Source organism: Gossypium arboreum, chromosome 13 (genome assembly GCF_025698485.1).
Source record: "Gossypium arboreum isolate Shixiya-1 chromosome 13, ASM2569848v2, whole genome shotgun sequence".
Lineage (NCBI taxonomy): Eukaryota > Viridiplantae > Streptophyta > Magnoliopsida > Malvales > Malvaceae > Gossypium > Gossypium arboreum.
Window position 1 is genome coordinate 86150949 of NC_069082.1, and position 72089 is coordinate 86223037.

Below are 72089 nucleotides of genomic sequence, written 5' to 3' on the forward strand. Positions count from 1 at the left end.
CAGCCGTTAAACACCCACTTATGTGTTCCAACCAATTGTCAAAATTACTACTATTTTAATTGTCAAAATTATTACTATTTTACAAATCCAAATTAGATATATTTCTTACACTATTTTGTTGTGAATTGTATGCGCGAATGTCTTTCGGCTTTACGGTTGATTTGGGGTGTTTCAGTCAGCAGCAAACACAATTACCGTAACACCCCAAACCTTGCCCGAACTTTATGGCCGAACTCGGCGTGTCACATTGAAGTGTTTTAGCGAAAACCGTGTTTTCATTTAAAACCCTTCTTAAAATAAAATAACATCTTAAAAATAAACACCTTTCAATCACTTGCTTAAAACATAAGATTTGATGAAAACATCTCACTTAAAAATTTAGTAGCGGAAACGTAGAAAACATACTATAATGTAAGAAATCCATGTTCAACTTCTCATAATTACAATGAAAATAATAATAACGTAATGAAAACCTTATTACAATCTGATTTGAACACACTTAAAAAGAAATAAAAACTTAAATGCTTAAAAAAAACCAAGTTCGAATCATCTTGCTAGCCAGGTCACCCAGAGTCCCTCCAAACATCGAATCTTCTACTGAGCATCACCTGAAAATAAAATAAAAGAGGGGGTGAGTTTTCGCAAACTCAGTATGTTCAACCTTCGATGAAAAACAAGCATTCAAAGAGAAATCATCAAACATGCAATGCAATCCCATCCAAATTATCCATCCGCTACACACTAGCTCCGTCCCCCGTCACAACATGTGGGGATATAAATATCGACCCACCCAGCCTACACACCAATGGTAGCCCGGTTGCGAAACTACCTTCATTTACATATTGGGCTTTAAAAGTAGTCGATGGATCCACAATTGTCAGGCAACCATGTGATCCTCATATACTTCCTCTGCTCTAAAGTTCCCACCCTATATGCAACCTAAGCAGAACATCATCTGTATACATGTCACATCCATAAAACTTACATTCAACAACTAGGGGTATTTTGGTCATTTTTTCCCTTAGGGGTATTATGGTAATTTTCCCTTAATTATGGTTTTCACTTACCTTGACCTGTTAACAAGTCCTGCGAGCTAAGATGAACGAATACTATGCACCAAGTAGGATTCCAAAGAAGAGGATGTGGGTCATTAAGACCGCTTAAGTACCAAGATCTCGCTAGACCCAGTCTTAAACATACATATACCCGTTGCCACACCTTAACCCTTTGACTTGTCCATGGTCGCAATATATTAATTAAGTCTTATGTAGTTATCATATACTAGGCCCAAAACCCCTTACAACGCCCAAAAAAATTCACATACCTATATCTGGCCCATTAAGCCCAATCATATTCATATGTCCCATTAGGCCAAAATCACCTGTATATGGCCCATTAGGCCCAAATCACATTTATATGGCCCGTTAGGCCCAGTCACATTCATATTCATGCTCACATACAAATTCCTATCACATAGCATCAATATTCAATTTTTGCCTATGATGGGCCCAACAACCCATCTGGCCCATTTAGCCCATTCTGGCACGTATGGCCAAATCACAACCCAAGTCCACGGAATTGCCTGTGGGTCTCAGGCAACCTATTAGTCACCCCCTTATGAGTGTTCGCGCACTCGCAAGACTACCGAAGCCAAATTTCAGCTTTTGTCAATTCATAGTGTGTGTACAGTGTATGTACACACCTGGTAAGCAAGCATGTCGCGATTCCCTTAGTCACTAACCTACAATGATATCACCTTTCCATTAATCGTATGTTTAATTCATATTATACCCAAAAAAACTGAAACCTCACCTTAACCTTACCTTGAACACCAATCCTTAATTTCTTTCATTGATCACGTACTACCTAGATTTGCAATCATCATACTCATTAAAACTAGAATAATAGATGACTTGTATCCCACACAAGTCCCCTTACCTTAACTATGAACATTCGGCCACCTTAGCCAATGGGAGAGGAATAATTACCAATACCGCAACACCTAATGAGCAATTCAGCAATGAGCTAAGATTCGAGATCCAATACTAATTCCCTACCACATTTGATTAGAAAGAGTGAGGGAAAATATTTGATACTTAGCAAAGAAAATCGAATTGAAGAGTAACACTTACACTAGATTCGGTCAAAGAGTATTCGACTCTAGATATTTGAATGGCAACAATTGCTTATTCGGCTCCAAGGGAGAGAGAAAGAAGAATCGGTTAAACCCAAAAGTGAAACAAAGTAATCGACACAAGGAAAATAAAAAGGAGAACAAGGGCTTTCAGCTTTTAGAGAAATCGGCAGAAAGAAAAGGAAGAAAAAAATGGTTTTCGGCTTTTAGGGAAGAGAATTTCTGGCAACAAGGTAAGAAAAGGATTTCGGCATTAGCCTCATACCCTTGCATTCGGCACCTATTTATAACCCTTATGGCTGAACTCCTCAAGCCCAAGTTCCCATTTCGGCTCCACTTGCTCCTCACTTCTTATCTCCTCGTTTTTCTTCCTGATAACCCCTTGATCTTTTCCTCAGATTTCTCTCCTGAACACTTCCCTTGGAGTCCATTTCCATGCCACTTCTAACCTTTTAGAAGGCCAAAATTAAACTTCTAAAAACTTTAAGCTAGAATTTGAACCTTGGACGTCCTTGCTAGGTATTAACGACACCTCCTTACACTCTAAGTGGCATCACTTAGCCACTCCTCTACAAGGCTTTTTGATGTTATTTTCCCGTATCTTTATTTAAAAGCCCAACTACTTGCCAACCCTGATTCTTTTAATAATTAAATTATAATTTATTCTACCCCTTAATTCAAACTCAAACCTTCACCAACACCTACCCTTGCGTAATTAACACTTAACCGGAATTTCTAAGTAAAAAAACAAAAATTCAAGATGTTGGGATTTTTTTTCATTTCGGGATTTTTGGGGCGTTACAGCTCTACCCCCTAAGAGAAATTTCATCTTCAAAATTTTACCTGATTAAAATAGTTTGGGATATTGACGTTGAATCACTTCCTCAGGTTCTCAAGTAGCCTCCTCAGCCTTGTGATTCCGCCAAAGCACTTTGACTAATGGAACGGACTTCCTTCTTAGCTCTTTGACATCTCGACCAATTATTTGTATGGGCTCTTCCTCGAAAGTTAGGTCTGGCCTAACCTTAATTTCTTCAACCCCCACGACATGTGAAGGACCCGAGCGATACCGCCTTAGCATGGAAACATGAAAAACGTCATGGATCTGGTTTAGTTCAGGAGGTAACTCCAGCTGGTAAGCGATTGGACCAATCTGTCTTACCAATCTGTCTTACAACCCGATATGGCCCAATAAACCTTTGGCTTAGCTTTCCCTTCCGTCGAAACCTTAATACCTTCTTCCAAGGAGAGACCTTAAGGAAAACTAAGTCCCCCACTGCAAACTCTATTTCTCGACGCTTAAGGTCAGCATACGACTTCTGCCTATCCAAGGCCTCCTTCAACCGATCTTGGATCAATTTCACCTTATCCTCGTATCAGCTACTAACTCAGGGCCCAAAACCCTTCGTTTGCCCAAATCCGTCCAACATGTTGGAGTTCGACACCTTCACCCAGACAGTGCTTCCTATGGAGCCGTCTCAATACTTGCTTGATAGCTATTATTATATGCGAATTCGGCTAACTGTAGATTGTCCTCCCAGCTACCTCGAAACTCAATCAGGCATTCCTTCAACATATCTTCCAATATTTGGATCACCCTTTCCGACTGTCCATCAGTCTGAGGGTGGAAAGCCGTACTGAAGTTCAACCTAGTACCCAACGCCTCATGCAGCTTCTTCCAAAATCATGAAGTGAAACGTGGGTCCCTATCAGATGTTATGGATTCCAGCGCTCCATGCAATCTTACAATCTCTGCCACATACAGCCTAGCCAACTTTTGCAACGAGTAGTCAGTACAAATTGGTACGAAATAGGCAGACTTGGTTAACCAATCCACTATGACCCATATCGAGTCTTTCTTAGTATGCGTTAAGGGTAGCCCACTAACAAAGTCCATAGTGATCCTCTCCCACTTCCAGAGTGGAATCTTCACTGGCTGAAGCAATCCCGAAGGCAGCTGATGCTCCGCCTTCATCTTTTGACAAACCAAGCACTTACTTACGAATTCCATAACTTCGCGCTTAAGTCCAGGCCTCCAATAAAGCTCCTGCAAGTTCCGATACATCTTGTTCCCACCAAGATGCATAGCATAGAGGCCGCTATGTGCTTCCCGCAGAATAGATTGTCTTAGATCATTGTCCTTTGGTATACACATTCTCCCACGGAAACACAACACTCTTTCACTGTTCATCCTAAAGTCTGATGTCTCCCCACTCTCCACTTGTTTAAGACGAGCACCCAAGGTCTCATCCATCAATTGCTTACTCCTTATTTGCTCAACCCACATTGGCTTTACTTGAAGCTCAGCTAACAAGCTACCATCATCCAACAAGCTTAATCGGGCGAGCATAGCCCTCAAGTCTGACTTAACCCTACGACTCAATACGTCAGCTACCACATTCGCTTTGCCAGGGTGGTATTCAATCATACAATCATAATCCTTCAATAATTCCACCCACCTACGCTGCCTAAGGTTTAGCTCCTTTTGGGTAATGAGGTACTTCAAACTCTTGTGGTCTGAATAAATTATACACTTCTCCTCGTATAAGTAATGCATTTATATCTTAGTGCGAAAACCACCGCAGCTAGCTCCAAATCATGGGTTGGGTAATTCACCTCGTGAGTCTTAAGTTGCCGTGACGCATATGCAACCACCTTTCCTTCTTGCATCAAGACACATCCTAAGCCCACATGCAACGCGTCACTATAAACCATAAATTCCTTCCCAGGCACTGGTTGAACCAACACAGGGGCCTCAGTTAAAACTTTCTTAAGTTTTCCAAAACTTTCTTGCTGCTTGTCCGTCCAAACAAACGGTACCCTCTTCCTCAACAACTTAGTTAAGGGTGCAAAAATTACTAAAAAGCCCTCAACAAATCACCTATAGTATCCTGCCAAGCCCAGAAACTTTGAATTTTCGACACTGACTTGGGTGTTTTCCAGTCTAACACCGCTTCAATTTTCTAGGGATCCACCTTAATCCCCTCGGCTGACACCACATGTCCTAAAAAAGTAACCTCCCTTAGCCAAAATTCACACTTACTGAATTTGGCATACAGCTGCTTCTCCTTCAAAGTCTGCAACACAATCCTTAAGTGTGTATCATGCTCTTCCTCATCTTTTGAGTACACCAGAATGTCATCTATAAAGACTACCACGAACTGATCTAAGTAGGGCTAGAAAACCAGATTCATGAGATCCATGAAAGCGGCAGGTGCATTCGTCAGTCCGAATGGCATCACCAAGAACTCGTAGTGCCCATAGGGAGTTTTGAAAGCTGTCTTATGAACATCTGCCTCCTTAACCCTCAATTGGTGATATCCTGAATGCAAATCAATCTTTGAGAAAGCAGAAGCTCCCCTAAACTGATCAAAAAGATCATTGATTCTCTATAGAGGGTACTTGTTTTTAACAATTAACTTGTTTAACTGTCGATAATTGATGCACATTCGTAAGGTTCCATCCTTCTTCTTCACAAATAACACCGATGCTCCCCATGGAGACACACTTGGTTGGATGAATCCTTGATCCAACAATTCCTGAATCTGTGCCTTAAGTTCTAACAACTCCTTTGGTGCCATCCGGTAAGGAGCGATAGACACCGGAGCCGTTCCAGGTAACAACTCAATTCCAAATTCCACTTCTCTGCTGGGTGGCAACCCAGGCAGCCCCTCGGGAAAGACATCCAGAAATTCCCTAACTGTTCTCAACTCCTTAACAGTAAGGCTCTTACCCTCCGTATCACTAATATAAGCCAAAAAGGATTCGCATCTCTTTCGTACTAACTTTTTAGGCTTCAACGCCAAAATCACATTCGACAGGTAATTTTGGCGTTCACCAAATACCACCACCTCCTTATCCTCCGCCGTTCTTAACATCATTCACTTTGCAGCACAATCTAAGGTGCCTTGGTGCTTCACCATCCAATCCATACCTAAGATTAAGTCGAATTCACTAAACGACAGCTCCATAAAATTTGCTAAAAAGGTAACCCCTTGGACTACTAAGGGTACCTCCATAAACAACTTATTCACTCCTACAGACTGCCCTAACGGACTTATGACAGTCATCTCATTCGCAATAATCTCAAACATATCACCCAAAGACTCAGTCTTATTGCATGTAACATATGAATGCGTCGATCCAATATCAATCAAGGCTGTGTAAGGTAACTCGTATATAAGGAACATACCCGTTATCACATCTGAGGCATCCTCGTCCTCTCGGTGACAAGTAGCATAAAACAAAGCTGGCTGTCTCTCCTTAGCATAGCCTGCATTTTTGCTTGGTGCTCTACATCCTCGTCCATTGCCATTACCGCCCTTAGCCTATCCACTACCCCTTGGTTGTAGCTGTCCACCCCTTGGTGGCTGAGCACCACCTTGACCCACTACTGGCTCTCGACCTAGCGTTCGAGGGAAATCCTTGATCCTATGCTCCATAGACCCACAAGCGAAACAAGCTCCCATCCTCTTCCAACAGTCGCCTCTGTGGCTTCTCCCACAGTCACCACAAGGTGGCACCCCTGGATTAGCAGTAGGGGGCCCTGCTCTAACTGGCCCATTAACTCTAGCCCTAGCCCTAGGCCTCTGTCCAACACCAGAAGTCTCAGCCTCCCTTTTATTCCTATTGTAACACCCCTTACCCGTATCCAAGGCCGGAACAGAGTACGAGGCATTACCAGACTTAACAATACACATAGACGAAAACCGGGCCATAAAATTTCATTTAATTCAAAACTTTTCGAACACATGCATAACAAACAAAGCCAACTATATCATCACATCAAAACATAAGACATGGCAGGATTAATTAAACTTATAAACCATAATGGATAAGGACCACATCTCATGATTTTATACGATAACTCAATGCAGACTGATACGTATGGTCAAAATCATAATAAAAATACATATCACAAACCAACTTCCTATACATGCCACTCAATTGATATTTCTAATATTTGAATTAATTTTCCCAAAAATGATAGTTTGATAATGTGATTTTGCCTCCGAGACCTGCCAATACTAAAGAAATGGAGAGGATGGGTAAGCTTTACGCTTAGTAAGTTCATATGAAAATAATAAGCAATTACTACCATGCTTTTCAAGATAAAACACTATAATTGTACAATTACACATATTTAGGACAGGCTATTTTCTGGAGTCCCGGTGTTAAAAAAAATCATATCTCAAGTTACAAAACTCGAAACCCAATTTCGTAAATTTTCTATGAAACTAGACTCATATGTATACTAACTAATTTTTTTCTAGAATTTTTGGTCAGGCCATTTAGTACAGTTTATTAGTTAAAGTCTCCCCTATTTCAGGGTATGACTACTCTGATCCCTGTCCACTACGAACCAAATTTATCCCTGTACAGAATTCCAACAACCATTCTGTTTCTTTCCCTTAAAATTAAATTCAATAAGGAATCCATGAATGTAAGGTATGACTCTTAATAATTTTTTTAAAATTTATGGTGAATTTCTAAAGTCAGAATAGGGGATCTCGAATTCATTCAGACCCTATTTAACAAGAATTAAAATATCACATAATATAGAATTCTTTTGCTTCCCCTGTTTCTTTCATGTGAAAATAGACTCATTAAGCTTTATTTCCATAATTTTTTTTAAATTTAATTCAACTTACACAATTTTTGGTGCATTTTCAAATTCATGCACTGCTACTGTCTAGTACTGTTTTACTACTAAAGTTCACTTTTACACAATTTCACTTAATCCATTCCATTTTACCGAGGTTCGCTCAAATATTGAGCATATTACTCATAAATTCAAATAAACATATACTTGCACTTGCTCATCACATAATCACTTTCACATGTATTTTCATGTAATCGATTTCCCGTTGAACTCATCGGAATAATAACAGATACACAATTGCCTGCACATTTTCCCATTTCCACACTTGTAGCCAAAGCTATCTGGTACGCATAGTAGCCTGCACTTAGTACTACAAATGCAACCAACAGTCTGGTACACGTAGTAGCCTGTACTTAGTACTACACACGTAACCTCACCATCTAATACACGTAGTAGCTTGCACTTAGTACTACACACGTGATCACAGTTTTCGGGTACGCATAGTAGCCTGCACTTAGTACTACACATGTGACCTCACAATAGATCATTCGTATCGTTTTTATTCCAAAGGTTCAATCGTGAAATTCCTCACTTTTCAACATTTTACTAAATTGTCCGTAATCAATTTAAATTCATAATTTACATCAAATAACCATTTGATAGGCGACCACATTTCAGTATGATATCAAAATATAATAACATAAAAAATCGATAGATTATTTATGTACAATTTACTCAAGTGTCGATCTCACTATCCATAGTACCAATTGTCCATTCATAGTATAATAAGACACAACTCAAATATCAAATCAGATTTTAAGAATTTACATAACATATATCACATATTTCATATATCACTTGTCATGTATCTTCATTTTCTTGCATTTCATGTAACATTCTTTCATGTCATATTTCTACATCATAAACACCATTCCATCAACTTTTCCAATATATTAAATCATACAATATATGCAATAATAGTAAGAAATATAATTCAAACATAGCATTGCATTATTATTATCATACGAGCTTACCTCGATCCAGAAACGACAATTTACCATTTTAGTCCATAACCTTGTATTTTCCCGATTTAAGCCCGAATCTCGATTTCCTTCATCTATAAATCACATTTAGCCTATAATTAGTTACACTATTCATACGGGTCCAAAAATCATATTTTTAAAAACTTTCATTTTGACCCTTAAAATTTTGCATATTTGCACTTTTGCCCCAAGGTTCAGAAATTAAACTTCATCCTATTTTCTTATGTTTTATCACATGCTGATCATTTTTCCCTTCTATGGCAACATCAAATTCTCACTCTAACATGTAATTATGACTATTAGGTATTTTTACCGATTAAGCCCTTTTGCTCGTTTTCACTTAAAACCGAGTAGCACAAGTTGTCTAACATAATTTAAAACCTCATATTTTGTCATAAGATACCAAAATACACAAATTTCACCTATGGGTGTTTTTCCAAATATGAACCCTAGGTTGAATTATTGCTAATTTAAGCTAAATCAAGTTATCGGGACTCCAAAAACATAAAAATCATTAAAAACGAGGCTAGAACGGACTTACAATCAAGCTTGGAAGCTTGGAAACCCTAGACATGGAGTCTCCCTTGCTATACACGTCCATGGTGAAGAAGACGAACAAAATTGGCTTTTAATTTTGTATTTTAATTCATTTTACCCCTAAATGACCAAAATGCCCTTTTTACTAAACTTTCCAAAAATTCCATCCATGTCCAATTTTTGTCCATAAACTTTGAAATTGGTCAAATTTCTATTTCAGACCTCCTAATTAATATTTCAAAGCAATTTAATACTAGAAACTTCTAGAATGCAAGTTTTGCAACGTATTCAATTTAGTCCTTAACTTCAAATTAAGCACTTTATGCATAGAATTTCTTCACGAAATTTTCACACAATCATGAAATCATATCATAGACCTCAAAATAATCATAAAATAATTATTTCTATCTCTTATTTGTGGTCACAAAACCACTATTCCAATTAGGCCCTAATTCAGGATATTACACCTACCCCTTTCTTTTTCTCAATTTAAGCGCTCAGTGCGCTTAACCTCCTCCGCTATCTTTGCCTTCTCCACCAAATCCAAGAAAACTCGCTCCCTTTGTGGAGCTATCAACACCCTGAGGCTATCTCTAAGTCCATCCTCAAAACTAACACAACGCTCATAGTCTGTTGCCACTATTACTCTTGCATACCTACTAAGGTGTAGAAACTCTGCGTCATACTCCGCCACCGATTTGTTTCCTTGGGTCAAGTTCAGGAACTCTTTCCTTCTAGCATCCATAGAGCTTGCACCCACATATTTCTCTTGGAATGTAGCTTTGAAAAACTCCCAAGTGACCTGTTCTGGTTGGGTGCCCTCTTTCATAGTCAACCACCACTGGTAGGCTTCTTCCCTAAGCAGTGACATTGCCTCTTTCAGCTTTTGTTCCAGTGAGTAGTCTAAGTCCTCCGTTATCCTTTCAGTGGCCTCCAACCATTATTCCACCACATTAGGAGCCACGCCCACCACACCCTTAAAGATCTTAGCCCCGTTCTATCGAAGTCACTCCGAAATGGATCCCCGATTTTCAGTGCCATTGTGGGGCCTATCGACCCTCTCCAAAATCCTTAGCATTGCCTGGGACAATGCATCTTCCCCTGTGGCCCAATCATACTGCCCATTCTTAGCCATGGGTGAGGCCGGAGCCTCTTCTACTCCAACATTGGGCACATGGCCTGATGTCGACAACTCAGCCCTAACACTTCCGTGACCTCGGCCACGACCTCTCACACCTCTTCTAGCACTCATCGTCGATTCATGTATCATCTGGATTAAAAATTTTATAAAGTTTTAGTTAGTTTCAATATTTAACCCGATGTTTTATGAAAGTATTTAGAGAGAATATTGTTTTCGAAAATCCTTTATAGTTTCAGGATCCTACGGGCTTCAGTTCCACTCTAACAAAATCATCTAAAGTAGCCCTCTAACTATCTACTGTATAACAATTTAAACAAATTTAAGAATAAAAGTACTTACTTGGTTCGACGTCGGAGGCTCGGTGTGCCGCTTAGCAAGTCTTCTCTTTTTCCAAATTTTTTTTAAAAACACAAAAAGAAATCAAATAATAAAGCCCACTTCATAGCTTGCATCTTGAAACCTGGCTTTGATACCACTGAATGTAACACCCCAAACTCGGCCCGGATGTTCTGGCTGAACTCGGAGTGTCACATTGAAGTGTTTTAGCAAAAATCGTATTTTCATTGAAAACCCTTCTCAAAATAAAAGAACATCTTAAAAATAAACACCTTTCAATCACTTGTTTGAAACATAAGATTTGATGAAAGCATCTCACTTAAAAATTTAGTTGTGAAAACGTAGAAAACATACTATAATTTAAGAAATACATGTTCAACTTCTCGTAATTACAATTAAAATAATAATTCGAGTAATAATAACATAATGAAAACCTTATTACAATCTGAACTAGACACACGTAAAAAGAAATAAAAACTTAAGTGCTTAAAAAAAACCAAGCCTGAATCTTCTTGCTAGTCGGCCATCCAAAGTCCCTCCAAACATCGATCCTTCTACTGAGCATCACCTAAAAATAAAATAAAAGAGGGGGTGAGTTTTTGCAAACTCAATGTGTACAATCCTCAATGAAAAACAAGCATTCAAAGAGAAATCATCGAACATGCAATGCAATCCCATCCAAATTATCTATCCGCTACACACTAGCTCCATCCGCCGTCACACCATGTGGGGATATAAATATCGACCAATCCAGCCTACACATCAATGGTAGCCCGGTTGCGGAACCACCTTCATTTACATATTGGGCTTTAAAAGCCGTCGGTGGATCTACGATTGTCAAGCAACCATGCGATCCTTATATACTTCCTCCGTTCCAAAGTTCCCACCCCATATGTAACCTAAGCAGAACATCATCTGTATGCATGTCACATCCATAAAACTTACATTCAACACCTAGGGGTATTTTGTTCATTTTTGCCCTTAGGGGCATTTCGGTAATTTTCCCTTAATTATGATTTTAACTTACCTTGACCCGTTAACAAGTCCTGCAAGCTAAGATGAACGAATACTATGCACCAGGTAGGATTCCAGAGAAGAGGAGGTGGGTCATTAAGACCGCTTAAGTACCAAGCTCCCCCTAGACCCAGCCCTAGACATGCATGTACCCGTTGTCACACCTTAACCCTTTGAATTGTCCACGGTCGCAATATATTAATTAAGTCTTCTGTAGTTATCATATACTAGGCCCAAAACCCTATACAACGCCCAAACAAATTCACATACCTGTTTCTGGCTCATTAAGCCCAATCATATTCATATGACCCATTAGGCCCAAATCACCTGTATATGGCCTATTAGGCCCAAATCATATTTATATGGCCCGTTAGGCCCAGCCATATTCATATTCATGCTCACATACAAATTCCTATCATATAGCATCAATATTCAGTTTTTGCCTATTATGGGCCCAGCAACCCATCGGGCCCATTTAGCCCATTTCGACCCGTATGGCCAAATCACAACCCAAGTCCACAGAATCGCCCATGGTTCTTAGGCAACCTATTGGTTACCCCCTTATGAGTGTTCGTGCATTCATAAGACTACAGAAGCCAAACTTTTGATTTTTTAGCATTTCGGCATTTTAGCTTTTGCCGATTCATAGTGTGTGTGCAGTGTATGTACACACCTGGTAAGCAAGCGTGCCGAGATTCCCTTAGTCACCAACCTACAATGATATCACCCTTCAATTAATTGTATGTTTAATCCATATTCTACCCAAAAAAACCAAAACCTCACCTTAACCTTACCATGAACAACAATCCTTAATAGCTTTCCTTGATCACGTACTCCCTAGATCTGCATTAATATTACTTATTAAAACCAGAATAATAGATGATTCATATCCAACACAAGTCCCCTTACCTTAACTATGAACATTTAGCCACCTTAGCCAATGGGAGAGGAATACTTACCAATACCACAACACCTAAGGAGCAATTCAGCAATGACCTAAGATCCGAGATCCGATACTAATTCCCTACCACATTTGATTAGAAAGAGTGAGAGAAAATATTTGATACTTAGCAAAGAAAACCTATTAGAAGAGTAACACTTACACTAGATTCAGTCAAAGAGTATTCGGCTCTAGAGATTTGAATGGTAACAATTGCTTATTCGGCACCAAGGGAGAGAGAAAGAAGAATAGGCTAAACCCAAAAGTGAAACAAAGAAATCGGCACAAGGAAAATAAAAAGGAGAACAAGGGTTTTCGGGTTTTGAAGAAATCGACAGAAAGAAAAGGAAGAAAACAAAATGGTTTTCGGCTTTTAGGGAAGAGAGTTTCTGGCAACAAGGTGAGAAAAAGATTTCGGCATTAGCCTCACACACTTGCGTTCGAAACCTATTTATAACACTTATGGCCGAACTCCTCAAGCCTAAGTTCCCATTTCGGCTCCACTTGCTCCTCACTTCTTATCTCCTCGTTTTTCTCCCTAATAACCCATTGATCTTTTCCTCATATTTCTCTCCTGAACACTTCCCTTGGCGTCCATTTCCACGCCACTTCCAACCTTTTAGAAGGCCAAAATTAAACTTTTAAAAACACTAAGCTAGGGTTCGAACCTTGGAACTCTTTGTTAGCTATTAACGCCATGTCCCTACACTCTAAGTGGCGTCACTTAGCCACTCTTCCATAAGGCTTTTTGATGTTATTTTCCCTTAACCATATTTAAAAGCCCAACTACTTGCCAACCTTGATTCTTTTAATAATTAAATTATAATTTCTTTTACCCCTTAATTTGAACTCAAACCTTGACCAAGACCTACCCTTGCGTAATTAACACTTAACCGGAATTGCTAAGTACAAAAAAAAAATCAAGATTTTAGGATTTTTTTGGATTTTGGGATTTTTGCTGTGTTACAATTACATACTGGAAAATCAGTAGCTAATATTGATTAAAATCCCTCATTTAATCAATCCATAACCTTTTTCCCAACAACTTTGTCGAAACAATAAACTAGTTTATAGTTAATCGCACTTACACTTCCCGAATTGTGAGATCCAAATGGTTAATTGATCAGAAATGTCTTTCCCTAATTAAAATATGATTAAAAGCTGATTAGGAGGGTTCAAGAACTCAAATTAATGCTAGGAAAATATGGGCAAGAACCAGGAAACAAAACAACCTCTTTCTTGCACATAGGCGCACGCACCACCACCTGTTGTTAGGGGTGAGCGTTCGATTGAATCGAATCGAATCGAATCAAATGAAAAAATTTTGAGTTAATCAAGTTGGCGAATCATATTTTATCATCTCAACTCGATTTGAAACTTTCTTGAATCGAGTCGAGTGGGATGGATCGAATCGAATCAAATATATTTGTTCGAGTTAAGTTAAAAAAATATTTTCGGTCCTTGTAATCACTGTCATCCACTGTAATCAAATTTGTGATTGACTTTCATCCCCTTATAATTTATTTATTAGTTTTTTATATACAGGTTAACTTCTTTGCTTGCTTAGTTGCTTCAACTTCAATTATCTCCCGATTCTTTTCACTATGTATTTTGAAATTAAAAATATATTAAATGTAAAAATGTAATTTTTCATAAAATTATCTAAAAGATAAAATGTGAAATTGATACCTACATAAAATTTTAACACGAATATTTTATGGCATCATAAATAATTCAATTTTAGCAAAAAGTTATAAAGATTCAATATGATAAAACAATTCAATAATATAAATAGTACAAAATGTGAAATTTAATTTAATAATATAAATAATAGATATAAATAAAATTAATATTATTTGGGTTTAAGAATTTTTTTGGATGATATTAATTTTTTATTTGGGGGTAAAGGGTGAGAAGTAAAAGTTTAGGGGGAAAATAAAAAGTTTTTGTAACACCTCAGACCTGGCCTAGATGCTATTGCCGGATCGGGCGATGTCACATGGTAGTGTGTAAAAAATCGTAACTTTGCTTAAAGTAATTTCTGTTTAGAAATTTTTTATTATTACTTATTAATTTCAAAATCGTGTTATTTAATCAGTCGAAAGTCTTCAAAATGTTTATTCAATGCGGACGCTTTTAAAATGGTTGCGTATTTGTGAGTATTTTGTTAAAATGTTTGCTTCATTTGAAAACCCGAGTTTTCCTAATACTAGCAGTTATAAACCATAACCAATAAAAATCCCAAACTAAAATAAAAATCCATAGAGGCCATATTTACAATAAAATACCGAAATAAAATTTTAAAATCATAAATAAGTACGAAATAGTGTCAAAGGGGTTGTGTGGCCACCATCGAGTCCTCCGTTGCACCGATCCGTCAATTCTAGGGATTACCTATACAAATTAAACCAAAGGGGTGAGTTTATGTAAACTTAGTGTGTAATCCCTATATAAACAAACAGACAGTATGTACATGATCACAGTCTGGGCCTAAGCCCTTTTCAGTAACAGTATCAGTTTTAGTTTGGCCTTAGCCCATCTCAGTACAGAATCAGTCATGCAGTTGGGCCTTAGCCTATCAACGTATCAATAAAAGTAACAAATATGCAATAACAAAATCCTACCTTGTAACATCCTGAAATAGGGCATAGTCAGAACAGTGGTTTCAGGACCACAAATTAGAGGTTAAGAAATTATTTTAATAGTATTTTATGTGTTATAGCATGATTATATAAGTGCACGAAAATTTTGGTAAATTAATTTTGGCATTTGAGTGATTAATCGTGAAAAAGGACTAAATCGCATAAAGGGAAAAAGTTTTGTTTTAATAGTCAAAGGTGTCAAATTGCTAGAGAACCTTAATTAGGGATCTTTAAAGTGAAATTAGGCCATTAAATAAGTGATGGTCGGCCATAGGAGGAGCAAAAGAGTTGAAAAGTCAAAATTTGGTATGGTTGGTATTTGATGACATAAGCAAACACTAATAAAATAAAATAAAAGTAGCCACCCTTCTTCTCCATCTTTCTTCACTGAAAATACCAGAAAAAAATAAGGGTTTGGATGCTTGAAATTTCATCAAACTCTTCACCCTCACAAGTAAGTGATTTAGATGCTTATTTTTTATAATTTTTGTACTTTTGGAACCCTTGTAGCTTAATCTAGCTAATGAGGGGACTATTTTGCAAAATGGTTGAAAGTCTAGGGTTTTACCATGAGAATATTCATGTTTTTTGTTGCATTTTTATGAAAGAAAATGAATCTTAGTTGTGAAGTAAATAACTTTTGTGAAACGTGTTAGCATGAAAACACTTAAAAGAATCATTTTATAATGTTTGTAAAATAGAGAGTAAATGTGACAGCCTTAAATTGACCCTAGTCGAAAAGTGGTTTCGGGACCACGAAACCGAGTCCTATAAGAAATTAAAGTTATATTCTGTGTTTATGATGTGAGTAAATGCATGTGTGAAAGTTTCATGCATTAATTTGATCATTTTTATGTGAATTTATTAAAATGGACTTATATGAAACATTGTTGGAAAGTGAGAGGTTAATCTTATAATGGTCTAATAGTACATGCATTGAAAAGAGTGGTTTTGCATGTCAATTTGCCCATGATAAACATAGTGGCCGGCCAAGGAAAGATAATGCTCCACTAATTCAAAATTAAAATAATTTTATATTAACCAATGATTTAATAATTGTAATAAAAGGAATTAAACAAAAGAGAAGAAGGAGGATGGTGTTCATCTTCTTCTCATACCACTCTCCAGTCGAAACAAAGATGAAAAAGAAGGGAAAACTTACCTAGAGCAATTCGGCATTCATCTTTAGCTATTAGGAGGTAAGCTTTGAATTTGTTGATTTGGCTTTATAATATGCTAAGTTAAATTGTGGATGCACTCTTGGTAATGTCAAGAAAGTTGAGATTTCTTATGGTGATTTGAGCAATATGCCGATGATTAAGTGTTGGAATTAGGGGTTATTTTCATGTTGCATGGAACAATGGGGGAATGACTAGAATGGGGTAAAGATTTTTGGATGAGTGGCTTAGAGGCACCTTGTACATTCGGTCAAAGATTGAGTCTATTTAGAATGTTAATTTCTTCCTCTATGATTATTTTCCTTGCGTGTTAAATAGTTCTTGATAAGGCCAAATGAGTTATGAAAGTTTTTATAAATGTATGAAAGTCTTCATGCTATAAAAAAATTCGGTTGAAATATGGAGAATGAGAGTTGTCATTTAGGTTAAGACCAAAGGAATGATCAATGGGCATTAAAAGGTTAAATGTACGAATTTAAGGTATAAGAACCTATAGGTAATTACATGGGTAATGTTAAAAAAACTAATGTGGTATATTCGGCTAAATGGGTGATAATGGTTTATAATGTTGAATTGAATTATGATTATGTACATTAGAATTAGATATAACAAAAAAACTATGTGAATTTGGATGCAATATTACATTTGGCCTAGAGGCATTAGATGAACATTTGTGGAAATCTCAAAGTCTTGAATAATGGTGATTGTAAGATGATGTAAAAATCATTGAATTATATGCATAAGTAGTTAGCAAAGTGATTAAGCTACCGAATTTAATTATTAAATGAGTTCTAAGCTTGCTGAATTTTGAGGTGTGATTGGGAGTAAATTTGACATGAGCATATTTTGTTAATGATATATTGATAAATGTTGAGTTATGATACCATGATATGAACTTAATTATCAAATTGCCGAATGCGTTTATAATTAAGTAAGGTTAATAATAGAGCAATGAGTGGCTAGTAGAATCTAGTATGTCTTCTTGTTATATTCGACCATGAGTTTGTATAATTGGTTTGTAATAGATTAAATTTGTTTATTCAAGCTCAAGAGCTTAGGAGTCTAATTCGGAAAAAGAGAACAAGCTACCTAACCGAATAGTCGATCTCAGAACTGCTCGGCAATTTCCGAGGTAAGTTCTTAAGTATATGAGTTTGATTCCTTTGTAAGTTTTAAGTGATTAAACGTTGAGTAAATTCAATCATAATAGGACATAATGAGTTGATTTAATAAGATATGATGTGGCCATGATATGTCTTAAACTCAAATGGTAAGTTCATAAGTGTTTGGACTTGGAAATTTAAGAGCAAATTGTGATAATTTGCTTTGGACAGCAGCAGTAACGTGATTTTAGAAAATCACTATAAATTTTTGGTGTGGAATTATAGGCTGAATAAAATATGTAATCAAGGCTTAATTAGTCTAGTTTCTTATAAAAGAGACCTTGTGAGCAAAGAAATTTCCTATAAAGAGATATTTAAAGTTGTGTGAGACGGTGTCAGAATGACTCCGAAATCCCCTATTCTGTTTTTAGAAAATCATTATAAATTGTACAAAAATGGTTATAAGATAAAATTTATATGCTTAGACTCCTTAATGAGTCTAGTTTCAAATTAAGTCAAATAAAACACATTTTGAATTCTGTAAAATAAGAAATTTGATTCGTAGTGAAGAGTGGTCAGATTAGTCAAACAGTGAAACAGGGGAAACTTTAAGAAAAATATGGTATTGATTGGCCAAACTTAAAATTCTGTAAATTTTATGGATGGAAGATATACGAGTCTATATTCAGGAAAAATTAACGGCAAGTGATTTGGAGTTTTGTAGCTCCATTTATAAATAATTTAGTGACTATTGCTCAGGAAAAACAGCTTGTGCTGAATTTGAGATTATGTTGTAAACCTTGATAAACTTGTTTTAGTTGCTCATAAGCTATTGATTAAACCCATACGTGAATTCTAAATCGTGATATTGGAAAATGATAGATATAGATTCAGCCAAGACAATGTGTATTCGTGAAAGTATATGTGGTATGTGAAGTATATTTGGATAATTGTGATGTGAATACATGAAAATTTATATTTTGATTTAGGATTTTATGTGATGAATGTGAACCCGTATATATATATGTGATAAGGCCGAATGGCCAATGTGATGAATGTGAACCTGTATATATATATGCGTGATAAGGCCGAATGGCCAATGTGATGAATGTGAACCTGTATATATATATGCGTGATAAGGTTGAATGGCCAATGTGATGAATGTGAACATGCGTATGTGTGATAAGGCCGAATGGCCAATGTGATGAATGTGAACATGCGTATGTGTGATAAGGCTGAATGGCCAATGTGATGAATGTGAACATGCGTATGTGTGATAAGGCCGAATGGCCAATGTGATGAATGTGAACATGCATATATGAGATAAGGCCGAATGGCCAATGTGATGAATGTGAACATGAATATATGTGGTAAGGCCGAATGGCTAATGCGAAACGTGTATGAGATGGATATGTGGTAAAGCCAAATGGCTAATGTGAGATATGTATGAGATGTGTATATATATATATATATTGTGGCCAAATGACAAACGGTGAAAGTTGTGTATTATTAGATTTTTGATGAGGCAAATGAATTACAAATATGACAGTCGATGTGAATGTTGTAACATGTGATTAAATGTAAATGAAACTTGGAAATATATTTCGGGTAAGACCCGATGACTACGTGTGGAGATTATGTCCGGGTAAGACCCGATGACTACGTGTGGAGATTATGTCCGGGTAAGACCCGATGACTATGTATGGAGATTTTGTCCGGGTAAGATCCGATAACTTCATGTGGAGATTTCGTCTGAGCTAAAGGTCTCGCCGATAATCCAAGTAGAGGTTAGAGCTATAAGACTTCGTAATAAGGATTGCATATAAATATATTCAATGCGAAAGGTTAAACAGGTATGTACTCCAAATTTATATGTGAGCTTGATTTGAACTAAATCATAAGGTAGTTATGTGATGCATATGAGAGCAATCTATGAGACTATTCCTATGATTATGTGACTTCGGATTAGTGTGAGAGAATATGTGAAATCATACAATATATCTATGTCACATGAGCTCACTTTTATGTGAAAGTTTATCTGCCTATTGTATATGATGAGATGTGCATATTCGGTAAAGGGATGGTATGCCCGAAGGAAGAGTGAAATAAAATACGAACAACTATGTTATAATTTGATTGTTATCTGTTGTCATCGCTTAAAACTTACTAAGCATTGTAATGCTTACTCCGCTTACTTTGTTTTCTCTGTTTTATAGATCTCATTGCGAAGCTTACAGTGCTCGGGGATCGTCAAAGAACTAGTCACACTATCACTATCCACCGCTTGTTATTGTTATGTTTAGAATTATTTTATGGCATGTATAGAATAGACTAGTGGCGGAAGAATATATTTGGTTAATGTATATATAAGCCATGCGAAAATGGCATCTTTTGAATGTTTACTTAGTGAATTTTAAATTTTATCTCTGGCTGTGCTTAGTACTTATTTAAATGAATGATCTTTATTTCAAGAAAAGTTCAAAATTTTACTGTTCGACATGAGTTACAAGTCCCAGAATGCCCTTACCTATTCTCGACGATTTACGAGATAGGGTGTTACAAGAAAATGTGTAATAATTAAAATCTTGAGTTGCTATAGTTATGAAAATGGTTCAGCTAGGCTTAAAGAGTAAGAAAATTGAATAAAAATCATTTTACGAGCCTAGGGGTAAAAACATAATTTTGGCAAAGTTAAGGGGTAAAATTGTAAATTTTTCAAAATATGATTTTTGGGTCAATTTGAATAATGTGAGTCCTAAATGGGCTATATTTGAAATGATAGATCAAGGAAATCGAGATTCGGGCTTAAATCGAGAAAAATACAAGGTTATGGACTAATGGTAAAATTGTCATTTTCCTATTCGAGGTAAGTTCGTAAGACTAAATAAGCATGTTATCCATGTTATTGTTAATATACTTGAATCTATCTTGCTTTGGTTATATTGAATTATATGTTGATGATTTTGAGTATGATGAAAGTGATGCCAAAAGTTAATAACATTCACGTGATGGTAGAATACATTAGAAATTCAATGGAATATAATATCCCATAGAAACGAGTAAGTTGTATGTAAATAATATAACTACATCATTATTACATGTATTTGAATAGATATAGCATAAATTGCTTGATTGTGGAAATGATTATGTATGATGAGAATTGACATAGAGGAACCTTCCGGTTGAACCTTAGGAATAAACAGATATTCATGCCATGACATTTGGGCGATATGTGTGTGCTAGTGTAAGACATGTCTGGGACATGCATCGGCCACATTATGAAATGCCAGTGTAAGAGATGTCTGTCATATAATGTCTTTTTCAGGAGCTAGAGGAAATGCATCTCAAGTGCACCAATTAGTAGGTATGAGAGGATTAATGTCAGATCCCCAAGGACAAATGATCGATTTACCCATTTAAAGAAATTTACGCGAAAGACTGTGACAGGATATATCATTTCAATAAGACTCCTTACAAGCATTGTTTCTATCTACTATTATCTAAAAATAATCAATTTATTAATGACTGGACGAAACCAAGAAATAACCCCTTACGTGCGAAATTATAGAAGATCCCCTTTAAGATCAAACAATTCCATCGAATTGAGTATGATTGTATGTGTGATAGCATCTACTATACCAGGAATATCAATGAACCTAATTATTGCAATTGCTCAGGATACTAGATAAATGGAGTTTTCCAAAAAACCTGCTAGTGGAGGAAGACCTCCTGGAGATAAGAGACATAGAGCTAAATAGAGAGCCAAAAAAGGATCTTTTGTGTATAATCCTGCATAATCTCGAATGTTATCAGTTCCAGTACGTAGACAAAATAATACAATGCAAGAAAAAGTTCCTATATTCATAGAGATATAGAACAACATATAAGTTATCATGCTCGTATATCCACCATTTGAGTCACCAACAATTATTCCAATAATTACATGGCTACGAGATGTGTCAGTATAAGACCATGTCTGGGACATGCCATCGGCACGGATATGCGAGAGCTAGTGTAAGACCATGTCTGGGACATGGCGTCGGCCTCAATTTCGATAGTTAGTGTAAGACCATGTTTGGGATATTGTAACACCCTAAACCCGGGCCAGATGTTACGGTCGAATTCGACGTGCCACATTGAAGTTAAAAATCCATGTTTCATTTTAGCGCTTTAAAACAAACTTTTGTTAAGCTTAACCAAGTGAATGGAAGCTGGGCACCAGGTAGGAATCCGTAACAGAGGAGGTGAGCCATGAAGGCTGCTTAAGTACCAAGCTCTTCAATTATATCCAATCCTAGACATGCCCACAACCGTTGCCACACTTGGTTATAACGAGTTGAAATCTCTTTGAGTAGATATCTTTGATAAATCAAATAATCGTGACGCTGTGTTATTTTGAAAACAAGTTCGTTTTGAAAATGCCTCCTAAGTCTAGCCTATTTGAATTATTATCAACCAGTTTAAAGTTATTAAAAATAAAATAATCCCAGTGAAGAAAGTAAAGTTAAAATGGCCTTATTACAACCCAAAAATAAATAATAAATAAGGTAAACTAAAGAAAACCAATCACTTATTTCAAAAGCCCAAAAGCGATCACCGTGGCCACTCAAATCCCTCGGCTCCAAGCCCCACATCAAGGCTCACCAAGGTTAAGGAAAGGGTGAGTTTGGAAACTTAGTGTGCAACAAGCCCTTTCGAGCCCAAAACAATATCACTCTTTGGCCTAAGCCCAAATTCAATCTCAAAGATATATTGGGTCAAGCATTTACATTACTCATATCACTGGGCCGAAGCCTTTTCATTATTCATATCATTGGGCCGAAGCCTTTACTATAACAATATGGCCCATAGGCCCATTTCAATAATACATGCAACATCAATGAACATATGCAAGCCCATTTGGGGAGACTACTCAACCCACCAACCGCTACTCTCTACCCGTACGAACCAAGCTCTCCATGTGGGGAATAACTCAACCCACCCAACCAATCTCTCCACTGGTAGCATAGCTGCTTTATCATATAACTGGAGGCCTAGCCTCTTTTAATAACTAGGGCAAAAGCCCTTTTTGATAAACTAGGGCAAAAGCCCTTTTCGGTAAACTAGGGCAAAGCCCTTTTCGGTAAACTAAGGCAAAGCCCTTTTTGGTAACTGGGGCATAGCCCTTTTGCACTTCCTCCATCCATATAAACCCAACCCATGCATAAATGAATACATCATGTGCATATCATACATATCATATGCATATCGTATCAAATCATATATATATCAAAATCTCATGCATCAAACTCATAATTAAACACTAGGGGTAAAATGGTCATTTTTACCTAGGGGCAAAACAGTAATTTTCATATTATAAGGGTAATTTCATAATTTTACCACATATTAGGGTTCTCCGTGCTCATTATCAGTTACTAACAATTTCATGTGTTTTGATAGTGATTCTAGCCCATTCTTAGCGAAACCGAGTTATTGGGCCAAAAACCCCTAATGGGCCCTACATAGTCGAATTAGTCATCTAGGCCCATTTAGCCCATCTTCCATAATGGTCTTAGCCGTATTAACGCGCAATCTGACAGGATCCCATTTTCTACCAAATTTACCCAAATGGGCCCGGAAGCCTATTGGGCCCGATTTCAGCCCCTCGAGGCCCAACTTACCATCGTGCACCAAATCATGCCCTTACCTGTTCCAACGATCCCGATCATCGAACTTAGTGAATCTAACTAACCTATGAGCGTTTGCATGCTCACGAGTCCTCGAAATGCCAAAATTTCAGCATTTCGGCTTTTCGGCAAATATCGAGTTAAGCTATGAAAGAGGGTTCGTTACACACCTGTTTTGTGATGTTCACTAGCAAAATCTCCCACGCCAACCTACAATTAACCATCACCATACTTAGTGTACAAAACATGCTTATCAAACCCAAAATCCACCCTACCATATTTGGCCAAAGAACCACCTAATGGCCATAGATCACTTAACTTCACCGAGTCTGACGCTCCTCCAAAGTTATCTACTCTACTATACAAACCATAAGAATCAAATGAAAAATCCCAATAAGGCCCATATCTCAAATCGAAAACCTAGCTAAACTATAGGGGGTTTCGGCTTTTGTCAACAGTTACTATTGGATCGATTAGAGTACGAATACTTACCACCGTCTTCCTTTGTACCACTTAGAGTTCGACAGAAGAAGGAATTGGCCACCAAAAATTGAAGAGAAAAGAAGGTTGCTGGTCAACAATGGAATCAGTACAACCAAGTTTCACAGGTTTCGGCTTTTGTGGCTTTTCGGCAAAGGTGAAGATAAGAAAGGGAGTAGTAAATGAAGCGAAAGGGAATAATGGACTGGTTTCGAAAAAGAAAAGAGAGAAAGATGAATGGGAAGGGTGGCAGTTTCGGTTAGAGAAGAAAATAAAAAGAAAAGAATGGTTCTATGGTGTTCAAAAAGAGGAAAATCGGCACAACTATAGCCTAATGCCGAATATACAACCATCAAATTCCCCCTAGCCGATTTCTCCTCCCTAATCCCCCCTATTCGGCCAAATCTAATCCCTCTTTCAAATCCCTAAAATCTCTCCCCTTATCACTCCTTAATCCATGCGTTTGACTAATTCAAACTCTCTCCCACAGAGTTCCATTCGGCTACAACTCCTGCATGCTCAAAGCATAAAAATTAACATCACATTTGCATCACAGGGAATCGAACCCAGGTCTTCCCCCAACCACTCACACGCCACCTTTTTAGCTCCCTAGTGGCGTCACGTAGCCACTTCACCAGAGGCTCTTTTGTGATACATTTTACCCACAATTTTTAATAAGACCACCTATCCAAATCCCTTAACTTTTTAAGTCCAAAATTCAAAAATTCTACCGGGTTTTGGCCAACACATGGGCCTTCCATAAGCCCATTTACACCCTCCAATTATGAATTTCACAACCAAATATCTAATTTTAAAAACTTTACCAAATTATTGAGAATCACGACAAAACCCGAAAATCAAGATATTACAACTCTACCCTCTTTAAAGAAATTTCGGCCTCGAAATTTTTACCTGATCCAAATAGTTGAGGGTACTGCTGATGCATCGCCTCTTCGGTCTCCCCAGTAGCTTATTCCTTGCCATGGTTCCTCCAAAGTACCTTCACTAATGGGACTGATTTCCTTCTCAGCACCTTGACGTCGTGATCAAGTATTTGCACATGTTTTTCTTCGAAGGTCAAATCCAACTATACTTCGATTTCTGCAACTGGCACGATATGAGTTGGGTCAGAACGATATCGCCTTAGCATGGACACATGAAAACCATCGTGAATACGATCTAGCTCTGGAGGTAACTCTAGCTGATAAGTCACCGGCCCTATTCGCTTAATAATTCGATAAGGCCTAATGAACCGTGGACTCAACTTGCCTTTCTTTCCAAATCTCAATATCTTCTTCCAAGGCGATACCTTCAAAAAGACCATGTCCCCTACAGCATATTCAATATCCTTACGCTTCAGATCAGCATAAGACTTTTGTCAATTCGCTGCCTCCTTTAATCGATTCCTAATCACCTTAATTTTGTCTTCAGTATCTGCTACCAACTTTGGACCAAGTACTTGCCTTTCCCCCAACTCTGCCCGACAAGTAGGCGAACGACACCTTCGCCCATATAGTGCCTCATAAGGAGCCATCTGAATACTTGCTTGGTAACTGTTGTTATACGCAAACTCTGCCAATGGCAAATAGTCCTCCCAACTACCCCTAAATTCAATAACACAACCTCTCAACATGTCTTCTAAAATCTGAATGACCCTCTCTGACTGCCACTGAGGGTGAAAAGCCGTACTGAAATCCAATCGCGTTCCCAACGCCTCATGCAACTTCTGCCAAAACTGAGATGTAAAACTTGGGTCTTGGTCAGAAATTATCGATACTGGCACCCCATGCAACCACACTATCTCCGCCACATACAACTTGGCCAGCTTCTGAAGTGAGTAATCGGTTTGGACAGGTATGAAATGGGCAGATTTCGTGAGCCTATCCACAATTACCCAAACTGAATCCTTCTTGGAAGGTGTTAATTGCAACCCACTTACAAAATCCATAGTTACCCTTTCCCACTTCCAAAGTGGTATCTTTCTTGGTCAGAATAATCTCGAAAGCAGTTGATGCTCGGCCTTTACTTGCTGACACGTCAAACATTTCCCCACAAATTCGGTCACTTCTCGCTTAAGTCCAGGCCACCAATATAGCTCTAGCAAGTTTCGATATAACTTACTCCCTCCTAGATGCATAGCACAAGGTCCATTATGTGCCTCTTTTAAAATCATCAATCTCAAGTCAGAGTCTTTCGGCATACAAATTCTTCCTCAAAAACAAAGAACCCCATCATTATTTAACCCAAAATCTGGATTCTCCCCCTTCTCAACTTTCTGAAACCGAGAAACCAACGACTCATCCTCCAACTGTTGCTTCTTAATCTGCTCCACCCAAGTCGGTCTCACTTGTAACTCTGCCAATAAGCTTCCATCGTTATACAAACTTAAACGAGCAAACATTGCCTTCAATTCCGCCACAGTCCTTCTACTTAACGCATCAGCCATGACATTTGCCTTACCTAGATGGTACTCAATCGAACAGTCATAGTCTTTTAACAACTCTATCCACCTTCGCTGTCTAAGATTCAGCTCCTTTTGAGTTAACAAGTACTTAAGACTCTTGTGATCCATATAAATAATGCATCTCTCCCCATACAAGTAGTGCCTCTAGATTTTAAGTGCAAAAATCACTGCTGCCAACTCCAAGTCATGCGTAGGGTAGTTTACCTCATGAGGCTTAAGCTGTCGTGAAGCATAAGCGACCACTTTACCCTCTTGCATCAACATGCAGCCCAAACCTACATGTAACGCATCGCTGTACACAGTGAAATCCTTACCAGACTATGGCTGAATCAACACTGGCGCTTCTGTTAAAACCTTCTTTAGCTTCTCAAAAGCCTCTTACTGCTTATTCGTCCAAACAAAAGGTGCTCTCTTCCTTATAAGTTTCTTTAACGGTGCTGCCAACACAGAAAATCCTTCCACAAATCTCCGATAATAACCTGGCAACCCCAGAAAACTTCAGATTTCTGTTACTGACCTTGGTGGCTTCCATTCCAGAATTGCCTCAATCTTTCGAGGGTCCACCTTGATTCCCTCAGCAGACATAACATGCCCGAAGAAAGTGACCTCCTTTAGCCAAAACTCGCACTTATTAAACTTTGCATAAAGTTGCTTTTCCCTTAGCACTTGCAGCACAACACGAAGATGCTCATCGTGCTTCTCTTCTATTTCTGAATACACCAAGATATCATCGATATATATGACCACAAACTGATCCAAGTACTGCTGAAACACCCGATTCATTAAATCCATGAATGTTATCGGTGCATTAGTGAAACCAAAGGGCATAACCAAAAACTCATAATGACAATATCGAGTTCTGAATGCCGTCTTGTGAATATCCACTTCTTTGACTCTCAACTGATGATGTACTGATCGAAGGTCAATCTTAGAAAATACTGAGGCTCCTCTTAGTTGGTCGAACAGATCATCGATTCTTGGTAACGGATACTTGTTGTTGATCGTCAGTTTATTCAACTGTCGATAGTCAATACACATTCGCATGATCCCACCTTTCTTCTTTACGAACAACACTGGTGTGCCCCACGGGGAAACACTTGGTCTTATAAACCCTCTATCCAATAGTTCCTGAATCTGTGCTTTCAATTCTACCAACTCCTTTGATGCCACCCTATAAGGCGCAATGGACACAGGAGCTGTTCCAGGTAACAAGTCGATTCCGAACCCAACTTTTCTATTTGGTGGTAATCCAGGAAGTTCCTCCGGAAATACATCTTGAAATTCTTTAATGGTCCTAACTGACTCCACAGTTATCCCCTCAGGTTCAAATTGACTTACAAATGCCAAGTATGCCTCACAACCTTTCCGAATCAACTTCTCGGCTCTTAAAGCCGAAACAACATTGGACAAATAATTCCTTCGTTCCCATATAACCATTATCTCATCATCTTCGGCAGTTCTTAGTACCATTCCCTTAGCAGCACAATCCAACGTCGCCCTATGCTTAGCTAGCCAGTCCATTCCTGTAACGCCCCGTACCCGAGACCGTCGCCGGAGTCGAACACGAGGTTTTAATAGACTTAATTCATTACTTAAACAGCTCAAACAATTTATTTTTAAAATTTTCAGTCAAGCTAATAATCTGTGTCATAGTAGGTTAAAAATTCATATCTCGAGTTACGAAACTCAAAATCCAATTCCGTAAATTTTCCCTGAGACTAGACTCATATATATATTTACTAATTTTTTTATAGAATTGTTGGTCAAGCAAATTAGTACAGTTTATTAGTTAAAATCTCCCCTGTTTCAGAGTTTGACTGCTTTGACCTCTGTGTATTACGAATCAGATATCTCCCTGTACAGAGTTTCAATGACTATGCCGTTTATTTCTAATAAAACTATACTAAATGAGGAATCTGTACATATAAATCATGACTTCTAATTATCTTTGAAAAATTTATGGTGAATTTCCAAAGTCAGAACAGGGGATCCATAAATCGCACTGGCCCTGTTTAATAAAAATTTAAACATCTCATAAAATATAACTCATATACCTGTTTTGTTCCATCCATATGAAAATAGACTCATAATTCTTCAATTCCATATATCATTCATCATCTAATTGTATCTCTACTATTTTTAGTGATTTTTTCAAACTCACATCACTGCTGCTGTCTGAATCTATTTTATGGTAAATTTTACCTATTTCATGGTTTCCATGGATTAGCTAGCAATTTAGCATACATAACACCAAATATGATCATGATTAGCCATTCCAATGGCTAATCATTACCAAGCATTTCCATACCACTCAATAACCATATCATAAGACCATATACACAAAATGATTATAATGCTATACATGCCATACTCAAAATATACAAGCCATTATGCCAAGATGGTATACGGATAGTGTGAGCGTGCCTCCGACCGTTTCCGATTTTCGAGCTGGCTTGTCAACACTGTAACACCCCGAACCCGAGACCGTCGCCGGAGTCGAACACGAGGTGTTAACAGACTTCAAGCCACTTATTAGAAATTTCCTAGACAGGCTGCCAATCTGCATACGAGTCGCGTTAAAAATCATATCTTGAGTTCTGAGACTCAAAATCCAGTTCCGTAAATTTTCCCCGAAACTAGACTCATATATACATCTACAAATTTTTTTCTAGAATTTTTGGTCGGGCCAATTAGTACAGTTTATTAGTTGAAGTCCCCCATGTTACAGGGATCGACTGCACTGACCCTTGCGCATTACGACTTGGATATCTCCCTGTACAGGGCTTCAATACCGATGCCGTTTGTTTCTACAGAAACTAGACTTGAAAAGGAATCTGTACATATATGGCATGGCTTCTAATTATCACTGGTCAATTCGTGATGAATTCCCAAAGTCAGGACAGGGACTCCAGTAACCGTTCTGGCCCCGTCCCGCGAGAACTTAAATATCTCTTAACATACAGCTCATATGGTTACTTCGTTTCTTCTATATGAAAATAGACTCATCGGGCTTCGATTCCATAATTTATTCATTATTTAATTCCATTTCTCCTATTTTTTGTGATTTTTCAATCTCACGTCACTGCTGCTGCCAGCACCTGTTACTAAAGCAACTATGCCTATTTCATGATTTCCCTTTGATCTAACTAGTGATTCATCATACATGTCACAAATTATGATCATGACTAGCCATACCAGAGGCTAATCATTGTCAAACATCTCCCTACTACACTATTGCCATATCATGAATTTTAACACCAAAATAATCAACCATGGCATATGGCATAAAAATCGAATTACCAAGACTTGCGACTTAACATTAGAGAACTAAATCCAACCGAGCATTTATGCCATTTTCGCATGGCTAAAAGTTTACATACCAAAGTTCAACAAAGCATATTAGCCTATACATGCCAAAATGTTCTCCTAGACCGTCTACACAAAAAATACCAAAAGTTGCTAGCCGGTGTGATGACTTCGATGACGATCACGAGCACGAAAAAGGACGAGTCCAAGAAACCTAAAATGGGCGACAAGCAAACACCGGGTGAGTATATAACTCAGTAAGCCATAAGCATTGTATTGCCGTTCAGTAATAATATACCATAAGAGAAAATAATTAATGTGGAATTAAAATCCTCCATCCACGCCCAAACGGTACTATAATTCCTTAGGCATTTCGGTTTGATCTCATACCAAGCCCTACTTGATATTTCATACAGTACACCATATGACATTTCATGCATTTATCTTCAAGTATAATCACCACATAGGTCAAGACTTACCAAGCTCAATTCCAAATATAAATAAAATGTCTATTCCTCATGAGTTCAAGGTGTTTACTCATCACTGTCCATGATTGACTTCGGTAAGGCCGTGCACATAGAGCATGTGTAATAAGCCCGCACACTTAGTGCTTAATAGTCGAACTCGCACACTTAGTGCTATATAATCAAACTTGCACACTTAGTGCTATACCATTTGAACCCGCACACTTAGTGCCAATTTGTGATCATAAATGTTTAGACCCGCACACTTAGTGCCGAAACCAATAACTCAATACATCTCACCTCTTTTCTTTCCATTCAATACTTTCATCACCAGATACATACATGTATATATATATATATATATTTATCATTCCATTCAGCATCATTACTTGGACATTTCGACCATTTAAATTAGTACAAAATAAGTGCTTAATGACTTACCTTATATCATATGAAATGATTCCCAATCGACTACTCGATTATCTTTGCTTTGCCTTTGCTTGATTCTCCCTCTTTGATGTCTTGATCTAAAATGAATACATTTAGTAGTTTAATCTTCTTGCTGGATTCTTATGTGTATAATTTAATGGTTTTCACCCCATTTCACAACTATCCTTGTTCAAAATATCAAAACCTCAACCACTATTCGATTAATGCTTCAAGGTCGAATGTATTGTCACCATTAAGCTAATCTAGTCTCAAATATATTTTTTTAATCCTAATATACAACATCATGGATCAACTCAACCTTATAAGCCAATATTACTCCTACAATCGATTGTAAAGAGTTAACAAAGAAAATATATTTTCACAAACATATATACCCATATAGCCGATTATACCAAATCAAATTTAACCTTACTTATCTCAAATTTTCATTCCATACTATCATCCCCATGACATAGCAAAGTTTTGAACCATGGACTAATTAGAACTAAAACTAGCAACTAAAAACATGCATGAATCTCATGGCACAACATCAACATACCTTAATCTAGATACAAGGATGGCCAACCTATTCCAAACCAACCATGAGCAAGAACTCCTTTCTTCTCCTTGGAATTTTCGGCCAAAAGGATCAAAAAAAGAGGAACAAGGTTTTTTTTGTTTTCTTTCTCACTTTCACGGCAATGGGAGAAGCCTTCACACACACACTTTTTTTTTCTCATTTTTTATCACTCATGCACCTTATTTTATTTATTCCTACATAAAACACTCACCCAACATGTTTCATGACATGTTTTGCCCATGATTCCTTGTCATGGCCGGCCACTAGCACTTGGGGGGGGAAATTTGACATGCAAGTCCTCCCTTTTGACTACATGTACTATTAGGTCCTTATAGATTAGCCTATCATTTTTCAAAAGTGTCATACAAGTCCTACTAACTGAATTCACATGCAATCGACTAAACCGAAGCTTGAAATTTTCACACATTCATAAATACATATTCTAGACAACAAATATTACGTTCAAACATTTCGGTGACTCGGTTTAGTGGTCCCGAAACCACTTCCCGACTGGGGTCAAATTTGGGTTGTCACAAACACTACAAGGAATGAAAAGGAGGGAGTAAGCATAAATGCTTAGTAAGTTCACATGCAAATTGCAAGTAACATAACCATATAAGCAAACATAAAACATCATTTGCATAATCATCACCAAGACATTCATATCACATTTTCATTTATCATCTTACCATATTGTTGTTAGATCGAGTTTTCAACCCGAGGGTTAAGTACATACCTGTTCAAAGTATCCATTTCACAACACTTACCAATACGTCCCTTTCATCTTGAGTATTCGTCCATTTGAGTAGAACTTTACCCGTTGAACACATCAGAATATAATTCGGATACATGGAAAGTTTGCACATAAGTGCCACATATGTAGCCAAGTTACCATGTAACCCGCCCATAAGTGAACTCGGACTCAACTCAACGAGCTCGGGCATTCGCATCCATAAGTGAACTCAGACTCAACTCAACAAGCTCGGATGCCTAGTTACATCTCTCGAACTCGGACTCAACTCAACGAGTTCGGACATTCGCATCTATAAGTGAACTCGGACTCAACTCAACGAGTTTGGATGCTCAACCATCCTAGTGACATGTCACTTGTATCCTAATCTATTCCTAAGGTTCAAACAGGCTTTTTCCCTCGATCTCACATTTGTCGTCTTCCATGGAATATCGGAACCGATACTCGGTAGCAATTCATATTTATCAAGTAGTAAACATAATTTGCATATTACTCAACATTAACCACAAAGCATAATATTTCACGATAAAAAATCAGCATATCATATAATTAACATCAATAACTTAAAAATAACAATTATGCTACATTATTTACACATGAACTTACCTCGTATGCGAAAATGGCTACTTTTACCATTTTGTCCACAACTTGGTATTTTCCCCATTTTAGCCCGAATTTTAGTTTTCCTTGCTCTATCATTTAAAATATAGTCTAATTAGGACTCACATTATTCAAATTGACCCAAAATCATATTTTGGAAAAATTACAATTTTTCCCCTAAACTTTTGCATATTTACACTTTTGCCCCAAAGCTCGTAAATTAAACTTCAGCCTATTTTCTTATGTTTTATGACATGCTGATCTGTTTTCCCTTCTATGGAAACATCAAATTCTCACTCTAACATGTACTTATGACTATTAGGTATTTTTACCGATTAAGCCCTTTGGCTAGTTTTCGCTTAAAACCGAGTAGCACAAGTTATCTAACATAATTTAAAACCTCATATTCTATCATAAAACATAAAAATACAAAAATTTCACCTATGGGTATTTTTCCAAATATAAACCCTAGGTTAAATTATTGCTAGCATAAGCTTAATCGAGCTACCGGGACTTCAAAAACATAAAGAACTTGAAAAACGGGGCTAGAATGGACTTACAATCGAGCTTGGAAGCTTGAAAAACCCTAGCCATGGTTTCTCCTTGCTATATTCGGTCATGGGGTTGAAGATGAGCAAAATTGGCTTTTAATTTTGTATTTTAATTCATTTTACCCCTAAATGACCAAAATGCCCTTACTACTAAACTTTCCAAAAATTCCATCCATGTCCAATTTTTGTCCATAGACTTAGAAATTGGTAAAATTGCTATTTAAGACCTCCTAATTAATATTTCAAAACAATTTCATACTAGAAACTTCTAGAATGCAAGTTTTACAAATTATTTGATTTAGTCCCTAATTTCAATTTAAGCACTTTATGCATAAAATTTCTTCACGAACTTTTCACACAATCATGCAATCATATCATAGACCTCAAAATAATCATAAAATAATTATATCTATCTCGGATTTTGTGGTCACGAAACCACTATTCCGACTAGGCCCAAAATCAGGATATTACAACTCTCCCCCCTTTAGGGATTTTCGTCCCCGAAAATCTTACCAGGGTCTTCACTTTTAATCTCATATTCGGTGCCAAAGAACTTTCACTTAGAGTGTACCTCCAATACATCTCTTTAATTTCTCATATGATCTGAAAGCTTACAGTCTCAACTCTCAACTGTTCTTAAATTTTCAACCCTTCTCAGTTTCCCGTGATATCATGACATAAAACTCAGATCTTAGCTTGATTAATGGAGACCGGAATTCTAAGAAATCCAAAAATCAAAGAGACCTAAAATTCCATGAATCTGATGAGTAGGAATTCATTCAATACAGATATGATTTATAGATCTCGCTAAACATTTAACAATAGGATACATCACATTTTCCTCTTTCTGCTATGGAATTAATTCGATATGGCCTCAAGAATAATCTTTCTCATTTCCATCCCAATGTCAACACTGACAAGGATAATTTTGATAGATTCCAATGCTCGGCTTTAACCCCTTTAACAACTCCGATTTTATGTAACATCGAATGCTCTAAACTATCACATTACCTCACCGTCTTGAAACACATCACAATTCATACAACAAGACATTCTTGAAAGTCGAAGTCTTTACTCAATGTAGACTAGTCTAGTTCAGACGCTTCAGTTACCAATATTCTCATCTATCCAAACTTTGTCAACATGTAATAAACTTTTTAGCTTTCACAAGACGAAAACCTTATCATTCGTAGTGACTTTAACTAATATCAAACTCTTTCTAATAAATATACACTTCTCGTTCAGACTATTTACTCTTTTATTTGTACAAAATGAAATTCTATTATCAGACTTGGGAAAAATAATCCTGAAATAATTGTCACATGAAATCTTTCAAATAGATAATTCACCATACCAACTGAAACTCGCGCTTTTATCACTTATGCCTTTACTGATGTCAAATCCTTACACAGAAATTAGAAAAAACCCTAATACTAAAATCACCTCATTACCAAGATCAAATTAGAAGTATAGTCATATTTGACATGATTATCACGAGCTGAAGAACGCACTTCGAACACGAGTCATAATTGACAAATTATGGAACAAAGATAACAAGGAAACTGAATAAAGAAATCCAAGATAGAGAAATCCAGAATAAAGAAATCCAGAATAAAGAAACCCAAGATACGATACTATGCCGAGAACCGAAAACCAAACTCATAGAGAAAATACGAGAATACCCGATAATTCTTCAAAGAAAGAAAGTTCAAGAAAACATCATTTAATCCCATGAAATCAAATATAACAAGATCAATATATCTTCCCATACATATATATCAGATGAAGCATCAAGTAGAAGAAACAGAATCATAATATCATATGTATTCTCTCATCAATTCTTATCAGACGAAATGAAATAGAATACTCGATGAAATAGAGCAATATAAATTATAAACCAGTCAGACTACCAATGCTTTCATCCAACACCGTGATTAAAAGACATTACCATATAACAAGAATTTCTTCGAAGATCAATAGCCATAGAAATATTTACGAGAACGGGTAAACACATAGAACATCTCAAAAGAGATCGCTAAATCTGTCCAAATCATAATCATCACACTCAGATAGTTCACATTTCAAATATCATTTCCCCAACTAGTTCTGCGTCACAAATTTCATATTAAACCATTCACTAAAGAATGCCGATTCAATAAATTTCAATTTACACTTTTCTCAACCTTGCACCGAGTAATTCGATTTACCAAAGAGAATTCCTTCTCTACTCGACAAAGGCATAATTCCAATAATCTTGATATCAATCCGATACTTTACTGGCTCTGACTTTACTTATTAGCTCATTTTCAATCTCTGATCATACTTATAATTATTCTATCACTGAACTCTTTGGGTTCTCAACCGGAAGCTTATTCAGTACAAATCTCATGAAATTCCATTACAAGCACCACTTTGGTAAGGGGGAGGGGTTGTAGGACCTCTGACTCGACTTTCTTATACATACACATATGACACAACTCCCATATCATAGCAACATCATCAAAATCATGTCATTCATTCATGTTGGCTTACACCAATTTTCCTATTGTCCCATTTAGACAATATACTTATGCATACATTCTATGTTTTCTAGATAGCTTTACTTATCCATTCATTTAATTAATTTAATTCATGCTCATGACATCATATAAGGCCAAAAAAACATAGATATTTGCATCACAATCACAACTTTCATTTCGTGCATCATCGTGTACATATCATTACAATCATATAATTCAGTCCAACAATTTAACATAGATAAGTTCATTTCATTATAATCCTTTATCTCATAAAAATTATATATCATTAACATTCATCAACATTTGACGTCCAAATCAAGACAATGACATTTTCATTCATATCATAATATTATGACTTTTATTCATACCTCTACTACTTTCTATTTATTCCGTTCATCTTATCAAGTAAGCCATATATACTACATCATATGAGCATTAAGCAAGTATGGATATTTATCACATATGTATCATAAACTTTTATTCATACTTTTCTAAACCGAGACTTATCATAATGATAATTTTACTCAAATACCTTCACATAACGTTGAACATGGTCGGCGCAGCTCAGTTGGAGAGTACCCTGTCTAAATAAGACGGTACTGTACTCATACGCGTCGGAAGACATCACACTTTCACAGATCAGTGGCATGTATAGCTAAACTTTTACACATGCTAGGTTAGTCCAAGAACTGATTAAACCTGCTCTGATACCACTAAATGTAACACCCCATACCCGAGACTGTCGCTGGAGTCGAACACGAGGTGTTAATAGACTTAATTCATTACTTAAACAACTCAAACAATTTATTTTTAAAATTTTTAGTCAAGCTAATAATCTGCGTCATAGTTGCTTAAAAATTCATATCTCGAGTTACGAAACTCGAAATCCAATTCCATAAATTTTCCATGAGACTAGACTCATATATATATTTACTAATTTGTTTATAGAATTTTTGGTCAAGCAAATTAGTACAGTTTATTAGTTAAAGTCTCCCCTGTTTTAGAGTTTGACAGCTCTAACCTCTATGTATTACGAATTAGATATCTCCCTGTACAGAGTTTCAATGACTATGCCGTTTATTTCTAATAAAACTAGACTAAATAAGGAATTTGTACATATAAATCATGACTTCTAATTATCTTTGAAAAATTTATGGTGAATTTCCAAAGTCAGAACAGGGGATCCAGAAATCGCACTGGCCCTGTTTAACAAAAATTTAAACATCTCATAAAATATAACTCATATACCTGTTTTGTTCCATCCATATGAAAATAGACTCATAATTCTTCAATTCCATATATTATTCATCATCTAATTATATCTCTACTATTTTTAGTGATTTTTTCAAACTCACGTCACTGCTACTGTCTGAATCTATTTTATGGTAAATTTTACCTATTAATGGTTTCCATGGATTAGCCAGCAATTTAGCATACATAACACCAAATATGATCATGATTAGCCATTCCAATGGCTAATCATTACCAAGCATTTCCATACCACTCAATAACCATATCATAAGACCATATACACAAAATGATTATAATGCTATACATGCCATACTCAAAATATACAAGCCATTATGCCAAGATGGTATACGGATAGTGTGAGCGTGCCTCCGACCGTTTCCGATTTCCGAGCTGGCTTGTCAACACTACAAGGAATGAAAAGGAGGGAGTAAGCATAAATGCTTAGTAAGTTCACATGCAAATAGCAAGTAACATAACCATATAAGCAAACATAAAACATCATTTGCATAATCATCACCAAGACATTCATATCACATTTTCATTTATCATCTTACCATATTGTTGTTATATCGAGTTGTCAACCCGAGGGATAAGTACATACCTGTTCAAAGTATCCATTTCACAACACTTACCAATACGTCCCTTTCATCTTGAGTATTCGTCCATTTGAGTAGAACTTTACCCGTTGAACACATCGGAATATAATTCGGATACATGGAAAGTTTGCACATAAGTGCCACATATGTAGCCACGTTACAATGTAACCCGCCCATAAGTGAACTCAGACTCAACTCAACGAGCTCGGATGCCTAGTTACATCTCTCGAACTCGGACTCAACTCAACGAGTTCGGACATTCGCATCCATAAGTGAACTCGGACTCAACTCAACGAGTTCGGATGCTCAACCATCCTAGTGACATGTCACTTGTATTCTAATCTATTCCTAAGGTTCAAACGGGCTTTTTCCGTCGATCTCACATTTGTCGTCTTCCATGGAATATCAGAACCGATACTCGGTAGCAATTCATATTTATCAAGTAGAAAACATAATTTGCATATTACTCAACATTAACCACAAAGCATAATATTTCACGGTAAAAAAATCAGCATATCATATAATTAACATCAATAACTTAAAAATAACAATTATGCTACATTATTTACACATGAACTTACCTCGTATGCGAAAATGGCTACTTTTACCATTTCGTCCACAACTTGGTATTTTCCCCATTTTAGCCCGAATTTTAGTTTTCCTTGCTCTATCATTTAAAATATAGTCTAATTAGGACTCACATTATTCAAATTGACCCAAAATCATATTTTGGAAAAATTACAATTTTCCCCAAAATTTTTTCATATTTACACTTTTGCCCCAAAACTCGTAAATTAAACTTCAGCCTATTTTCTTATGTTTTATGACATGCTGATCAGTTTTCCCTTCTATGGCAACATCAAATTCTCACTCTAACATGTACTTATGACTATTAGGTATTTTTACCAATTAAGCCCTTTTGCTAGTTTTCGCTTAAAACCGAGTAGCACAAGTTGTCTAACATAATTTAAAACCTCATATTCTATCATAAAACATAAAAATACACAAATTTCACCTATGGGTATTTTTCCAAATATAAACCCTAGGTTAAATTATTGTTAGCATAAGCTTAATCGAGCTACCGGACTCCAAAACGTAAAGAACTTGAAAACGGGCTAGAATGGACTTACAATCGAGCTTGGAAGCTTGAAAAACCCTAGCCATGGTTTCTCCTTGCTATATTCGGCCATGGGGTTGAAGATGAGCAAAATTGGCTTTTAATTTTGTATTTTAATTCATTTTACCCCTAAATGACCAAAATGCCCTTACTACTAAACTTTCCAAAAATTCCATCCATGTCCAATTTTTGTCCATAGACTTAGAAATTGGTAAAATTTCTATTTAAGACCTCCTAATTAATATTTCAAAACAATTTCATACTAGAAACTTCTAGAATGCAAGTTTTACAAATTATTCGATTTAATCCCTAATTTCAATTTAAGCACTTTATGCATAAAATTTCTTCATGAAATTTTCACACAATCATGCAATCATATCATAGACCTCAAAATAATCATAAAATAATTATTTCTATCTTAGATTTTGTGGTCACGAAACCACTATTCCGACTAGGCCCAAAATCAGGATATTACAATTCCCAAGATAAGATCAAAATCCCCAAATGGCAGCTCCATCAAATCTCCTACAAAAATCTTATCTTGTGTCTCTAAAGGCACCGCCCTAAAGAGTTTATCTACCTTAACCGAGTGTCCTAAAGGGCTTATCACCGATACCCCACTCACTGTCTCCTCGGGAAGCACACCCAAAGCCCCAGATACATCACAAGCAACATACGAGTGAGTGGAACCCACATTAATCAAAGCAGTGTAAGGCGTGCTATGAATGAAGAATGTTTCGGTTATAACATCAAGAGCGTCACCCTCCTCACGACGTCATGCAGCATAAACCAACGCTGGCTGTCGAGTTTCAGCATGCCCAGCACCCCTGCCAGGTGCCCCACGTCCTCGTCTATTTCCATTGCCACCTCTACCTTGCCCATGACCTCTCTGTGATGGTGGTCCTCCTCGCTGTGGTTGGACGTCCCTTTGTTCCGCAGCTAGTTCCTGAGCTGCTCTTCGAGGACATTCTCTGAACTTATGCTCCTTTGACCCACAACGAAAACATGCTCTAGTACGTTTCCAGCACTCCCCCATATGCACCCTACCACAGTCCCTGCAAGCCTGCGGTCTAAAAGTATTCACTGGACCTGCTCGAACCGGTTCCTCCATTCTAGATCTTTTAACATACCTATTTGTAGCACTCGAGGGTCCAGAATCCCTCCTAAACCTGTGTCAATCCTTCTCACGATTCTACCATTTAGTTCTCTTTACTTCCTCGGCTATCTTAGCCTTTTCTACCAACGCAGTGAAGTCACGCTCCCTCTGTGGAGCTATCAGTATCCTAAGCTCATCGCAGAGGCCATCCTCAAATCAAACACTACGCTCATATTCAGTAGCAACTATCCTGCTGGCGTATCGACTCAGCCTCAAGAATTCTGCCTCATACTCCGCAACAGTCTTATTATCCTGAGTCAGATTCAAAAATTCCTTTCGACGGCCATCCATATAACTAGCTCCAACATACCTCCCCTTAAAAGCAGTCTTGAACAATTCCCAAGTTACTTGTTCAATCGGGGTACTCTCCCTCACGGTGATCCACCATCGATATGCCTCGTCTTGTAGCAATGACACAGCCCCCTTCAGCTTTTGCTCCACAGAGCAATCTAAATTGTCCATGATCCGCTCTGTTGCCTCCAGCCAATATTCAGCCACATTTGGGGCTACTCCAGATACGCCGCTAAAAACTTCTACTCCGTTAGCCCGGAGTCGCTCCGAGATGGATCCCCTATTTACTGTCCCAGTGCTAGCTCTAGCAACTCTTTCTAAAACCCTTAACATTGCTTGGGACAAAGCATCATCCCCCGCAGCCCGATCATAAGACCCAGTCTCAGTTGCCTATGGCACGGATGCCTCCTCAGTTGGTCTATGCCCTGAGGATGAAGATTCCGCTTGTACCCTTTCGCGACCATATCCGCGGCCTCGTCCACGAGTTCCTCTTGTACTCATATCGAATTATCTGATTACGAATTTTATGATATTAGTATAATGTTCAATTGTTTATTACGAGATGTCTTATGGAAATATAGCAGTTCAAGGATTGTTTTCGCAACGTCGTAGCCTAGCTACAGTCTCATTCCTACCGTTTTACAGCTCTACCCTATCTAAAGTATCATAGTAGGGTCTCAGTTCTATTCATAGCATCATATCATTATCACATAATGTAAAAGAGAGTATACTTAGAGACTTGGTGCCGGGGATTCAGTGTGCCACTTCTTTCTCCAAAAATAAAAAAAAACATGCATTTGGTGACAACAAGTAGAAATTTTAATTTTGACCTAACACACCCCTGTTTTGAAACTCTTGATTTTAGCCCCGTTTCAAAAAACCAGAAAAAAACTTGAACCATTTTATCATGTATACCTTGTAAAACATCTCTGAAAAGAACTTTTCAAAACCATTTCCAAAAATACCCCTCTTAGGCCTAAGTTTTCGAAAAGATTTTCAGACCTGATCCACAGCCGAGTTGCTGCAACCGGGCTCTGATACCACTAAATGTAACACCCCAAACTCGGCCCAGACGTTACGGCCAATTTCGACGTGCCACATTGAAGTTAAAAATCCACGTTTCGTTTTAGCGCTTTAAAACCAACTTTTGTTAAGCTTAGCCAAGTGAATGGAAGCTGGGCACCAGGTAGGAATCCGTAACAGAGGAGGTGAGCCATGAAGGCTGCTTAAGTACCAAGCTCTTCAATTGGATCCAATCCTAGACATGCCCACAACCATTGTCACACTTGGTTATAACGAGTTGAAATCTCTTTGTGTAGATACCTTTGATAAACCGAATAATTGTGACGTTGTGTTATTTTGAAAACAAGTATCGTTTTGAAAACGCGACCTAAGTCTAGCCCATTTGAATTATTATCAACTAGTTTAAAGTTATTAAAAATAAAATAATCCCAGAGAAGAAAGTAAAGTTAAAATGGCCTTATTACAACCCAAAATAAATAATAAATAAGGTAAACTAAAGAAAACCAATCACTTATTTCAAAAGCCCAAAAGCGATCACCGTGGCCACTCAATCCCCTCGGCTCCAAGCCCCACATCAAGGCTCACCTGCAAGGTTAAGGAAAGGGTGAGTTTGGAAACTCAGCAGTGCAACAAGCCCTTTCAGAGCCCAAAACAATATCACTTCTTTGGTCAAGCCTTTACATTACTCATATCATCGGGCAAGCCTTTTCATTATTCATATCATCGAGCGAAGCCTTTATCAGAATAATATGGCCCATAGGCCCATTTCAATAATACATGCAACATCAATGAACATATGCAATCCCATTTGGGGAGACTACTCAACCCACCAACCGCTACTCTCCACCCGTACCAACCAAGCTCTTCATGTGGGGAATAACTCAACCCACCCAACCAAACTCTCCACTGGCAGCATAGCTGCTTTATCATATAACTAGAGGCCTAGCCTCTTTTAATAATTGGGGCAAAAGCCCTTTTTGATAAACTAGGGCAAAAGCCATTTTCGGTAAACTGGGGCATAGCCCTTTTCGGTAACTAGGGCATAGCCCTTTTGCACTTCCTCCATCCATATAAACCCAACCCATGCATAAAAGAATACATCATGTGCATATCATACATATCATGTGCATATCGCATCAAATCATATATATCAAAATCTCATGCATCAAACTCATAATTAAACCCTAGGGGTAAAATGGTCATTTTTACCTAGAGGCAAAATAGTCATTTTCGTATTATAAGGGTAATTTCGTAATTTTACCAAATATTAGGGTTCTCCGTGTTCATTATCAGTTACTAACAATTTCATGTGTTTTGATAGCGATTCTAGCCCATTCTTAGCGAAACCGAGGTATTGGGCCAAAAACCCCTAATGGGCCCTACATAGCCGAATTAGTCATCTAGGCCCATTTAGCCCATCTTCTATAACGGTCTTAGCCGTATTAATGTGCAATCTGATAGGATCCCATTTTCTACAAAATTTACCCAAATGGGCCCGGAAGCCTATTGGGCCCGATTTCAGCCCCTCGAGGCCCAACTTACCATCGTGCACCAAATCGTGCCCTTACCGGTTCCAATGATCCCGATCATCGAACTTAGTGAATCTAACTAACCTATGAGCATTCGCATGCTCACGAGTCCTCGAAATGCCAGAATTTTGGCATTTCAGTTTTTCGGCAAATATCGAGTTAAGCTACGAAAGAGGGTTCGTTACACACCTGTTTTGTGATGTTCACTAGCAAAGTCTCCCACACCAACCTACAATTAACCACCACCATACTTAGTGTACAAATCATGCTTATCAAACCCAAAATCCACCCTACCATATTCGGCCAAAGAACCCCCTAATGGCCATAGATCACTTACTTTCACCGAGTCCGACGCTCAATCCAAGTTATCCAAATCGATACCCCAGGCCTTTCTGCTCCTCCAAAGTTATCTACTCCGCTATACAAACCATAAGAATCAAATGAAAAAGCCCAATAAGGCCCATATCTCAAATCGGCAACCTCCCTAAACTATAGGGGGTTTCGGCTTTTGTCAACAAATACTACTGGATCGATTAGAGTACGAATACTTACCACCGTCTTCCTTTGTACCACTTAGAGTTCGATAGAAGAAGGAATTGGCCACGAAAAAGTGAAGAGAAAAGAAGGTTGCTGGTCAACAATGGAATCGGCACAACCAAGCTTCACAGGTTTCGGCTTTTGTGGCTTTTCGGCAAAGGTGAAGATAAGAAAGGGAGTAGTAGATGAAGCGAAAGGGAATAATGGACTGGTTTTGAAAAAGAAAAGAGAGAAAGATGAATGGGAAGGGTGGTAGTTTCGGTTAGAGAAGAAAATAAAAAGAAAAGAATGGTTCTACGGTGTTCAAACAGAGGAAAATCAGCACAACTATAGCCTAATGCTGAATATACAACCCTCAAATTCCCCCTAGCAGATTTCTCCTCCCTAATCCCCCCTATTTGGCCAAATCTAATCCCTCTTTCAAATCCCTAAAATCTCTCCCCTTATCACTCCTTAATCCATGCGTTTGACTGATTTGAACTCTCTCCCACAGAGTTCCATTCGGCTACAACTCCTGCATGCTCAGAGCATAAAAATTAACATCACATTTGCCATCATAGGGAATCGAACCCAGGTCTTCCCCCAACCACTCACACGTCACCTTTTTAGCTCCCTAGTGGCATCACTTAGCCACTTTACCAGAGGCTCTTTTGTGATACATTTTACCCACAATTTTTAATAAGACCACCTATCCAAATCCCCTAACTTCTTAAGTCCAAAATTCAAAAATTCTACCGGGTTTCGGCCAACACATGGGCCTTCCATAATTCCAGTTTACACCATCCAATTATGAATTTCACAACCAAATATCTAATTTTAAAAACTTTACCAAATTATCGAGAATCACGACAAAACCCGAAAATCAGGATTTTACAGATATGGCACCGACTTGATGGATAAGCCAGTGTAAGACCATGTCTGGGACATGGCATCGACATTATACCCTATGTTTAAGGCTTAGTGAAGATTCGATAGCTTTCTGAGTGGTTCAACTGTGAGAGTTACGGTTTAAGCTAAATGAGAAAGGTTATGACCATATTGTGAGTGGTATAGGTACTTACATGAAATTGATGAGATGTGAATTCAGTTCATGTTATATGATTAGTAAGGAATGAATATGAGCATGTTGAGTAACACAGGAATGTATGCCAAGCTCATGAGAAATAATTTCAGTTTATGATGCACATTTAGTGAAGATGTAAATAGGTAATTCATGCTTATGAGAATGATTTTTTGATGAAGTCATTGTAAAAATACATGAAATCATCCATTAATAGACTACTTATCATCATCCCAAATTCATATATCATGTATAATATTAGTAACATTTATAAACCATAACTCTTTCGTATAACATTTTTTTAGGCTCATTGAACCTATTAGAACTTCAAAGGATATGAGTGAACAAGGACAGTAATCCGTCAATTTATTATCATATATGCTCTTTCGAGCTATGATCAGTAAGCTCTTCCTAAGATGATGAACAGTAAGCTCTAATGAGCTAAAACGGTAAGCTCTATCAAGTTGAACAGTAAGCTCATAAGAGTTGAAACGGTATGCTCCATTGAGCTAAAACGGTAAGCTCTATTAAGTTGAAAATAGTAAGCTCTTTTGAGCTAATATATCAGTAAGATCATATGAGCTGTAATGAGTCCGCAACAAATGCAAGAGCTCGATCAAAACGATAATCTCAGTATCATGTCACTCATATCCAATGAATTCATATAGTTCAAATAGGGCTCGGTAACAAATACATTATATCAATAAAGCATTCATAATTCAAGTATTTTAATTATACATATTCATTTCACTAATTATAAGTATAGAAAAGTTCGATTCTAATTATACGAACTTACCTCGTATCCTCAGATGAAACTATCGGCTATTCGCCGATCTTTCCTTTTCCTCGATCTAAACTCGATCTCGGCTTATCTTGATCTATATTATATCAAATTAACTCATTCAAACTTCCATTCAATTCAATTTAGCCTAAAACATTCATTTTGGATAGTTTACACTTTTACCCCCTAGACTTTTGACTATTTTGGAATTTAGTCCTTAACATATAAAAATGCAAAATTACACAATTAGACCATAACCCATACTAGCTGAATTTCCTATGTACTACTAGCAGCCCATATCTTTCATTATTTCACACTTTTAACCACCTAATTTTACACATTTCTCAATTTAATCCATATTTTGCATTTTTGTCAAAAAATCACTTTACATATCTAGTTTAACTACCATCAAACTTCCATAATCTATCATTAAACATCAAAGAACTCAAGTATTCAACAATGGCACTTTACAAAATCATGAACCAATTCAAAATTAAGGTACGGGCTAGCTAGATTATGAAGCAATGATCCCAAAAACGTAGAAATCATTAAAAACCGAGCTCAAAGCACATACCTGTTTAACCATGAAAGTGCCGAATGTTAAAACCCTATAATAGCTTTCTCTTCTCTTCAATTTTGGCAAAGGATGAATGAAAATAACAAAATTTTTGTTTTGTTTTATTATTATTATTATTAACTTAATACATAAATTACCATAATAACCTTAATAATAAAACATTTAAATTCAATAATGGTTGTCCATATTTTTCCACTAGTATTATCAGTGGTACAATTAACTCTTAAGGACCTTACGCTAAGGTTCTATAGCTATTACACCTTTAGCTATTAGAACTCAAGTTTTACGCTTTACGTGATTTAGTCCTTTTTACCGAATTAAGCATTTAAACGATAAAATTTCTTTACGAAACTTTCATATAATAATTCAATCATGTTGTAGACTTGATTAAAATAATCAAATAAATATTTTGACTCTAGATTTGTGGTCCCAAAACTACTATTCTGATTTGACCTAAAAACTAGCTATTACACAGCCCATGTGCCACCCACGACCAGTAGACACGCCCGTGTGTCTAGGCCGTGCCAAACCTATAGGGTATATTTGTAATCATCCAAATTTTTACAGTTATCAAAAAAAGTGCATTTTCGGGTCTCCGTTTTTGAAAAATAGATTTGTAAATATTTATTAAAAATATTTATGAAGTTAAGAAAGTGATTAATTAAAGTTTAATAAAGAAAATTAGCTTAAATAAAGGATAATTAGATAAAATGATTAAATTGAATGAATTTTGAAAGTTTAATTATAGAATAAAGAAAATCAAAAGGACTAAATAAGTAAATCCAAAAGAGTGCCAAGTGTATGGCAAAAATAAAATACAAGTATAATAAATATAATACACACATTTGTAATACATATATTTATTTGCTTATTATTTAAGTAAATATTAATGTATTTATTATTATTAAATTAATATTATATGATAAATAAATAAAAAGTTGACAAATGTATGGTATGTATAGTGACATGTGTGATACTAATATACATACATTTGTAAAATACATGTATATTTATTTATTATATAAGTATATTATTAAATTATATATTATTATTAAGTAAAAGATATTTATATAATAAATAGATTAAAGAAAGACAAATGTAATAATATATGTGTATACAAATGTAAAATAGATATTGGATATTAAATAGATATTTTATTATAGCTATTATTAAGTTATTATAATATATATATATATATATATATATATAAAGTAAAAGGAATAAAGAAAAATAATAGAAAAGAAGGAAAGGGTGAAACGAAACAGAGAGCAGGAGAAAGAAAGAAGGAAGGAAAAAAAAAGAAACAAGGAAAAAGGGAAAAATTGGGATTTCAAGGCTTGAAAGTTAAATAGGTAAGTCAATTTAGCTCTTTTTACTTAATTTTGATGTTTTGGAAGCTTTGGGACAAGGTTTTAATGAAATTAAGTGAATATTTTGAAAGTTATTAGATTTTTAAATATTGTTCATGTTGAATAAAAAGATGGATTAGGGGTTAGATTGATAGGAATTCAAGTTAGAAATGAAATAAGGATTGAATTGTTAAGTAATTCATAAGTTTTGTGTTGTAGGGACTAAATTGATGAAATTTTGAAATTAGGAAAATATGCTGAAAATTTAATAGTTAAGTATGAGTTTAGTTAAAAATTGAGTAGAAATAAAGTATGAATTAAGATAGAAAAGGAAGTGAATTTAGTTAGGATTAAATTGAAATTAAAAGTAGAAAATCAACATTTTGCACTAAGACTATTTTGGACAGCAACAGTAGTCTAAGTTTGAAAAATCACCAAAAATTGTAGAAATTGAATTACAGGATGATTAAAATATGAAATTAAATATTATTGAGTATAATTTCTTATAAAAGAAACGGTGTAAGTAATTGAATTGTAAATTATGAGATATAATGAATTTTGTGAGACAAGGTCAGAATGAATTATGGTTCCCCTATTCTGACTTTGAAAAATCACCAAAAATTCAAGAAAAATAATTAGATGCTTAAAGTTATATTTTTAGAATTAATAATGAGTTTATTTTTAGGAGAAATCAACAGGAATATTATCTAAGTTCTGTACTGTGAGATAATTATTTTTTAGTGAAGAAGGGTCAGAACTGTCAGACAGTAGAATAGGAGTGAATTTAAAGAATAAACTGTACCTAATGGATAAACTAAAAAATTCTGAAAATGTTATGGTAAGAATATATATGAGTATAGTTTCAGGTGAAATTAACGGATTTTAATTTGGAGTTCCGTAGCTCGAGTTATAAATAATTTAGTGACTATGACACAGATGGACAGCTTGAATATTTATAAAAGTAAATAAGAAAAATTATAGATAATGTTACTTACAAGTGTGTTATATACACTAAGGATGTGGAATGGAGAGGAGGAGGAGGAAAAATATGTATGAATATTCATCTAGCATGGCTAATTTGCATGTTTTAGGCTCAGGGACTAAATTGAATAAAAGTAAAACTTTATGGGTAATTTTTGTAAAAATGTCAGAAATGACCAAATTGCATGAAATGGATTATTTTATTATTTAAATTAGAAAGTTGAATGAAATTATTAATTTAGTTCAAGATCGGGGGAAAAACATGTTTTAGGGATTAAATTGAAAAGTGTTGAAATTATGGAAAATTCTGATAGTTTATAGAATTCATGGATTGTTATCAATATGTATGAGAATAATATCTAGAAATAAGGATTAAATTGCAATAATTTTATTTTCCTAACCCTAAGGATGAAATCGTCATTAATTAAAAGTTTAGGGGCAAAATGGTAATTTTTCCTAGAGCATTAGTTAAATGCATTAGAATATGAAATGAATGAAAATGATGATCAAATTTATTTATAAAGATCCGGACGACTCAAAAATGAGACTTGATCGTGGAAAATAAAAGATATCGGATTAATGAAATTATAAACACAAACAAGCAATGAGGTAAGTTTGTGTAACTTGAATTGTATTTTAAATACTTGAAATATGTGGTTATGTGATGAAAATATGATTTGAATGTTCAATTCATGATAATTGATGAAATATTGCTAATACTCAATATAAATTGAAAATAAAGCCCGGTTAAATGAAAGGAAGATTCGATGGATCTCTGAAAAGGAATTGACGATGAAAAGGATCTAGCCCGGACTGGTGATCCTATTCTGATACAGCCCTCCCAAAGAATACGTGTAAAATGGATTTAGCCCGGACGGGTAATCCGAATTAGGGCTTGAATTTAGCCTAGACTGGTAATTCAGATCCAAGCTCATTAGAGTAATTGTCATTGCAGGGGATTTAGCCTGGACTGGTAATCCCGACAATACTCTATGAGTTTATATTACAGGTGTAACACCCCAAACCCGGCCCAGACGTTATGGCCAAATCTGACGTGCCACATTGGAGTTGAAAATTTCCGTTTCGTTTTAGTGATTTAAAAGCCATATATTTTGCTAAGTAATAAAGTGTATGGAAGCTAGGCACCAGGTAGGTATCCGAGGCAGAGGAGGTGAGCCATGAAGGCTGCTTAAGTACCAAGCTCTTTGGTTGGATCCAATCCTAGACATGCCCACAACCATAGCCACACTTAGTTATACTGAGTTTAAATTTGTTTAAGTGGACGTCTTTGATAAATCAATTAATCGTATGCTTAGAGATATTTTAAAACAATTATCGCTTTTGAAAACACGCCCTAAGTCTAGCCCATTTGAATAATTATTAACCAATTTTAAAGTTATTAAAATTAAAATAATCCCAAAAGAAATAAAAGAAAAGTTAAAATTGGCCTTATTACAACCCAAAAATAAATAATAATTAAAGGAAATTAAATGAAAACCAACACTTATTTAAAAGCCCAAAGACGATCACCGTGGCCACTCTGAATCCTCTCCGGCCCAAGTCCCCACATCAAGGCTCACCTGCAAGGTTAAGGAAAGGGGTGAGTTTGGAAACTCAGTGTGCAACAAGCCCCTTTCAGAGCCCAAAACAATAGCAGCCTGTTGGGTCTAAGCCCAAAACCAATCTCAAACATGTACTGGACCATAGCCCTTTTCATATTTCATAATTCATAACACTAGGCCGAAGCCTTTTCATATTTCATATTCTCGGGCAAGCCTTTATCAGAAACGGTATGGCCCATAGGCCCATTTCAATATCACATATAATGTCAATGAAAGAATGCAACCCATTTGGGGAGACTACTCAACCCACCTTCCGCTACTCTCCACCTGTACCAACCAAAGACACCATGTGGGATTAACTCGACCCACCCCGCCATAACTCTCCACTGGCAGCATAGTTGCTTTATCATATAACAGGAGGCCGAGCCTCTTTTAATAACTAGGGCAAAGCCCTTTTTTAATAACTAGGGCATAAGCCCTTTAATAACTGGGGCATAAGCCCTTTTAATAACTGGGGCATAAGCCCTTTTGCACTTCCTCCATCCATATAAAACCCAACCCAATGCATTCATAAATACATCATGTGCATGTCATTCATATCATGTGCATATCATACATGTCATGTGCATATCATACATACCATGTTTATCGAAATTCCATGCATTAAATTCATGTATAAACCCTAGGGGTATAATGGTCATTTTACCTAGGGCAAACGGTCATTTTCATATTATAACGGTAATCTTATAATTTTACCAAAATTAGGGTTTCCATGTTCATTAACGGTTACAAACAATTCATGGGTGCAAACAAGTGATTCGGCCCATTTTAGCGAAACGAGTTATTGGGCCAAAAACCCTAATGGGCCCTACTTAGCCGATTCATCATTTAGGCCCATTTAGCCTATATTCCATAACGGTTTTAACGGTCTTATCATGCAATTTAATAGATTTCCATTTTCTACCAAATTTACCCAAATGGGCTCGAAAGCCTATTGGGCCCTAATTCACCCTCGAGGCCCAACTTACCGTGAACGCCAAAATCACGTCCTTACTGCTTCCATTGTTCCCAATCATCATCTCATCGATTCTAACTAACTAGTGAGCGTCATTGCTCACGTCCTCGAAATGCCGAATTTCGGCATTTCGCATTTTATCGCTTTAAGCTATGAAAAGGGTTCATACACACTGCTTTTGCGATATTCCTTGACGAGATCTCCTATGCTATTTCTCCTATAATCAACCACTTATAGATTAGACCATGTTAATATTAAACCAAATCGAAAACTTCCTATTATCATCACTTACACATTCGGCCACCATCCATAATGGCCTTAGGAATCTTACCTTTGTCGCGATTGATGACTAGGTCTAGCCACTCCGGTGATCCAAGCTACTCCAATTCGACACTACACCTTGCTGCTCCTCCACTAAATAAACCACAAAAATATTAAAAGAAGACCCCATAAGTCTATACCCATATTCGGCCATCTCCCTAAATTTGGGGTTTCGACTTTTGGCCAAAGTTACACTAGGAATTGTTTAGAGTTTGAACACTTACCACAGTCTTTCTCCTCTTGAATCCGGATGCCTAAAAGGTAAAGGAATCGAATGCCAACTATTGAAAAGGAAAGAAAAGGTTGCTGGTCACAAAGAATCGGCACCCCCTATCTTCACTGATTTCGACTTTTTATGCACTTCTAGTAAATAGAGATAAGGGAAGGAAATAATAAATGAGTGGAGGAAAATAATGGGCTGTTTTTGAAAAAAGAAACGGGAGAAAAGATGAGAGGGAAGATGGTAGATTCGGCTAGGGAAGAAAATAAGAAGAGAAAACTAATACAGAAGAGAAAACGGCACAGCTAAGACCCTAATGCCGAAATTACTAACCTAATACCCTCCTGCCGAATTCCCCTCTCTAACCCCTTCCAAACGGCTAAGCTCTATCCTTCTCTCAAATCCCTAAAATCTCTCCCCTTATCCCTCCTTAATTTATGCATTTGACTTGATCCAACTCTCCTCTTACAGAATCCACTTAGGTTCCAACACTTACCCTTCCTGCACATAAAAATAAATACTCTTATTTGCCAACACAGGGAATCGAACCCAGGTCCTCCTCTATGCTCCACATGCCACCTTTTTAGGAGCTTAGTGGCGTCACCCTTGCCACTTCACCAAAGCTCTTTTTGTGATACATTTTACCCACAACTTAATATAAGGGCACCTAGCCATTGTTCCCAAAATCACGTCCTTACCGTTTCCATTGTTCCCAATCATCATCTCATCGATTCTAACTAACTAGTGAGCGTTCGCTTGCTCACACGTCCTCGAAATGCCAGAATTTCGGCATTTCGGCATTTTATCGCTTTAAGCTATGAAAAAGGGTTCGTTACACACCTGTTTTGCGATATTCCTTGACGAGATCTCCTATGCTATTTCTCCTATAATCAACCACTTATAGATTAGACCATGTTAATATTAAACCAAATCGAAAACTTCCTATTATCATCACTTACACATTCGGCCACCATCCATAATGGCCTTAGGAATCTTACCTTTGTCGCGATTGATGACTAGGTCTAGCCACTCCGGTGATCCAAGCTACTCCAATTCGACACTACACCTTGCTGCTCCTCCACTAAATAAACCACAAAATATTAAAGAAGACCCCATAAGTCTATACCCATATTCGCCATCTCCTAAATTTGGGGTTTCGACTTTTGGCCAAAGTTACACTAGGAATTGTTTAGAGTTTGAACACTTACCACAGTCTTTCTCCTCTTGAATCCGGATGCCTAAAAGGTAAAGGAATCGAATGCCAACTATTGAAAAGGAAAGAAAAGGTTGCTGGTCACAAAGAATCGGCACCCCCTATCTTCACCGATTTCGACTTTTTGCGACTTCGCGTAAATAGAGATAAGGAAGGAAATAATAAATGAGTGGAGGAAAATAATGGGCTGTTTTGAAAAAGAAACGGAGAAAAGATGAGAGGGAAGATGGTAGATTCGGCTAGGGAAGAAAATAAGAAGAGAAAACTAATACAGAAGAGAAAACGGCACAGCTAAGACCCTAATGCCGAAATTACTAACCTAATACCCTCCTGCCGAATTCCCCTCTCTAACCCCTTCCAAACGGCTAAGCTCTATCCTTCTCTCAAATCCCTAAAATCTCTCCCCTTATCCCTCCTTAATTTATGCATTTGACTTGATCCAACTCTCCTCTTACAGAATCCACTTAGGTTCCAACACTTACCCTTCCTGCACATAAAAATAAATACTCTTATTTGCCAACACAGGGAATCGAACCCAGGTCCTCCTCTATGCTCCACATGCCACCTTTTTAGGAGCTTAGTGGCGTCACCCTTGCCACTTCACCAAAGCTCTTTTTGTGATACATTTTACCCACAACTTAATATAAGGGCACCTAGCCAGAACCCCTAACTCCTAAGTCCAAAATTTAAAAATTCTACCGGGTTTTGGCCAACTCATGGGCCTTCCATAAGCCCATTTACATACCCAAATTATGAATTCCATCATCACATACCAAATTTTAGAAATTTACTTAAAATATCAAGAATCGAGAAAACCCGAAAATCAGATGTTACAACAGGATTTACCTGACCCGGTAATCCCATCAGTAAGGATGAGGTTCATGGAGTGTGCTCTCGATATGAAATGTGTAAGACCATGGTTGAAAGATACCATGGCAACCTGATATGAAATGTGTAAGACCGTAGTTGAAAGATACCATGGCAACCTGATATGAAATGTGTAAGACCATGGTTGAAAGATACCATAGCAACGTGATATGAAATGAATAAGACCATGGTTGAAAGATACCATGGCAACGTGACATGAAAAGAATAAGACCACGGTTGAAAGATACCATGGCAACATGACAGAAATTGAATGAGTAAGACCATAGTTGAAAGACACTATGGCAAGATGTCAAAGATAAATAAGACCGTGGATAGGAGATGCTATGACATCTATTGAACAATTTATATTCAAGTAATACTTATCAGATGACGAATGGTTATATGAAATGGTTGTGTGAAATGTTTACAAGAACTGGTCATATGGAAATATATGTACAAAATAGTTGTATGAAATAATTATGAAGATAAATAAATGAAATAAGTATAAGTACATGGAATATAATTTATGTCAAGTTTGATATAAACTATTACCATAATAAATATACATAAAATATATGGAAATGATGGAGCATGAAATATTGATATAATGAAATGAATGATATATGCTTATGAAGAAACGGTAAGAGCATGATATGTTTCATGACATGTACATATATGATTATCTTTGATATGTTGATACAAGGAAATTATGTAAGTTGAGACTATTATTAAACTCAAGTGCGATATGTATAGAAAATAAGTATATCAATGTTGAATTTAGATGAAATGTGTGCAAGTATACTAACAATGATGTTGTTTGACGGTTAGACAAGTGCCAAACTATTGATCGAACGGTAACATGTTTAATTATAAGGAGCATTGAAATAGTAAGTACTTAGATGAAAATAAAATTTAAGATTTTGCGAAAATTTTTTTATAATCCCGTTTTAATTTCGGTTTGTTTCTAATGTATGTTTGGGGTTTCGAGGGCTCAATAGAGAGACGTTATGATTATTTCTAAAATATGAATAATAAATGACTCAGAATTATTTGAAAATGTTTAGTAAACTCCGGTAATGCCTCGTACCCTATTCCGGCAATGGATACGGGTAAGGGGTGTTGCAATATTGACTTAATTTGAAAGGGTACCTCAAGGGACACATGGCCGTGCAGCATGATTGTGTGTCACACACAGTTGAGACACACGCCTGTGTCTCTGCCTGTGTGGACAAACATAGGTTATTTGACAAGCCAATTTGCCACCCTTTTTCTCATGCACACCTAGCAACCAATTTGGTACCATTTCAATACATCCAAATAAGCAACCAAAAGTGACCATTTCCAGCATAAATCATACCATATTAAGTCATTACACTTCACTTCTCAAATCTCAACCATTTCTTGACCAAACACATACCAAAACTAGCATGTATCATTTATCATCTTTAACATTTTTCATATGTCTCAAATTCTAGCAAAATAACCAATCATATCATTCAACCTATAACCAAATCAAAGCTTATCAATGCATCATCTCAAACTCAGACCAATACATGCCATTTCTTAAACCACATTATTACAACATTTGCATTCCAAGCCAAAACAGAAATACGTAACATAAGCCAAATACACACTTTTTATCAACCATGCCAAATCATAAGGCCATATTATAACCATCAACCAAAATCATTAATAAACTATTTGAAATGACCATATACATTTCTAACAACCATATAAAAAAGACAATAGCCTATACATGAATAAAACCAAGCCAGAAAGTGTAAAATTCTAAAAATCAATAGCCGGATAGTGTGATGCGATCTCCATTGACTCCCAACCCGAGTGAACGTCCGAGACACTATATAACATAGAGAAATAACACAAAGTAAGCTTCACAGCTTAGGAAGTTCGTATGGGAGCTTAAAATAATCACAACATTCATATAGCAATTCGAAATAGATAAATCATTAACATTTAAAGCATCAATTCATGAGCTAACATCAAATTATTCATGTCCTCATTTATAAGTTCTCAACTTCATATAACTCGATACTTTAGTAGTTTTTTATACATACCTGTACTGATACCTTTCTATTTATCAATCATACTCTTATCAAACCTCTCTGGTTTATTAGTGCTTATGATACAAATTCATTAATTTTTCGATGCCATAGTCCAACTATGGTCTTACACATATGTTACCAAGACCCTGCCATGGTTTTTCTTTCACGTGTCATATGTATATTTAGTTAAAACAACTATAAATCATATCTCACATATCATTCTATTCATACTTTGTTATAACCAAATAAACACACTTTAACATGAAACATACTTATACACAATTCTTTCTTATTTAATATACATGATACAATTTGAACTCACCAATTTACTTTCATTCAATTCTCACATATGTTCTGTACGTACCTGTATTACTTAACCAATTTGAACTCACATATGCACGTAAGATGAAAAGCACTTATTTCTCTCAAATCCTAAGCCTAGCCGATTCATATTCCTTCTTATATCAGCTAACATTTTTTACTAAATCACATTTTCTACACATAATTTTACAACTTTTACAAATAGGTCCTTTTACGCAATTTCATAAAAAATCACTTAGTAAAAGTTGTTTATCACACCATAAACATGCATAATCTACCATTAAACATCAAAATGCACAAATTTATAACATGTTCAAACCCTAAACCTTCATCATAACTCATATAAATGGTAGAAATAGGTAGATCTTGTTACGAGGATTTCAAAAACGTAAAAATCATTAAAAACGGGGCAAGAACAGACTTACAATCGAGCTTGGAATCTTGAAAAACCCTAGCCATTGTTTCTCCTTGTGAAATTTGGCCTTGGGGTTGAATATGGACAAAAATTGGCTTTTGATTTTGTTTTTAATTCATTTTAATAACTAAATGACCAAAATGCCCCTAACTTAAAAATATCCTATTTCACCTATTTCATGTCCATTTTTATCCAACAAATTAACCAATGGTCTAGTTACCATTTAAGGACCTCCAATTTAAAATTTTATAGCAATTAGACACCTTTAGCTTCTAAAACTAAAGTTTTTCACTTTTTACAATTTAGTCCTCTTAACTAAATTGAGTGCCCAAACGTCGAAATTTTCAAACGAAATTTTCACGAAATCATTCCGTGAAACCACAAACCATAAAAATATAATAAAAAAAATTTCCTAGTCGAATTTCTTGTCCCAAAACCACTGTTTCGACTAGGCCCAAAATTGGGTTGTTATAATGTCAATGTCTCAGACATGGTCTTACACGTAATCACATTTCGATAACCTAATGTCATGACATTTGTATCCTATACTATTCCTAAGGTTCGCTCGAGACTTTCGAATGTCGTTTCTTGCTCGTAGTTGCTCATTTGACATTCATAACAGTTCAATGACAAATAAACGTATATAATTCAATTCAATTCAATAATAAATAAGCATTTATAACACAATTTAAATACATTTATTAGCATATGAACTTATCTCGTTCGCTGCAACGACGAATTAGGTCGACTAATCTGAAACTTTGTTTTCCCCCCATTTTAGATCTAAATCTCATTTTTCTCAATCTATATAATAACAAAATTTACTTACTTAATATTAATTCATTCAATATAACACAATTTACACATTTTGGAAAAATTACACTTTTGCCCCTATTATTTCACATTTTGCAATTTTCTCCTAATCACATAAAATCATAATTTCATGCAATTAAGGACAACCCATGCAAGCTGAATTTTACCCTATCATATGTTAGCCTATATTTTCACTTTATTCATACTTTTAACCACATAATTTCATAGTTTCACCATTTAGTCCATAATTTGCATTTTTACTCAAAATCACTTTGTAAAATATGTAAAACTATCATCCAACCTCCATATTTCATCATAAATCATCAAAAAGCATGAATATTCATCAATGGCATCTCACAAAATCTATAACAGCTTTGAAAACAGAGATACGGGATAGCTAGATTAAGCTGCAACGAGCTAAAAAATGTAGAAATTATTAAAAACCATGACAAATGGACTTATATGCACACAAATTTGTTTGGCCGAATATCCAAACTCCATGGCTGTTTTTCTTTAGCAAATTTCTGCTAGGAGATGAATGAATAGAAAAATGGCCCTTTGTTTTATTCATTATAACATTATTAATAATTTACATATTAACCTTATAATAATATCATTAAAACATACATAATAATGCCCATAAATGTCCACTCACAATTTAAATGTTTTAATTACCATTTTAGGACCCTAACTTTAAAAACCATAGCTAACAAACACTTTTAGCTTATAGAACCAACTTTACGCTTTACGCAATTTAGTCCTTTTTACTTAATTAAACACTTACATGGTAAAATTTCTTCACGAAATTTTCACACAACTCTAGTATCATGTTTTAAATATTAAAATAAAAATAAATTAAATTTTTCGATGTCAGATTTGTGGTCCCAAAACCACTGTTCTGATTTAGCTAAAAATGGGTTGTTACATATGTTCTATTAGCTAAAGGTGACTAATAGCTATGGAACTTAAAAGAGGAGGTCCTTATATTATAATTAGACCATTAATACATGAGTGGACATATATGGACATTAAATGGATAATATTAAATGGTTTATAATAAGGTTAAATAGTAAATGAGTAATTAAGTTATATTTTAATAAAACAAAAGCATAAAATTTAATTCATTCATCTTCATTAGCCGAAAATACAAAGAAGAGAAGCCATAGAAGTTGTTTTAGGGTTCGACACTTGCAAAGTTAAATTGGTAAGTGATTTTGACTCGATTTTTAATGATTTTTACGTTTTTGAGATCGTTGCTTCGTATTCTAGCTAGCTCGTACCTTAAATTTTGAATCTGTTAAAGATTTATCATGTTTCCATTGTTTAATGCTTGAGTAATTTGATGCTTTATGATAGATTTGGAAGGTTTAATGTTAGCTTAATAGCTTTTGTAAAGTGATTTTTGACAAAAATGTTAAAAAATGGATCAAATTGAGAAAATGTTAAACGTGGTGGTTAAAAGTGTGAATAAATTGAAAATATAGGCTACTAGTAACATGTATTAAATTCAGCTAAGCATGTGTTTGTACTAAATTGCATGAAATTGCAATTTTATGAAATAAGGACTAAATTGTGAAAAATGTGAAAGTTTATATTTTGGATTGAATTGAATAAATAGTTGATTGAATGAGTTAATTTTTAATACATTTAGATCAAGAAAAATAGAATTCGGATCAAGATCGGGGAAAAAGAAAAGTTATCGACTAATAGACTTGATTCATCATTTTAATTTCTAAGGTAAGTTCGTATGTAATAAGCACTGTTATAATTATGTTTTTAATGCTTTGATATTGCATAAATTGTATATACGAGACTGCAGTCATGGTCAACGATAAATCAGCTATATGTGGCACTTAGTGTGCGGTTCGACATAGCTTCGGCTAAATATATATGGCACTTAGTGTGCAAGATCGAGATAGATTCAGCTATATATGGCACTTAGTGTGCGAGATCGAGATAGCTTCGGCTATATATGGCACTTAGTATATGATTTGAGATAACTTCAGCTAAGTACGACACTTAGTGTGTGAAATATTTAGTATTCAATGGTATTCTGAATATTATGAGCTTGTTATGGATTGGTACAGGTATGTATATGCATAGTATGAGCCTTAAGTCGAAGAAGTTACGAAGTTTGCATATAAGCGTATGAATAAGCATGTGAAAGGTTTATTAGTAATCATGAATTCCATGTTAATGTGTTTAAATTGATGAACGGTGTATTTGTGATTAGTTAAGTTTATACCATACGAGCTTACGAAGCTATAAAGCTTACTTTGTTTACTTTCCATGTCTTATAGTGATTTCAAAGCTAGCTTAGATTCAGGGATTGTCAGAGACTACGTCACACTATCCAACCATCACTTTGGTACTTTTGAGCTTATGGTTTGGTCATATGGAATGTATAGGATATTAGTCATTTTGGTTATGTTTTGGTAGTGAGTTTGGCCATTTGAGATGGCTTGTGAATGGTTATGTTTTGGTTTGTATATATATAGTTGTGAGACTTGGCTTAATTTGGTTAGTTTGGCTATGTATATATAAGTGTGCTTTTGGCTTATATTATGAGGTTTGTGGAGTTGGTATCATGCTTGTGAATTGGAACAAAATGATGTATGTTAGGTAAATGTTTTTAGATGTGCTAATGTCATTTTGTAATGTGTTTAATGCTACTTAGAAATAGTAAATGAATTGATGATGTTTGTGATTAAGGCTTAGGCTAGGAAATGCTTAGATGAAATGGTAGTAATTATGTAACACCCCTAACCCATAACTGACATCAGATTAGGGTTACAAGGCATTACCAGACAAACAGAACATTTCTGACCAATTCAGAATCACAGATATCATATATTATTAATACAGAAGCATTCATCGCCAATTTATTCATCAATATGGTCTACAAGACCTAAAACATACATTTAAGGAAAGATCGAAACTAAACCAAACCTATTCAAAATTTTCAAAACTAAACCAATTCTTTCAAATTGTTAAAGTCACACGCCCGTGTGACTAGGCCGTGTGTCATACACGGGCACTAAACACGCCCATGTGAACTAGCCGTGCCAAAAATAGGACCTATACTGACTTTTTCACACGGCCAATAGGCACGCCCGTGTACTATGGCCGTGTGATACTTAGCTAGCTACTGACTTTAGCCCACGGCCATATGACAAGCCCGTGTGTCAATACCATGTGGTTCTTAGGAGAATACTACTTTTCCTACACGGCCACAAGGCACGCCCGTGTCCCCTGACCGTGTGGCACCAAGCAGGGTTGGTTTAAGCCAAATTTGCCACCCCTTTTTGGGTCCAATCCTACAAGCAATAATATACAACATTCATACCAAAATTTCCAACCAATTCCATGCTCAAAACATACTTCATTATAACAAAAACATATTAGCTCATAAAACACTACAACCATACATCATTTAGCACCATCAACCAAATACCAAAACTATACACAACTCATCATTGTTAGCCAACTCCCATGGCATAATATATACACATCAAAACTTATATACATAGACCTTCTAGCCTATACATGTCATACTTTAAAATATTTACACTATCAAAAGTACCAAAATGAGATCGATAGTGTGGTGACTATCCTCGACTATCCCCGAGCCTTCAGTAGCTACGATAACTATAAAACATAATGTAAACACACAGAATAAGCTACAAAGAGCTTAGTAAGCCAAATACAATTGGTCTAACTACTAAAGCATATAAGTACAATTCAACCATATAGATTCATAACCATTTCATATAATAATTCATAAAGTTAACCATGCTTCTTTGTTTGCATATATGTCATGCTTCATTTCCATACATATTTCACAGAGACAGAATTTTTCATATTCAAAAATTTAGTACGATACAAACGTACCTACATAGGTTATACATTTCATATACTCAATCTCAGATTTCGTATGCTATCATCAGGTGGGTCAGAAATGATTACAGATGCTCACAAACAAGTACAATGCCGACGTCCCGGACGTGGTCTTACATGTAATTCAATATCGATGCCTCTGTCTCAAACAGGGTCTTAGACGAGATCAGATATGATGCTGATGTCTCAGACACGGTGTTATACGTAAATCTCAATTGAGGCCTGTGCCCAGACACGGTCTTACACGATGTCTTAGAAAGATGTTAACTTTTCATAGAAACATACACAACTTTTCAGATACTAACATATTATCATACTTTACTCCAATATATTTATCCGGCACTTAAGGCCATCCAATACAGATTACAGTTTATATGTGCAGAATGTATTTCAATTAACACGTAATTATAATTTAACTTACTTCGTATAGATTTCGGATAAAACGAGTCGTCTATTCAACTATTTTGGACTTCCACCGATCTAAGTCTGATTTTCTTTGTTCTTGATCTAATACAATACAAATTCAACCATTCAATCATTCATTTCTTTCAATATAATCCATATACACATATTTAGGGCACTCTGCATTTTAGCCCTTACATTTTCACACTTTGACAATTTAGTCTATTTTTCACAAAATCACAAATATGCAAAATTCACCAAGAATATAGCTTGGCCGAATATACATGGCTTCCATACCAGCCCAAATAACATATTTAATTCGTAATTTAGTCCTTCAAAACCTCATTTTCACAATTTAGCTCAATTAGCTCTATTTCATCAAAATTCAAAGACAAAGCTTAATAGTCTCACACATATCTTTCATAATCCTTATAAAAACATCACGAAGCTCATATAATCATCAATGGCACACTTCATAATCTTTAAAAAAAATAGAAATTCAGACATGGGTTTTGAAGAACACGAAGAAACGATCACAGAAACGTAGAAATTATCAAAAATGGACGAAAATTCATACCTTAATCAAGGATTAAGCTAGCTGAATATCAAAACCCCAATTTGATTCTTTTTCTTACTTCAATCAGCCAAGAGAATGGTAAAAAATGAATACCATTTTATGTTATAATTAGTTAACATATGTTTAATTTACAATTGACCAAAATACCCTTTAGTTATAATTCATTAAAGCTTACCTAACATGTCCATAATTGTCCACCATTAACATAAATAGTAAATTTGACACGCAAGGACCCATATTTTAAAAGCCTAGCCAATTAGGTGCTTTAACATTTAGCACTCAACTTTTACACTTTACGTAATTTAATCCATTTTCATAATTAAGCATAGAAACAGACAAATTTAATCACATAAATTTCGTAAATGTAAATTCACATATCACAGACATAAGAAAAAAATATTAAAATATTTTTCAGACTCGGATTTGTAGTCCCGAAACCACTATTCTGGCTAGGGTCAAAACCGAACTGTTACAATTCTCCCGCCCTTAGGGATTTTCGTCCCCGAAAATCTTACCATTAAACAGATTCGGATTTTGCTATTTCATTGCATCCTCGGGCTCTCGCATAGCCTCTTTTACACTGCAATGATGCCACATCACTTTAACTAGAGGAATTTTCTTATTTCTCAACTCTTTAACCTCACGAGTTAAAATACGAATTTGCTTTTCTTCGTAAGTCATATCAGACTGAATTTCAATCTCAGACGGGGATATCACATGGGACTGATCAGATCTGTACCGTCGAAGCATCTATACGTGAAATATATTATGTATCTTTTCTAACTTAGATGGTAGCCTCAATCTATAAGCAACAGGTCCAACTCACTCGATAATTTCATACGGTCCAATGAACCTCGGACTCAACTTCCCCTTTTTGCCAAATTGGAACAGTTTCTTCCACGGAGATACTTTCAGAGATCTTAAATTCAATATCTTTTCATTTTAAATCCACATAGGATTTATGACGATCAGAGGTAGTTTTCAAACTATCTCGGATTACTTTCACTTTCACTTTCACTTTCTGTTCTGTTTCTTTTATCAAATCAATACCGTAAATCTTATTCACACAAAGCTCAGACCATTATAACAGAGTTCCACACTTTCTACCATATAAGGCTTCGTACGGTGCCATTTTGATGCTCGATTGAAAGCTATTATTATAAGCAAATTCAATCAAGGGTAGATACTGTTCCCATGTACCTTCAAACTCAAGAATGCAACATCTCAACATATCTTCAAGTATCTGGATAATCCGTTCTGATTGACCTTCTGTTTGCGGATGAAAAGCGGTGCTAAAATGCAATTTAGTACCCAGAGCATCCTGCAATTTCTTCTAGAATCACGATGTAAATCTTGGGTCTCTATCAGATATTATTGACAATGGCACACCATGCAATCTCAAAATATCAGAAATATACAACGCAAATAGCTTATCTAGCGAATAATTAAATCGAATCGGAATAAAATGATCTAATTTCGTCAAACGATCAACTACAACCCAAATTGCGTCGTTCTTTTTTAGAGACAGAGGTAAACCCGAAACAAAATCCATGGTCACTCGATCCCATTTCTACTCCAGAATCATAATCGATTGTAATAACCAAAATGGCACCTGATGCTCCGTTTTAACTTACTGATAGATTAAACATCTTGAAACAAAGTCAGAAATATCTCTTTTCATTCCCGACCACCAATATAGTTGTTTCAAATCGTTATACATTTTCGTACTTCCCGAATGTATAGAAAATCTATTACTATGGGCTTCACTCAAAATCGTTTGAATCATATCTGGATTTCTTGAAACACAAAGTCTATTTCTGAACCTCAGACAATCATCATCATCTATTCGAAATTCAGAATCAGAATCAGAATTACACTGAGTTCGTTTAGCCATAATCTCATTATCAACCTTTTGAGCTTCGATAATCTGTTGTAAAAACAAAGGTCTCGCTTTTAATTCAGCTACAATTGAACCATCATCAGACAGATTTAAATGAGCATTCATTGCAAATAACGATTTTTGACTCAAAGCATCAGTAACCACATTTGCTTTTCCCAAGTGATAATCAATCACAAGTTCATAGTCTTTTAGCAGTTCAAACCATCTTCTCTGTCGTAAATTCAAATCTTTTTGTGTTATTAAATACTTCAGACTTTTATGATAAGAAAACACGTGACATTTCTCACCAAAAAGATAGTGACGCCAGATCTTCAGAGCAAACACAATGGCAGCTAACTCAAGGTCGTGTGTCAGATAGTTCTTCCCATGCAGCTTTAATTGTCTTGAAGCATAAGCAACAACTTTTCCTTCTTGCATTCAAACACAACTGAGTCCATTCAACGAAGCATCGCTGTAAATAATGAATTCTTTACCTGACTCAGGTTGTACCAATACCAGAGCTTCAGTTAACAAAGATTTTAACCGATCAAAACTTTTCTGACATTTCTTAGACCATTCAAATTTACATCTTTCTAAAGAAATTTTGTCAACGGAGTTGCTATCACAGAGAAATCTTTTACAAATCATCTGTAGTAACTGGCAAGTCCCAGAAAACTACGGACTTCAGATACATTCCTCAGAGGCTTCCAATCAAGAATAGCTAAAATCTTACTCGGATCAACTCGGATACTGAAAACTGTACAATATGACCCAGAAAACCAACTTATCGCAACCAGAATTCACATTTACTAAACTTTGCATACAATTGTTTATCTCGCAGAGTCTGTAGCACTATTTTCAGATGTTCAGCATGCTCAGATTCATCAGGTGAATAAATCAATATATCATCTATGAATACAACAACAAATTTATCTAGATACGGTCTAAAAATTCTATTCATTAAGTCCATAAATACAGCATGTGCATTCGTTAAACCAAAAGACATAACTAAAAATTCATAATGCCCGTACCTCGTTTTGAAAGCAATTTTTGGAATGTTAGAGTCCTTTACCCGCACCTGATAGTAACCCGATCTCAGATCTATCTTTGAAAACACAGCACCACCTTTCAACTGATCGAATAAATCATCAATTCTAGGCAGAGGGTATTTGTTCTTTACAGTCACTTTATTAAGCTGTTTGTAATCAATACACATTTTCATTGTGCCATCTTTCTTTTTCACACACAGAATAGGAGCACCCCAAGGTGAGAAACTTGGTCTAGCAAATCCTCGATCAGTCAATTCTTGCAACTGAGATTTTAATTCCTTTAACTCGGTCAGAGCCATTCTATACGGAGCTATTGAAACCAGAGTAGTACCAGGTACTAATTCAATGCCAAACTCAACTTCTTGAATCGGAGGCAAACCAAGTAGTTCTTCAGGAAACACATCAGAGAAGTCACAAACAACAGGCATTGATTCAACTTTCTTATCATTCACTTTTGAATCTAGCACATAAGCTAAGTAAGCTTCACAACCTTTCTTCACATATTTTCATATTTTCATTGCAGATACCACAGCTGATAGTCCATTCAGATCACTAGACTCAATTCGGATTATTTCATCATTCTTACACCTTAAATCAATGACTTTTCGTTTGCAATTCACAATAGCATCATGCAGAGTTAACCAATCCATTCCCAGAATTATGTCAAATTCATCGAAAGGTAAAAGCATCAGATCATCAGGAAAACAGATATCTCAAATCATTAACAGGCAATTCTTGCAAACTTTATCAACCAAGACACTTTTGCCTAAAGGGTTCGATACTCTAATTATGAATTCAGTAGACTCTACAGACAAAGTCTTACTGTGCACTAAATTCATACAAATATAAAAATGCGTTGATCCAGGGTTTATGAATGCAATCACAGAAGTATCATAGTGAGTAAAAGTACCAGTAATCACGTCTGGAGACGAGGCTTCCTCATGAGCTCGGATAGCATAGGCTTTGACAGGTGCTCTGGCCTTGGATCTAACAGCAGTATCCCTAGTAGCTCTTTAACCACTACTTGCATTTCTTGTATTTCTGAAAGGTCTACCTTTAGCTGAGGTGTTGCTCAGTTTTAGATTCTGTACATTCTCTTGCTCAACAGGTTCAGAACAATCTCTTACAAAATGGTCCAGAGATCCACATCGAAAACAAGCTCGGTCATTTAATCTACAATTTCTCGGATGTCTTTTACCACAGTGTTTACATTCAGGTCTCTCAGATCAGACATTCCCGACACTTGTAATAGAAGTAGCAGGAGTTCTGAAATTAGAATGTGATCTAGCTCGATCTCGATTCAAATGCCCTAAATCAGCCTTTGAACAGCTATAATCATCTCGAAATTTCTTTGACACAGACTGAAATGATCCACTCGATGATCTCTTTCTAACATATCTGGCTTTAGAATCAGCTTTTCTTTTCTCTTTACTTAATTCTTACAAGCTCGCTCAACGAGCACAACCATTTCTTTAATTTCCAATATTCCAACTAATAGACCGATATCTTTGTTTAGTCCATCTTTAAACCTTTTGCACATTATTGCTTCATTCGATACACATTCCCGAGCATACTGGCTCAATCTTACAAATTTACGTTCGTATTCAGTAACAGACATACGACCCTGTTTAAGCTCGAGAAACTCTTTACGTTTCTGATCAATGAATCTCTGACTGATGTATTTCTTCTAAAATTCATCTTGAAAGAAATCCCACGTAACTCGTTCACATAGAACCACAGATATTAAATTTTTCCACCAATGGTACGTCGTATCTCTTAGAAGTGAAACAACACATTTTACACATTCCTCAGGACTCAGAGACATTTCATCAAACACTCTTATTGTATTTTCCAACCAGAATTCAGCTCTTTCAGCATCATCATTAGTGGTAGCTCGAAACTCTTCAGGCCCATACTTTCTAATCTTATCAACTGGTGGTCTACTCAACTATATCGAATTTACTCGTGGCATATCAGGAATTTGAGAAGGAATAACTGGGGGTAGAGGTTGTTGTACAATCGGATTGGTTCTAATGTATTGGGTGAACCATTCATTCATCATCTGATAGAAGGCATGCTTAGCCTCACCATCACGGCTACTCGTAACCAGTCTAGATCAACTTGTACCATACCTTGCGCGGGAGTAGGCACATTACTTTCTACATCATCAGCTACAGCTCTATCGGGATCCATTTGCTACATATAAAAGCACATTTCAATGTTAAGAGTCATCACACTATCACAGATTTAGATAGATGGCATGTATAGCTAGACTCACATTCACTATGGTAGTCCTAGAACTGACTAAACCATAACTCTGATACCAATAAAATGTAACACCCCTAACCCGTAATTGACACCAGATTAGGGTTACGAGGCATTACCAGACAAACAAAACATTTCAGACCAATTCAGAATCACAGATATCATATATTATTAATACAGAAGCATTCATCGCCAATTTATTCATCAATGTGGTCTACAAGACCTACAACATATATTTAAGGAAAAATCGGAACTAAACCGAACCTATTCAAAATTTTCAGAACTAAACCAATTCTTTCAAACTGTTAAAGTCACACGCCCGTGTAACTAGGTCGTGTGTCATACACGGGCACTAGCCACGCCCATGTGAACTTGCAGTGCCAAAAATAGGTCTTATACTAACTTTTTCATACGACCACTAGGCACGCCCGTGTACTATGGCCATGTGATACTTAGCTAGCTTCTGACTTTAGCCCACGGCCATATGAGAAGCCCATGTGTCAATACCGTGAGGTTCTTAGGAGAATACTGCTTTTCTTACACGACCACAAGGCACGCCCGTGTCCCATGACCGTGTGGCACCAAGCAAGGTTGGTTTAAGCCAAATTTACCACCCCTTTTTGGGTCTAATCCTACAAGCAATAATATACAACATTCATACCAAAATTTCCAACCAATTCCATGCTCAAAACATACTTCATTATAACAAAAACATATTAGCTCATAAAACACTACAACCATACATCATTTAGCACCATCAACCAAATACCAAAACTATACACAACTCATCATTGTTAGCCAACTCCCATGGCATAATATATACATATAAAAACTTATATACATAGACCTTCTAGCCTATACATGCCATACTTTAAAATATTTACACTTTCAAAAGTACCAAAATGAGATCGATAGTGTGGTGATAATCCTTGACTATCCCCGAGCCTTCAGTAGCTACAATAACTGTAAAACAGACAGTAAACACACAGAGTAAACTACAAAGAGCTTAGTAAGCCAAATACAATTGGTCTAACTACTAAAGCATACAAGTATAATTCAACCATATAGATTCATAACCATTTCATAGAATAATTCATAAAGTTAACCATGCTCATTTGTTTGCATATATGTCATGCTTCATTTCCATACATATTTCACAGAGATAGAATTTTTCATATTCAGAAATTTAGTACGATACAAACGTACTTGCATAGGTTATACATTTCATATACTCAATCTCAGATTTTGCATGCTATCATCAGATGGGTCAGAAATGATTACAGATGCTCATAAACAAGTACAATGCCGACGTCACGGACGTGGTCTTACAAGTAATTCAATACCGATGCCTCTATCCCAGACTGGGTCTTACACGAGATCAGATATGATGCTGATGTCCCAGACATGGTCTTATACGTAAATCTCAATCGAGGCTTGTGTCTCAGACACGGTCTTACACGATGTCTCAATCAGATGTCAACTTTTCTTAGAAACATACACAGCTTTTCAGATACTAACATATTATCATACTTTACTGCAATATATTTATCCGGCACTCAAGGCCATCCAATACAGATTACAGTTTATATGTGCAGAATGTATTTCAATTAACACATAATTGTAATTTGACTTACTTCGTACGGATTTCAGATAAAACGAGTCGTCTATTCAACTAATTTGGACTTCCACCGATCTAAGTCTGATTTTCTTTGTTCTTGATCTAATACAATACAAATTCAACCATTCATTCATTCATTTCATTCAATATAATCCATATACACATATTTAGGGTACTTTGCATTTTAGCCCTTACATTTTCACACCTTGACAATTTAGTCAATTTTTCACAAAATCACAAATATGCAAAATTCACCAAGACTATAGCTTGGCCGAATATACATGGCTTCCATACCAGCCCAAATAACAAATTTAATTTGTAATTTAGTCATTCAAAACCTCATTTTCACAATTTAGCTCAATTAGCTCTATTTCATCAAAATTCAAAGACAAAGCTTAATAGTCTCACACATATCTTTCATAATCCATATAAAAACATCACAAAGCTCATATAATCATCAATGGAAGACTTCATAATATTCAACAAAAATAGAAATTCAGACATGGGTTTTGAAGAACACGAAGCAACGATCATAGAAAAGTAGAAATTATCAAAAATGGACGAAAAATCATACTTTAATCAAGGATTAAGCTAGCCGAATATCAAAATCCCAATTTGATTCTTTTTCTTGCTTCAATCGGCCAAGAGAATGGTAAAAAATGAATAACGTTTTATGTTAGTTGTGACACCCCTAATGTGACCCTAGTCGGAGAGTGGTTTCGGGACCACAAAACTAAGTCACAAGAATAATTAGGTGTTATATTCTGTGCTTATTGTATGTGGAATTTGTATGCGTAAATATTTCGTGTCTTGATTTTTATTAATTAGGTGCTAATTTATAAGAAAGGACCCATGTGTTAGGACTTGAAAATGTGATAGGTGAATTTTTAAGTGGCCTAATAATGCATGAAGTGAAATAAATGGAGTTGCATGTCAATTATCCCATTTCCTAAGGTTAGTGGCCGGCCATGACAAATTATGGGCAAAGGAACATGTTTCCAACATGTTTTGCTAATGGTTGATGTTAGAATGGTTATTATATTGGTGTTAGTAGGAAGAAAAGAAAAAAAATGGGTATGTGTGGTTGCCCCTCCCCATTGCCGTGTATTGAGCAAAGAAAAAAAAAGTTTGGTTCATCTTCCTCCTAGCTTAGCCGATCCTTCAAGAAGAAAAGGAAGAGTTAGCATTCGGTCACTTGAGCTTGAACTAAGGTATGGAATCCATGTTAGTCTTTGAAATCTTTGCATATATGAAGCTAGTTACTAAGTCCTTTACTTGCCCATGTCAAAAATTTTGAAGGTGTTAGTAATACAAGTGTTCGCCATGGAAGATGTTTAGGGAAATGGTTGTTGCCTTTATGATTTAAGGAATAATTAGAAATGGGTGAAAGAAACAAGTCTTTGTTCTTGATTCTTCTTGGCCGATTCTAAGGGAGAAAAGAGAGCAACCATTTGGTTTCTAAGCCATAAATAAGGTGAGAAATTCATATGAATCCTTGAAATTTTAGATGAAATTGAGCTAGTTACCAAGTATTTTTTTAGGTGACCCATGTTAGAAATTGTGATTTTGGGGTTACTAGAACTTTCGCCATAATGGTTATTGAGGATTAAGGTTATGTTTCATGCTAAACTTGATGAATCTTGGTGTATGGGTGCTTGAACTAAACGAATGATCAAGTAGATGCATAAATACAAAGTAAGAAGAATCGGCTATTATGTGTAATACTATTGCGAATATGAAAATGTTATACTTGAATAATGTATATGGTTGGAGTTGATAATATGAAAGGAAGGCTTAGATGTGTTTGTTTAAAGAAGGAATTGTTGAAGAATGTATGTGAACTTGGCCAACGATTCGACTTAGTACATATATGATGTGAAAGTCTTGGAATTTATTTTTGATTTTGTGTATTATGACCATGTATAATCGGCCACATGAGTAATTTGAGCACTTGATGTTATATTAAAATTCTTGAGCTTAAATATATGGATGTATGTATATGTGGTCATATAATGGCGTTTTGGTTTAAAGGTTGAATGATAAATTATAATAAAGCGAGATGATATGAGATGCGAATGTGATTGACAAGTAAACATTATTGATAAAAATATTGAATACTTCTACTTGTATTCGTTAAGCTCAAGAGCAAAGGGGAGCTAAATCCGATAAAGGGAAGGAAAAAGTGGTCGAATAGCCGTTGAAGCCGTCTGACGACATCCGAGGTAAGTCCTCAAGAAATGACCCTACTCGAATTATGTGAAATGAAATATGGATGTGTAATGATTATTGATTTATGTGTGTATGAGTATTTGAATGATACCCGGCTAAGTCCCGAAGGCGATTATGCTAGTGATATGTTTGTGTTTGAGCCTTAGTAACGAAAATGAAATATGGATGTGTAATGATTATTGATGTATATGTGTGCATGAGCAATTGAATGATATCCGGCTAAGTCCCAAGACATTTATGCTAGTAATTATATCCGGTTAAGACCAAGGCAATTGTGCTAGCGACTACATCCGGCTAAGACACAAGGCATTCGTGCAAGTTGTTAAATCCGGGCTAATACCAAGGCATTTGTGCAAGTCGTTCTATCCGGCTAAGACCAAGGCATTCGTGCATGTGGTTATATCCGGTTGTATTCAAGAAGCTTGGGCTGGAGGTGAGCGTTGGTTGCTGTAATAAATTTAATTAGTACGCTCGAAAAGCCCAAAGAATAAGGTATGTTTATATGTGCATTGGAAAAGTCGATATGTTTGAGTAACATTCACTCAATCGACTAACGAGTTTTCAGCTATTGAATTGGTTGATATCTTGTGAAAGTGTATAATGATGAAGTGTGAAGTAAGTATGATTATGTGAATGTGTATTAATGAAATGATTCATTTGGCTATGTGAATGTAATGCTTTAGTTAAAGCTGATTTTATTGCTTGAGACTTACTAAGCATAAAAAAATGCTTACCCCGCTGCTTTGGCTCTCTTTTATAGATTTTGCTCGTTAGCGATCGGATTCGGGATCATTAAAGTCAAAGTCATCTACACTATCAAATCCTCCATTTTGGTATAATTTTGGTTGAACTTTGAAATGGCATGTATAGGACTACCCTATTGTTGAAGGTCATGTACCTTTCGGTTTTGTGTAAGCTTGGATAGCCATGCGAAAATGGCTTATATACGTTTTTAGTATGATTCTATAATCGTTTGTATGATGATCATTATGGGGTATGGAATTGTTTGAAAAGATTAGCCATTGGAATGGTTAATCGTGATCACACTTTGTGCTATGTATGCAAAAAGGGCCAATTGAATCGTGGAAATCATGAAATAGGTAATGGTTACCTTGAAAACAGATGCTGGCAGCAGCAGTGGTGTGGTTTTGAAAAATCACCAAAATTTGTAGGAATGGTATTAAATAGTGAATAAGTAATGTAAATGAACCTTGATGAGTCTACTTTCATATGGAAGACACGAAACGGTATAGGAGTTACATGTTAAGAGATATTAAAGCTATTGTGAGACAGGGCCAGAACGGTTTCTGGGTCCCCTGTCGCGACTTTAAAAATTTACTATAAATTATCCAGAAAGAATTAGAAGTCATGCCTTATATGTTCAGATTCCATTTTGAGTCTAGTTTCATTAGAAACAAGCGGAACCAGTATTAAAGCCCTGTACAGGGAGATATTCAAGTTGTAACGCGCGAAGGTCAGAGCAGTCGATCCCTGTAACATGGGTGACTTTTACTAATAAACTGTACCAATTGGCCCGACCAAAAATTCTAAAAATAAATCCATGGATGTATATATGAGTCTAAATTCAGGGAAAGTTTACGGAATCAGTTTTTGAGTTTTGAAACTCGAGATATG

At 36.1% G+C, this 72089-nt stretch overlaps 1 protein-coding gene and 1 long non-coding RNA gene across 2 annotated transcripts; both read right to left on the reverse strand.

The window, feature by feature from the left end:
• Nucleotides 1-3026: 3026 nt before the first annotated feature.
• On the reverse strand, nucleotides 3027-6012 carry LOC108468263 (uncharacterized). Its single transcript, XM_053024550.1, has 5 exons — nucleotides 5641-6012; nucleotides 5377-5523; nucleotides 5178-5310; nucleotides 4048-4537; nucleotides 3027-3300 (listed from the first exon to the last, which is right to left on the reverse strand). The coding sequence occupies exons 1-5, from the start codon at nucleotides 6010-6012 to the stop codon at nucleotides 3027-3029; spliced, it is 1416 nt and encodes a 471-aa protein (XP_052880510.1).
• A 30959-nt stretch (nucleotides 6013-36971) lies between these two features.
• LOC128286591 (uncharacterized) lies at nucleotides 36972-37990 on the reverse strand. The gene is made up of 2 exons (XR_008277203.1): nucleotides 37909-37990; nucleotides 36972-37135 (listed from the first exon to the last, which is right to left on the reverse strand). It is a non-coding gene; the product is annotated as an uncharacterized LOC128286591 (long non-coding RNA).
• Between the last annotated feature and the right edge of the window lie 34099 nt (nucleotides 37991-72089).

Bases quoted from the DNA above. Each gene is read 5' to 3' on its own strand.
- LOC108468263 (XM_053024550.1), bottom strand. From the start codon at position 6,012: ATGTTAAGAACGGCGGAGGATAAGGAGGTGGTGGTATTTGGTGAACGC. The intron at 5,311-5,376 runs GTGATGCCATTC...CTGGTTTTCTAG, and splicing joins ATGGGCACTACGAGTTCTTG to CCCTACTTAGATCAGTTCGT. The intron at 4,538-5,177 runs GTAAGTGTGAAT...ACCCTGGCAAAG, and splicing joins GCAGCTGTATGCCAAATTCA to CGAATGTGGTAGCTGACGTA.